Source organism: Vicia villosa, unplaced genomic scaffold (assembly GCF_029867415.1).
Source record: "Vicia villosa cultivar HV-30 ecotype Madison, WI unplaced genomic scaffold, Vvil1.0 ctg.000506F_1_1, whole genome shotgun sequence".
Taxonomy (NCBI): domain Eukaryota; kingdom Viridiplantae; phylum Streptophyta; class Magnoliopsida; order Fabales; family Fabaceae; genus Vicia; species Vicia villosa.
Window position 1 is genome coordinate 755,518 of NW_026705241.1, and position 72,089 is coordinate 827,606.

At 34.6% G+C, this 72,089-nt stretch overlaps 2 protein-coding genes and 1 long non-coding RNA gene across 3 annotated transcripts; all 3 read left to right on the plus strand.

Annotated features, from left to right (window-relative positions):
• Nucleotides 1–35,858: 35,858 nt before the first annotated feature.
• On the plus strand, nucleotides 35,859–36,756 carry LOC131629094 (uncharacterized). The gene is made up of 3 exons (XR_009291953.1): nucleotides 35,859–36,325; nucleotides 36,420–36,479; nucleotides 36,575–36,756. It is a non-coding gene; the product is annotated as an uncharacterized LOC131629094 (long non-coding RNA).
• A 6,684-nt stretch (nucleotides 36,757–43,440) lies between these two features.
• Nucleotides 43,441–45,302, plus strand: LOC131629069 (autophagy-related protein 8C-like). The gene is made up of 6 exons (XM_058899869.1): nucleotides 43,441–43,589; nucleotides 43,672–43,718; nucleotides 43,966–44,021; nucleotides 44,114–44,166; nucleotides 44,808–44,926; nucleotides 45,045–45,302. The coding sequence occupies exons 2-6, from the start codon at nucleotides 43,682–43,684 to the stop codon at nucleotides 45,140–45,142; spliced, it is 363 nt and encodes a 120-aa protein (XP_058755852.1). The 5' UTR covers nucleotides 43,441–43,589; nucleotides 43,672–43,681; the 3' UTR covers nucleotides 45,143–45,302.
• A 152-nt stretch (nucleotides 45,303–45,454) lies between these two features.
• On the plus strand, nucleotides 45,455–49,810 carry LOC131629068 (2-alkenal reductase (NADP(+)-dependent)-like). The gene is made up of 6 exons (XM_058899868.1): nucleotides 45,455–47,019; nucleotides 47,110–47,293; nucleotides 47,402–47,568; nucleotides 48,829–48,911; nucleotides 49,077–49,203; nucleotides 49,284–49,810. The coding sequence occupies exons 1-6, from the start codon at nucleotides 46,786–46,788 to the stop codon at nucleotides 49,536–49,538; spliced, it is 1,050 nt and encodes a 349-aa protein (XP_058755851.1). The 5' UTR covers nucleotides 45,455–46,785; the 3' UTR covers nucleotides 49,539–49,810.
• The last annotated feature ends 22,279 nt before the right edge of the window (nucleotides 49,811–72,089 follow it).

Below are 72,089 nucleotides of genomic sequence, written 5' to 3' on the forward strand. Positions count from 1 at the left end.
ATTTTTGCAAGTGGGGTTTTACATGAAAGATGAAAATGTGATTTCTCACTATTTAAAGAATAAGAAATATATAAGATTACTGGAAAAACAGTGAATAAAATCACTCATGTGTGGGTTTTACATGAATTTTCCTGTGTGTTTTGTTAGATATAATCTCACCTAAATCATTACACTCTTATGGATTTCATATTTGAGAGATTGTGTATAATTCGATAAAGTTGGACCGGATTCGAATATGGACTCAACACAGCTTGCCTCAGTTTTAAGCCATCTAGGAGGCAAGGCCGAATTAGTCCGATTTAATAGGTCACATCTAATAGGTCACCCCAGAGCAAACATATCTTACTCATAATTGTTACACTCTAATGTCAAACAAAATATATGCCAAGTTATATGATTTTAGGGACACAAAACACGTGAGATCGCTATATAAATGTCAGTAATCCTCAAAGGGAAAGGACATATATTTTTCATATGACTTGTACTTGCGACTCTGATTGGTTTTGCGCTAATAGTGTTTTCAATTAGTGTGCTTTACATGTACATTTGGTGTCCACTGTGGGGTCTGGTAAAATTAGTCTAGGCCACACGACCATATCTTATATCAGCCTCTTGTCTTCCCATGATGGTAAAGGCGACTATGAGCAACAACGGTTGCGACCGAGCCGCATAGCTAAGAGTGCTCGCCGCTATGGAGGAATTGTATCGCCAAAACGAGATCCTACAAGACAACATACTTGATATGCAACAACAACAACAACAACAACTACAACCAGTAGTTGACGAGCAGGAGGACCTCATGGATCCTCAACCTTTAACGACAAATATATGGATTCCCAAATCCTTGATAATTTCAAGCCACCCTCTGACGATGTTTGATGGAAAGAGTGATCATTGGGAATATGGATGTAAATGGATATCTATAGGAACATATAATATGATATATGTGTCCGCCTCGTTGGATAAATATGATATCCATATCGGCCTTATATCTATGCGGATATCCGCTAAATAGATAATCTACGGGTTTTAAGGTATCCGCGGATATTTACAGATATCCATGGATAACACTTTTTTTCTAAAATTATGTTTTGAAAAAAATAGCTTCTTTTAAAGACACAAGAAATTATTATCACATAACATCCATACATTCTCTTATTTTAACAACAAAATTTCATCACATTAATTTCCCTAATTTTCTCCAAAGCATAATATCCATACATTTCATTTTTAACAAAAAATAATGAAAGATATTGTGATTGTGAGTTATGGTGGAATAGCAGACAACGAAGGAGTATAAATAATGGCAATGGTTGGACAGGAAAAGGGCAATACTGATTGGTTAGACCGCTGAATTGTTGTAGTGAGGTATGGATTATAGAAGAAGTTTAAATATGAAATGGCTAATTGGATTTGTATGGAATATAAAGATTTTCTTCAAAGAAAACTTTAAAAAAAAAATTTACATGAGAAGACTAATTTTTTAGAAGATGAGAAGATAGAGTATAATAAGCTAATAATATTAAAGTAATTTTTTAATTTATTAACGGATACATATATCTGCGGGCACGAGTGACATTAAACCCATGTCCATATCCATTAATAAACAGATATTTAAATATCCATTAATTTTATCTGCGGATTATTAAGCTACCTGCCCCGTATCTGAGACTGATTTTATTCACAGATATCCGCGGGTACGAATTTTCTTGCCATCCCTAATCGGGAACATATCCTCACCATCAATACACAAATGACTATCATAGGATTGAGCGACGCCCTTACATGCAAGACGATGACGTGGACATTAAAAGAAGCACCCTAGATATATACGAGCATCCAAATATTTTCAAAGAATAAGTTACTAGAACCTAACCAAGAAGATGATTCACCCATTTATAGCTAGTAAACATATTAAAGTCTCTGTTATGAGCCTTCCTAATGTTTGCTAGGGTCATTCTGAGTCATTGCGAGAATATATGGCTTAGTTTAAAGAAGAAATTGTCAAGGTCATCCATCAAGATTAGAAGATGTTTGTAGGGGCCTTTAAGAATAGCCTTAAAGAAGCACACTTTAACGAGTCCTTGTCACAAAATATGGCATCCTCAATGGATGAGGTCTTGGCCTAAACAAAGTGATATGTTAATGTAAATAAAATCAATGTCGAGAAAAGGACAAAGTAATGTAAAATCTGAGATAATTGGGCACTGGAGGGATTAGAATAAGATATCGGTTCGAGAGAAGGTCGAATTCAAGCCCGACCGAAAACCTTTGGAGTGCTTCATCCTAGTAAATAAAAGGAGTGAGTGAATCCTTCAAGATGTCAATCATATCAAGATCATCTCGGAGCCTCACACCTCTAAAAAAGATTTCATGAGGTGCAATCTAGACAAATGGTGCAGATATCACAAGATACAAGGTTATTATACTAATCATCGCCACCATCTAAAGTGAGAGATTGAGAGGCCGATTCAAGGAGTTCGTTTGCAAATATATGTGCAGAGAAATTCACAAGGTACAAAAAGAAGAACCCCTCGCAAAAAGAATCTTGCTAAAGAACACCCCTGTCACAAAGGGGTTTGAGTATTGAGGAGAGCCACTATCCTAACCGAATGTATCATACACTGTATATGATAGTTATAGGCTTATCTGAAGGTGGGGGTTTTAATTCATCCACAAAAAAGTATTACCGACAAATGATGCGATTATTCATCAAGCTCTACAATTAATATATAAAGTAGCACAACCTCAAACATTCAAACAAAAATTTGATCAACTTTAAGAAGACACGTCCGCATAATTAGGAAAATAAGAAAAAGGAAGAAGATGTCACATGCTACTAATACGAAAAAGCCGGGTCATTATCAAATAATGCGTCAGCATCTCAACAAACGCAACAAGAAGAAGGATAAAGATTCTTATAAGATGAAAAATAACCATGCCAAATGTCGTACGACTTATTTCTCTTGGGAAGAAGAAGAGTATATATCTTTTTCATTAGTTCTAGTTTAAATGATGGATATGCAAGTCTTTGCTTGATGACACGCAAGTAAAATAAAGACTTAGAGGTATATGATATTGATTTTGATTTTAGACCTCTTACTAACAATTGTCAAAAGAGTTTTCATAAATGCATGCAGATGCGTTATGCACATTTAAAAAAAAGTTATCTCCAAAAAATTTATTGCAAAATTTGAAAAGAATATTAGTGATCTTAATAGTGCCTTAGATTCCTTAAGACTTTACTTGAGAGTTTGGAGGGGAAGGGAGATGAGGCTTTTAATAAAAGGGAATGATTGAATGAAAAGAATAGAAGGATTTACGTGGGAAGAGTTTTGGGTTTTTTTTATCCAAAAAACCAATATTCCCCTAATTTGGGTGAACTAAAAAATTATATCGAAAGAGGGATTTGAAGGGTTTTGAAGGGGTTAAACAAACTGTTCAAATATAATTTATGTTGTTATAGTATTTTAAAAATTAAAAATATGTTAATGATAGGCACTCTTTTATCAATCTATACAAAATATTTTTTCAACAAATGTTAAATATTTCTCTTTTTTTTTTTAAAAAAAAAATTGTTTTTCGAAGCCCTCCCTTCCATTCCTTTCCTTACTCCCAAACAAAGCCCAAAGGAAAAACATGCTCTGTCATTAATGAACCGTTTATTGTTTCTGATACTTTAGTTGAAAAGGTAGTACAAATAGAATGTGATACTTGTCCAATATTGAAACTTGAAAATGAAAACCTTAAAGGACAATTGGCACAACTTATTTCTCTATCTACAATTGTTTTTACATCTTCGAGTGACAGAGGTGCCAATTTTAAGAAAAACCTTCGCTTTGTTAGAAGAGATAGAAAGAGTATTTCATGTTAAGCAACATGTCATTATTATGGTGATAAAGGTCACATTATACCTTTTTTAACTATTATGATTGTCAAAGTTCTTAGTGGTACAGTGACTTGGATACCTAAGTTCTCTTCTACTAGCCCTCAAGGACCCAACAAAAATTAGGTACCTAGTTCTATCTATTGATATTTTGTTCATGAGTGTACGAGAATATTGATGGATTCTCTAGAAAAGTGAAGGAAAGATGCACTCAATCATATTTTTGATTGTATTGTGTTTTTTCTATATTAGTTTTATTTGCTAACTTTAATTGTGCAACAAGTTATATTATAGATCATTGTAATTGTTAAGAAATGTGGTTGGACTTAACTCAACCCTACAAAACCGGCTTGTAGGTGAGGATTGTCTCCACTTATAAGCACATGTTCTGGCCAAACGTTATCCAATGTGAGACTCTTAACACACCCCCTCACACTCAGGAGTAGACAACTAGATGATAGAAACAAATGGTGGATGGCCCGATAGTGGAAACCTGATAGCAGGTGGCCTGAATCTTAAACGAGGCTCTGATACCATGTTAAAAAAATGTGGTTGGGCTTAACTCAACCCTAAAAAACCGGCTTGTATGGTGAGAATTGTGCCCACTTATAAGCACTTGTTCATATCATATATTATCTGATATGGGACTCTTAGTAGTAATTGGTATGATTGTTTCATTATTCATTATCTTCGTGTAATTGCACTTAATTTATATTAATTGTTCTTAATTGTTTTGTTTTCATCATGGTCCTTCGGTTTTTTTGTGCATCAAAAATATTATTCATCTGTATCAAAATAATGTTTTTTGTTGTACTAAAATTTTTTTTTTCATTAAACTCGTATTGTATTAAATGATTTTCTCAATAAAATTTTCAAGCATAAGAAATAACATATTTCATAAGTTCTAATTTACACTGATGATATTATATTTGAAGCCACTTTGAATCAATTTGCAAGGAATTTTCTATTAACATGCAGGGAGTTTGAAATGTCTCTAATGCGAGAGCTTACCTACTTATTAGTATTGCAGATAAAGAAAACTGGATCTGACACTTTTATCAGCTAGACAAAGTATTTCTTAGAGCTCCTAAAGTAATTTGATATGAAGGATTCAAAAAGAATCTCAACGTCTACAAATGTGCTAATAGATAAAGATGAACAAGGCGTAATGACAACATTACAAAGTATTGATGTATAATTGCATCTTTACTTTATTTAACCGTGAGTTGACTAGATATTATGTTTAGTGTGTGGATGTGTACTTAATTTTATGCTCCACCTAGGATTCTCACTTTAAGATCGTAAAAAGAATTTTGAGGTATCTTAACAAAACCTCTCATCATATTCTTTTGTTTCTCAAAGGTAGTGAGTGTAGTTTAGTAGGTTTTTACGATTTTGATTTTGCTAGTTGTAAGTTAGATAGGATAAACACTAGTGACACCTATCATTTGTTTGGAAATTGTTATTGTTTAGTTTCTTGGCACAGTAAGAAGCAATATAGTGTTTATATTTCTACCACTGAGGCTTAATATGTAGTCATTGGTAATTATTGTGGACAAGTTTTATGGCTAAAACAAAAATTATTGGATTATGATTTAAAACTCGGTTACTCTCCAATAAAATGCGATAACATTATCGTGAAAAGTATTAATAAGAATCTTGTGATACATTGACACACCAAAAATATAGAAATTTGACATAGAAAGAGCATTTAGCATAGAAGGCGCCCTTAAGGAACATCGTTGTTCATTACAATCATAAAAGCCCCAAAAGGGGCAAACAGGTATAACAAAATCCCACAAAAAGGGGAGAGAAACATAAAGTCATTAGGGGCAAGGAAAAAAAAATCATTATTCTTCCGTAAGAGATAAATCATTCTCAACGGTTCTATCTGGCTAAGGGTCTCTAGACTCACCACCTTATTTCACCTCGGCCCCCACCCCGCCCTGAGAATTCTTGGAGAAAAGGGGGAAGTATTCTCCATCTCTAGGGAGGCCACTTCCTCCTTGTCAACCAACTCGCCACCATGAACAACTTTGAGAAAATCCAGGAGGCTCAAATCCAAATTAGGATAGAGGAAGCGCACTTGCTCTTCGGGTGCTCCAAATAGACACCAGAAGCAGACACCACCTCGTTAATGAGTTGCTACACTTCCTTTTCTAAATCTTTTTGATGAAGGAGAGAAACATCTAGTGATTCTTTCAAAGATTTCTTCTCAGCAGAGATCTCTTTGGCCTTGCCTTAAACATATCTTATCTTCTTCTCCCGTTTCTCCTTATCTTGCTAGAGGGACTACAACAACCTCTGCCTCTCATTATACACATACATCTTCTTCTGGAGCTTCGCCTCTAGATCTTTCATAGCTTTTTCAAGCCTTTCCTACTCGACATCTTGTAACATGAGTGCCCTCAACAAAAGATTATGTTTCATGTTCACAAAAAGAAAAAAAAAATGACAGTTAAGATCAGTAATTAATTTTTTCTACTGAGACAAGATTGAGATTAAAGGTAGGTATATATAATACATTGTGTATAGTAAGAGATGAGAAAAGTTCAATACTAATAGATATGCAAATTCTATTTTAGAAGCCATTGGGCAAAGTTACAAGAATAAGGTTAATGGTGTGATATGTGCTAAATGATGCAAGATTATAAGTGATGTGGTAAGTTGCATGTGTCTCAAGGATCCAAAGAGTGGACGGCTTACTAGTGGATAAAGAAGAATTCACAATCATGACAATAGGCGTAGTGGTGATTGAGTTGGTCATGGGAGTAGATTGGGATCTTGACTGTTGGAGCAGCTCCGTGATGTTTTTGTACTACTTTTGTGTGAAACCAAAACTTGTGTTTGTTGAATTTGTAGGTGCTTGATCAGAGACATTGTTGATAACCTTTCAAAAAGTGAATCACATCTTAGGCCTTTCAAAAAGTGAATCACATCTTGTTCATGATAACCTTTGACGGATGCAATCTCTCCACATGAACAAAGAACTGGGCAAGAACAAGATGGAATTGGTCGATTTGATTCCAATTCAACCCAAAAAACATTGAGTTAAGCGAAGAAATCAGAAACAATATAGTACCTTGCCGGAAGTTGTAAATATTTTCTTAGATGTTAGAAATTAGAAAAACGCCTCTTTGAGATAATCACATGCGTGTGCAGATTCACCCAAACCCCAACGGCGCATAAATTTAGTTAGTAAATTTTTTTTTAAAAAACTATAATTCGTATATTATAATTATTATCATTTAGATTTAAAAGATATTAAAAAATAATTAATTTTAATAACTGTTTATTAATTAAACCTTTTTCTATTTTAGTTATATTATAAGTGTACTATCTTCAATAAAATAAAATAAAATACATAGCAAGCATAACGAAAAGCTGTTCTTATTTATAATTATTTATTTAATTTTTAAAATATTCAATTTAATTAACTGATTAGTGAAAAATATTTATTTCAAAAGGGATAAACTAAAAGTAATAAAAGAGAAGAAAAAATGAGAATAAAGTAACTTTTCATATTTAAAAAATGAATAGTGCAAAAAATGTAACTGGGTAGTATGAGTCTTATGATAGTATGGTATCTTATTCTATTTTTAGTTTATTGATCCGAAAGGCATACATGTAGGTCTGCTGAAAAAAGTACAATTTATTAATATTAGTCCAATGTCTAATAATGTAGTGATTTTAGCCCAAACAAAATTAGAGTTGATTTGATGTAATTCCATCTAGTTTTAGAAAAATAAACACTTAGAATTATACTTGGATTATGAGAGCAATACTTGAGCAGCGAGATAACATTAGGAATAAGGAGGAATGGGGAAATAGTAGAATGGAGAAAATTCGACATGAACAAAGTTTACAGCATAATGCAGAACTATACACAGAAAATTGAATGGAGAAATTTGGTAATGAATAATAATGTTCGTCTCCGAGCTGTTTTTATTTTGTGGCCGTTATGCCATGAAAGATTGGCCACGAAGGATAGATTGCTTAGATTCGGAATTATAGGAAATACTGGCTGCTGCTTTTGTCAAGGCAAGGAAACGATCAATCATCTGTTCTTCGAATGTCCTACTACGCAAAAGATTTGGGTTGAGATATTGAGCTGACTCCAAGTTACGCATATGGCTCATGAGTGGAAAACAAAGATCAAGTGGCTTATTCAGATGGCAAAAGGGAAAGGTGGTAAGGTTGCTGCCCTCAAAATGTCAATAGCAGAAACGGTTTATGAAGTTTGGGATTTTATGAATAATAAAGTTTTCAACAATAAGGCGGATATCACACGTTTAGGGAAGACAATTATAGACAGTATTGTTTATAGAGGCTGGAATAATAAGAAGTTGAGAAAATATATAGCTATCCTTATGATAGAAGGATGATAGTCATATAGTCTTTTTGATTTTTTAGTAGCTGGATTCTCAATTAGATCGCTTGTAATTACTGTTTTTTTTAAATTAATCAAAAGTTCAATATTTCAAAACTAAAAAGAAAAATAAACACTACAATTTATGATTTCAAACACATATCAAAGAAAATACAGCATACTAAAGGAGACTCCACTAAAAATTATTAATTTAATCTTCTCTACAAATTAATAATCAATAAACAATAAACAGTAATGTTGATAAATATTTTGTATCAATACCACAGTTGTCTAAAAAATCATCATAAATACATTTCCATTTTTCTCAAATAGTTTAGTAGATACAATTTCACATTTTTAAAGATGAATAAGTGAGAAATTGCATATTACGTTTATTTATTTGATGCTTCTACTTAATTATCGACTGTTTTTACACAATTATCTACTGGTTTAACGGAAATATATTAATTATTTTGATTCTGCCAAGTCATCTAAAATTTCCAGCACTGCCTACTTAGGGCTGAAGAAGGCCCAATTTACTCTAGTAGTTCATTTTTACACCTCTCATTTTAGTTTTCAGAAACAACAAAAGAGAGTGATTGGTGGATACCTCTAATTTACTTTTGATCTTACTCAAACCTTGACCTTCAATGTTGGATTGAAGCCTCCTTCATCACTGTATTTCCCTTATCTTACTCCTGCAACTTGCATCTGCACTTCTTCACATTACCATATCATTCAAATTATAAAGTAAAAAAGAGATGACATACGTAAAATAATGTGTAAATAGAGAAGCTTAAACCTATTCATGTTGTATTCTACATTAAGATTTCTAACCTTTTGCTTTGAAAATTTCTTCATAGGATTCATGACCAGCGTAATGAAACACGTGATATTGGCACGGCTCAATAAAAAAACAAGACTTAGTATACTTCAAGCCTTGATTTGTCATTGAACCGCACCAATATCTCGTTCATCTCAAACTCACCTCTTAGCCAGCTTCCCTCTGCTTAACATAATCACAATCACATAACTATGAAAACAAAGCATGAAACTGTTAATTAACATGAAAAATACTACTAATAAAAAGGTCACCCCATTATTATGGAAACATATCCAATAACCTCTTGTGCTAAATGATGGCAAGAGAAGAAGAATATTGAGGAAGGGACACATGCAAAAGTGAGACAATATAATGTGTGGATTTTGAAAAGATATACTAGTAGTACACACGAGGGACTATAAAACATGCCAAGATTTGGATTTTCTATGGTCACATTTTCGCGTATTCATAATGTTAATATATTTGTAACCGTTAGATCAAGATCAGATGATACAGGAAATTAATATATTTTGATCCAACTAAGATCAATATAACAAATGCATGAATGTGTAAAATTTGTGACTTCATTAGATCTAAATTCAAAAAAATGGGTGGTACTAGTGGTGGTAACATTGAAGAAGTTGCATTAAAATTCCAACAACCAAAATGTGAGGGAGTTGGAATATTAATAAAAAGTTGGCACTGGAATCGTGATAAAGGAGACAAATTAATGAGAAGCATTTATGGATTATGGGGCAGAGGGATGTTGGTTCAATGGTTATGTTGAATCAGCATTTAAGAATCAAACAGTGAAATGGAACCTTTTCTAATTTGGTTTTTGGCTTCTAGTACTGCTCTTTGCTCCTTACAAACCCTTTCATTGGGCACTTCGTAGGTTCAGTGATTCCATCACTTATGCTATTCATGTCTCTCTATGCTTTTCTTACATGCTTTCATACTGCTTCTAGTTCTTACCTTGAAACAAGCATAAAAATATGGTTGCCAAGTTAAGGCTAAAGACTTAAATTGAGTTAATGAGTTTATATGTGAAGACCATTATCACCTTGCAAAATATTTTAATGAGATTAATGAGAAGCATAATCCATAAATGAGGCTAAAGACAAATAATTTTAAAAAACCACTTATAATTTGAGATCCAAAATTTTAAAATGACATCAGAGTCTATATTAAATAGATTATTTCTTTTGCTATTAATTCCCCGCTATTGAGTTATGTTAAAAAGTTTCACATTACATATATAAAATATGCAGCTTTATTTGAAAAATTGTATTACTCATATTTATCCCCTTTATGATTTACATTTTCTTAATTGTTTTTCTTCAAACTTTATTTTGAGTTGGCAAATTTTTCACAATGGATTGACTAATTTTATTGACCAGACGTCCTTATCACATTTTCTCAGTATACGAGAACTATCCTATAGACAAATATAGAGGATCTCGACTTCAGGTATATCTAACAGCTCTCTGCAATCCAAACCTATTAAATAACGAGCTTGTCATTTCATCTTATATATATATATATATATATATATATATATATATATATATATATATATATATATATATATATATATATATATATATATATATATATATAAAACACAAATTTAGGTACTTCATTTTAAATTCAATTTTAATTCACTATTCTACCTCACATACTGACTTGAGCGTTGAAGTAATAATCTTGCAAGTCGGCCCCCTCTCCGTTGCATCGTAAGCAAAGATCCACCGTCATCTCTAATACTTACTCCATTTCTGGTTTCAATATAAATATTGGTGTCATCTGTGGGAAACAACTTCTGATTCCTGCATTTTCACAATTTCACGTTGTCTCTTTTATTCATCAGTTCGAAACCTTCTCGGGTCATCAAATCAAGAGCATTCGAAATAAAACACGAAGATTTGTCGTGTTCGATCCAATTAAGTATCATTTCAAATTTGATTTCCTAAATTTTCACAACTCTGATTTATACGCTTCTAAGTAATGGCTAGATCCAAAGCTACTCGCTCCATCGCAACACGAGAAGCCGCTGTCGTAGCTCAAGTAGCGATCAGTAAACCTCCTCCACCTCCTCCGCAAGGTGTTGCGAATCCAAGACTAGAGGTTTTGTTGCATTCAGATCTAGTTCAGGCTTCTCATATAACCGGATTTGTCCAAATGCCTCTAATATGGCCTTTAATTCCACCTCTAGTTTCACAACCTGAAGCGTTACCAGGTTTCCAACTTCTACGAGCAAACCTTGGGTTGCAAAGCGCCAATGAATTACTGAACAACATGTATAACATCGTTCGAAAGCATATTCGGAGGCAATAGGAAAGGTTGCTTCGCCTCAAAGAAAGCCTTCATAATGTGCCTCCGCGAGGAAAACTATTAAAGGGGCTATATTTAGGAGAAATCAAACTAATATCACGGAGCCAACCGAAACAAAGAAAGATGAAGCTCCTAAGTGGAAGAATCAGTAGAGGGGCAAGAAGTGCCAAAGTCCTCCCCATGACCCCGAGGGAGATTGAGGCAGCCACACTCGCCCCTAGATCAGGCAGAAAAACAACCGTCAAAGAACCAGGAGAAGAATCCTCCGTACTTCCGAATTTTGGACAATAAAATACCAAAATCTATGTAGAAACCTCCAAAGTTGGAAGAATATAACACAAAGAGATATCTAAACGAGGACGTACAATTAATCAATGATTGGTTGAACTACTTTAGTGTTGATGAAGCCTCCAAATGCAAGTAGTTCGCAGTAACTCTGGTTGGTCTGTGTTAAAGTATAGGATAAGTATTTCTTTTATCGTCTCCTCAGGGATTGATGCGATACTACCGCCGTTCCACAGTTTAGTGTATTTTGAGTTAAGGTTGGGTAAAAGTTTGGTGACATAAAATGTAGAAAGCATGAAAAGTAAATAAAGACAATAAAATAGGGTTTGAAAATGATTTGAGAAAACTGTGCAAAGATCAATGTTCATTAGTTTGCTTCATATGTACTCTAATGATCATGTATATAAACCTATTAATGATTAATACAACCACGTATCCTCTCGATACCGTTTATCTCTAAAGCAATATCGTGATTATTATCATATTAACCGTCAGATGATCTCTCATGCCGACAATCAACATGATAATCTTAAAAGCTTGATACAAGTGATTATCAACTCACAAATCTATCTCTAGAGTTTGTTTATTGATAGATGAATATCCTTTAAGTCAAGATTTGAAACATATCTATCAATAGTGATCCAAAACAACAAATAAAACATGAATAACAAGATATTCACCATATATTAATCATCAGCCAAGTTCATACACAAAGGATCAAAGAAAATACATATTTACAAACTAACTACCTCTAATCTTGACACAAGATGAAACTTAGCTCTCCATAGCTTCAACAACAAACATCAATACAAGATCTTCTAGCATAAAAATCCAAAGATGAGGAAGAAATATGCTTGAGAAATCTTGAATGATTTTTGAGTTTTTCTCTTCTTATCTTGCCCTAAAGTGTGTGTGGTTGGTAGGAATGAGAAAAAGATAAGATTAACCATTAAAAATATCTCTAAGTGCCTAAAAGTATTACACTTAAAAAAGTAACCCCGCTTAGCGCACAGACGGCCGCTAAGCGGACTAGCAAAATATCTTCTGCCACGCAAGGGTCCGCTAAGCGGAATGAGGCCGCTTAGCGGAGCTGAAAACATGATTCGCCACTGGAAAGCCCGCTAGAAGGCCGCTCAGCGGACCTTGCTGAACAAAAATTATCTCTTGTCACTGGAAAGCGTGCTAGACCGCCGCTTAGCGGCCCTTGCTCAACATCACTTCTTCAAAAAGGCCTTCAAACTTGCTCCAAAGTGACATCTTGCCCATCTAACATCCAAAGCTTTCCCAAAATGCAAAATACCTTCAAAACACATGAGAAAAACTAGTAAATAACATATTTACTACTAAAACTCGATTTTATTTATTTACACGCTTATAAACGTAATTGACTCAAAAATAAGGAGAAGAGTTATCGAAATACCACAAAAGTAATTACCAAACTATCCACATTTTGGATTCTAACAGTCTGGCCAAACTATGGTTCAATGGTCTGACAAATGGGGTTATCGAATCCTAGACATATTATTGTGAAAGATTCACTGATCACTTTTCCCCATAATAAAGATAGTCGTTGACTATGGCTACTTTAAGCGGGATCATTCGAGGGAAGTAGAGGTAGTTAAAGAAGGCCTTAAGTTCTGGATCTTTGAGAACGGCCTCTTACGGGATCGCCATTTCAGATTGAAGCTTGGAAGGAAATAAGCATGAACCACTTAGGAAATGACGAGCATGGCTCTATTTTAAATGATCCTGAAAGAAAAGTTAGACCTGGTTCGATCTTCCCGTCTTGACTGACGCTAACTCTAACCGCTCGATAGGTAAGGAGTTTCACTGGCATTATAATGAGTGTGACTGACACTACTACAAATAACTCTTTTAACATCGGATGTAAAATGCGTTTTACCTTGGCAATAGAAGCGAGGTAAATAAGGTCGTCATAAAAAGTATAGTCGTATCACCTTGGTGTTTAAAACATCGAGGTAAAAGTTTATTAGCGCATGGGTTCGAACCCCATTTTCTGCACTTTTATTAATTAAAAAAACTAGCGCATTTTTTATCTCGGTTTATCAAGAAAATTGAGGGGTCGTTAGTTTTTTTTTAATAAAACTTGTTACAGTGTTTACCCATATTATTATTTTTTTTAATAAAACTCATTATAGTGTTTACATAGAATATTACAGAAACTGTCCATGAAGATCATATGTTGGATCTTCAATTCCTTGATATTCCAGGAAAGATCAAATACTGGGAAACTCTTTTCTCAAAACCAAAAAAAAAAGGTTAGGTAAATTAATTTCCAGAAGATCTAGATTTTAGATCTTCAAATCATATAATTTTAGGATAGATCAACTGATGGGTGTAAGGATGTTTTCAATCGCTTTTGCATGCATTCACTACGCCAAAATTGGCTTTTAAAAGCGCACCTACAACAGCGCTTATTCACAAAAGCGCTTTCGTAGGTTTGGTTAAAAACAAAATAAAAAAACACGCTAGAAAAGCGCTCTTAAAGGGGGGCAATGAAAGCGCTTTTCAAAAGCGCTCTTATAGGAGGTGGCTATGAAAGCGCTTTCCAAAAGCGCTCTTAAAGGGTGGGTTATGAAAGCGCTTTTGAAAGCGCTCTTAAAGGGGGGGGGGGGTTACGAAAGCGCTTTTAAAGAGAAAGCGCTGGTATAGAGTGGCCTATGAAAGCGCTTCTGAAAAGCGCTCTTGTAGCCCTCATTAAATATTTTTAAAACTAAAACACGCTCTTTTATTTTAATTTCCAGAAACATTCTGAAAGTTCTTCTTCTTCCTCTCACGCTCTGAAAGTTCTTCTTCTTCCTCTCACGCTCTAAAACACGTCTGAACCACTGACAGCGCTTCTCAACCACTCTCCGTCGTCTTCTCACCTTCAGGCCACCGCCGCCGCCGCCGCTGCCGCCGCCGTTCTTTGGGTGGGATTTTAGGGTTTTCTTGGTCAAAATCAACATCTTCTTGCTGCTTCTGTTCAGGTAAAATCTTCCCACTATTCTGGTCTGGTTTAGGCAATTTCTGTTTAGGGATTTTAGGAATTTAGGGATTTTAGGATTTTAGAACTTGTAATTGCAAATGAAATTTCTGGTCTGGTTTGAAGACAGTAATGAAGTCAGTGATACATTCTTCTGTTATGGATATCAATAGAAAAATTAAGAGAAATATAATGTCTTAAAATGCTAGAAAGCAACACACTTACTGATTGATACATAATTTTGAACTAAAGTGTTGCTACTCTTGGACATTTTCTTCCACTCTTACCACATTTCATTTAGAAATGTAACTGAGTTTTTGAATACAAAACTACTTGTTGTTGCTGCCTAAATTAAGGTATCTCAAAAAATGAAAACAGAGACAATAAACATCATCGACTTCTGTGAAAGTTCTATTTTAAAATATTTGTACGGTGATACTACATATATGGTTATAACATATGTTAAATAAATAAATATTAAGTGACATAAACTTCAAAAGATAGGTTTTTATTTTTTTTAATTTGTAATTATAACTAGATTGCTTCTGTTGATGATGATGTGAGTTCTAGTTTTGTTTTTGTTTTTGTTTTTGTTATTTAGTGATGATGTGAGTTATAGTTTTGTGATGCATTTGTGTAGTTTATGTCAATGGTGATGAAGGTTAAAGGTTATTATAGTAATGGTGAAATTATAGTAAGGCAATTTCATGGGTTTATGGATGGTTATTTGGTTGTGGGTTTATTATTATTCTATTAAGTGTACTTTTATAGTTACTTTGAAGTCTATGGTTTCTACTTCTAAAATCATAGTAGTTTGTGCTACAGATTGCATATAGTTCCTTCACTTTTATGATATTTGTATTTAACTGCATCGTGCGTGTGTGTTTAATTTTACAGTTACTTTGAAGTCTCTGGTTTCTACTTGTACAACGCCGATTCAAACCTACCCATCTCCCACATCAAGTCTAACTCAGGTTACTATCCCTTTCTTCTTGCTTATAGTTTGTTATTTTCTGCTTATAGTTTATTGTTTATGGTTCTATTTAATATCAATTTAGTGTCTCTCAACCATTTTTTTGGTTTGTGGACTTATATTACCTTGAAATAAGGTAAGGTCTTCTCTATGTCAATGATCCGACAAGTACGAAATGGTCTATAGTGCTTTTATCTAACAAAATAGTAGATGAAAACATTGAAGATCAAGGTGATATTGGTGTTGGCATTGAATCTTGTACAAGAAACGATCAAAATGAAAATGAATCTTGTACTAGAAATGATCATAATGAGGGTATTTGGATCAATCCAACCGTCCGCGTTGTTAAGAGACGCGTAGAACACAATCCTACCAAGAAAAGAAAGAGACGTTAGTGATAAAGGTAATAGTATACATATTCCGACTAATTTGTTTTATTCAATTTGTACCGATTGTTTTAATCAATAGTATAGTACTTATTCAATTTTGGTGCATATTCTCGTTTTGTACATAACTTTTGAACCATGTATCCGTTTGTCGACTTCTTTACATGTAACTATACTATTTTGACGATTCCGGAGCTGCTCATGCACTTATATGTTCATTTCGGGACTGTTTTTTTATCGGTTTTGCTTCTGCCCGTAATCAAAAGTCGGGCTTAGGGTCTGAATTTCGGAAAACCGACTTTATTTTTGAGTCCGTGGGGACGTTTTACCATAGCCATGTAAATTTCGTTCAATTCCGACAACTTTATTTGTTGACGCTTATTTTGATTTGTACCGATTTCGTTTCCGATTTACTTGTACATGCATGGTTTGACTTCCATTTTACTTGTATAGATTGTTAGCTTATTAATAGTGTACTAATGTGCTTTAGTTTGTTTGATACAGGTTAAATGGCTCCGGATAGAGATGCTCCACCTGAAAACTCACAAGAAAGAGATGCTCAAGAAAGAGATGCCACGGATACAAATGCTCCACCTGATACTGAAGCAAAAGAAGTTGCACGAGGCATCACTATCATGAAGGGAATCGTTCGACATAGAGACCAAGGATTAGTATACCGATTGGAATGGAATTCTGATAAACAAGCAATTGGTCCTAATTCTGCAAAGTTGACAAGTTATATTGGTACACTTGTTCGTATGCATATTCCGGTCTCCGTAGCTAGATGGAATATGAAAAGCAAAGACTTGGATGAGAAAAAAGACGCGATTTGGGACGAGCTTCAGGTATATATCATATATGGTTAATTGTTGTTATTATCTTGACGATAAATTGTTTAAATTACTTATACTAACACACTATGCGTATGTTTTTTTGCAGAGGACTTTTGAGATACCAGATGATCGTAGACGCTACATACTTGGTTTGGCCGACAAAAGATATAGAGGGTGGAAAGCTTTTTTGACAAACACTTATCTTAAGGATAAAGATGGAAACTTTCTTGAAGAGGCACCGGGACGGCCAAAAAAGTATGAGATCTTCATTGGTGAAGAAGATTGGGCTAAGTTTGTAGAGCAAAGAGATGAAGATTTTCGGAAAAGGAGTGCCAAGAATAGTGCGAGAGCATCCAAACCCGCATATCCATACAAAAAAGGGCGTTTGGGATATGCACGCTTGGAGGATAAAATTGTAAGTAAATAGAAATGCGTTTTAATTAATTGTCTAAATGTGTTTTATTTGATGATTTTATCATTTGTGTCAATGCATAGTTAGAGGAGACTAAAAGTGAGGAAACCTCACTTCCTGAACATGTGTTGTGGAGGGAAGCTCGTGTGGGCAAGGATCATGCTGTCGATCCCGAAGTTCAGAGAGTTTTTACTGAATGTGTAAGTATAATACTGTGTCTTTAATTAAATCAAATGTTTTTTAATATATAAATGATTTTTTAATGTAAATGAATTACAGGAGACCTTGTCGCAATCGGCATCCACCGGAGAGGGGAGCATACTTAGTAGAGCACTAGATGCTCCTGAGTATCCCGGTCGGGTGAGGGGTAAGGGTCATGGTGTGACTCCAACCTCTTTTTACAAGAGTCCTAGGAGAAGAAATCCTTCAAATGAAGAAGTGTTGCAAAAGTTGGCGGAATTGCAAGCACAAGTCTCTGAATTGCAAAGAGATAAAGAGGCGTATATGAGAGAAAAGTGCAACACTTCATCGGTGAAAGAAACTAGTGATAAGGCTAGTATCAACTATCAAAGGAAATTTCCCGAGGTAATTATAATTTTTTTTCCTTTTAAATTGTTCTATTTTATTAATGATAATGACTTTATATTTACTATTGGTTTAGGGCATTTCATCTTGCCAACTATACTTATCGGAACCGAGTTATCGACTAGTTGGCAAGGGAAAAGTGCACAACACTTTGGGAGATTTACTTCACCATAGACCGCTCCCGGATGGACACCTGAAAGTATCGGTGGATGTTGTAGTAGATCATGATGCGATGCTACCGGTACCTGACATGGTCTCAGAGACGACATTGCTGCGAGATGCAATAGGATCATTTGTTGCATGGCCCTCGGAGCTCATTACCATTAGTGATGAGGTATATTGAAAACGATTATGAATCATTTAGTTTTCGAATGTCAATTCTAAACTGTTTATTAATTATTTTTTACATTTTAATTTTAGACTGCTCCTATAAAACCCACAGTTAAGGGTAAAGGGATTTTACAGGAGGAGGAGTCCGTTGCATCACTAAAAGAGGTACATTTAAAGTGTTAATAATTAATCTGAATCTAAATCTGCATGATTTTATATTTTACATAACTTATATGATTTTTAGGCATCCGCTCGAGAGTCACAACAAGTGACGCAGCAAGTTCGTACCGTACCACCCACTGGTCCTCCGAAGCCAGCGGGAAAAAAAGGCGGTGCTTTTGTGCCTCGGTACCGGTCGACGCTCGCAACAATGGTTGATATGTCCGATTTGACGGATGGTGCTTTACGTGAAATCGTTATGGATGAGAGTGTCTTCGGTATTGAATTCAAGTCACTTATTACACTTGATGACTTGGAGGAGATTTTTAAGCATGATCAACTAGGCGTCAATAACATGCACTCATACATTCGGTAATATTCCCTCATCCGATATATTATTTAATTAGTCCCACAATATAATTTATTTACACATTTCAATGAAAATAATCTAATGTTTATTATGTTTTTATTTAAGGTTGTTGTATGACAGAGTGTTGCGCGGGACTCCGTTGTCTAACAGATTCCGTTTCGTGTCTTCCGCCCACTGCAGCGGAATGGCAATTGATTCGGAACCGGAATCAGTTAGACAGTGCTTAGTAGATAGATTCATGTCCACCGGCAATACAGAATGTCTGCATCTTTGGGCGTATAATACCCGACCAGTAGGGTTAGTTCTCATTCTTTGTTCATCTAATCTCTGTTTCTTTTGTGTATAGCAAAATTTTCATATAACCTATTGTTTTTATTTATAGAGCACACTGGTTGCTGCTTGCTATCAACCCTATAAGGGAAGTCGTGTATTATCTGAATTCGGTAAATGGTGAATGGACCAATTATCCGGCCATGAAGGACATCGTTGATTTGTAAGTGGGATCGTTCTAAATATATATTCGTGTATATTTATATATATATATTTACTTATTTGTGGGATTGATCTAAACATATGCTTTTATATATTTGTTAATTAGATCAATACAAGTGTTCCGAAGTCAACGGGACGCACAGGTATCCCGAACTAAATCTAGCAACATTACTTGGATCCAAGTGCAGGTACATTATTTTTCACAATGTTGCTTATAATATATTTATGCTACTTGATAAAACAATGCACAACTATAGAATCTTATTTGTTTTTCTATGTAGTGCCCGCAACAGAAAAACAGTTACGATTGCGGATACTTTGTATTGAGGTTTATGAAAGAAATCCTTCAGGCAAATCAATTAGAGATTCCGATCACGGTATGAATTTATAACTTAAGATAATTTCATATAATTTATTACATTTAACTAAATGTATCATTCATATTTTGTTTTTGTTTTGTAGTACCTTGACGAATTCCGTGCCACTGGATACCCGAGACTTAAGTTGGAAGAAATAAAAGAGGATTTGTGTCATTTTTATATTAAGCGCTTTTTCATGTAGGATTTGTGTCGAATTGAAGTACTATAATATTATTGATGTTGTAATGATGTATATATATATAATATTGGATATTATAATGGTATTATATTAGTATATATATATATTGTCTTACCGATGGCTGAAATAATATCGTCGAAAATAAATTACAGGTCGAAAATATTACAGGCTGAAAACATATTACAGGTCGAAAATATTACAGGTCGACTGGGAGGATTAAATTACAGGCTGCACATTAAAATACCTCAATTAGCTACTAAAGCGCTTTTTAAAAAAGCGCTCTTAAAGGCCCACATACTAAAGCGCTTCTTTTTAAAAGCGCTGCCAAAGATTACTAAAAAAGCAAAAAAAAAAAAAAAACAACATACTAAAGCGCTTTTGTAAAAGCGCTCTTATAGGGGGGCTATCAGAGCGCTTTTTCTGGAAAAAGCGCTCTTAAAGCCCACCCTATAAGAGCGCTTTTACAGAAGCGCTTTAGTATGTTGCGTTTTTTTTTTAATTTTTTCTCTCACAGGTGGGCCTATCACAACGCTTTTCTGGAAAAAGCGCACTTAAAGGGGGGCCTACCAGAGTGCTTTTTCCTGAAAAGCGCTCTTAAAGGGGGGCCTACAAGAGCGCTTTTTCCAGAAAAGCGCTCTTATAGGGGGGCCTACCAGAGCGCTTTTAAAAGCGCTTTCGTAGCCTATGCCAGCGCTGGCTTTGGCAGCGCTTTAAAGCGCTGTTAAAGGCCAAAAAAAGCGCTTTAGTAGCCCTTCCTCGTTGTAGTGATTTGTTTCTGACATGAACAAAAAAATGGTTAATCAGAAAAAGGGTTAGATAAATAAATAATTTTTTGTCTCAAATAAATATTTAAGAACACAAACCTTAAACCCAATTTTTTTTTGCTCTTTTAATCCATCATAGAGAACTCTTCATGATGATAATTGCTTGAGAGACACAATTCTTGATATTCAGAATGCAATCTATGATAAAGAACTTATTTATAATGGAAGTTATTTATGTTTCACGCGGATCACTAATGGTAATGTCTTGAACGATGATAGTCATGAAATGGAAGACAAGCATTTGATTGAGGATTTGATGAATGCCCTCGATTTTAATGCTAAATTATCCCTCGGTTTTAGAAAAATCGACGGATTAGAACATTTAATTAACAAATAAAAAATACAATTAACATAGAGGTTCCAATTGCTTGGAGTTCGAGAAAAAAACCAGTAGTGACACTATCGTCATGTGAAGCAAAGTACATTACTGCTTCACTTTGTGCATGTCAAGAAACATGGATGTTGAATCTGGTCGAAGAGATTACAGGGAAAGATCATGGAGCAATTACCATGAAGATCGACATCATGTCTGGTATTAATCTGGTGAAGAACCCGATAGCACATGGTTGAAGCAAGTCCATCGAAATGAGGTTCCATTATATTCGAGAGTGTAGCAACCTGCCTAAAAATTATAACTTAGAGAGTCGCCACCTATTCTGAAGGGCGAATAGGAAACCCTACGCAGTATAGAGATCAGGGTAAGATACTATATTCAGGTCGAGGGAAGGTGTTAGGCACCCTCAACCCTTTCCTAAGGTTTTATGTTCACAGTAAAGGTTTATGGCTAATTATTGAGGCTAATAGCTAAGGAAATGAGAAGGGGAAAATTGAGATTTTAGGGAGGGGGACTCGCCTTGTTGCCAAGTGCCTACGTACCTCCTTAAGGAGGATCAGAGTCTACGTAGTTCGGGCACAGGATTGTACGCCTTTAGAATTGAATTTGATTGTATTTGAAGTTGTTTTGAAATGCAAATGTTCGAAGGTATTTTGAATTACCTTATCGCAGTTGTGAACATCGCAGTGTTGAAAAACTGTAGTATCGTGGTTTAGTGTGTTTTGAAGGTTTGGGCGTACAACCCTGGTTTTAATTTGTTACCATTAGTTGCAATAATCAATAGGTTTGATTACCACGGCTAACGGATTAAAGGGAGGATTGCTAACCACTATAATCGATAGATTGATTATCGTGAATAGCAAATGTGCGTATTTTAATTATCGTTACTCCTCATAATCGATAGATTCGATTACAAATAATAACGAATTTGGATGAAGAGAAAATACTAATCTTCGTAACCAATAAGATGGTTACAACCTTTTAGCAAAATAAGTTTATTTTCATTTATAGGATTTGATTAATTAAATTAATCGATTATTAATCATCGCGACCAATAAATTTAGTCGGAACGAATAATAATTTGAATCCTAATGTTTTGATACTTTAGCCCAAATGGGAGGGAGCAAACCCTAATATATTAATATATTTCTCTAGGGTTGTTGTGATTTATATAATTAAAATTGATTAGAATAAATTAAATCGGAATAGTCGAACGATCGAGACAATAATTCTAAGCCTAATCCTAATTCTAATTTAATTTAAGAATCAAACTATATATAAAACATTGATTTATTTACACCATTATATCAATTATAAAACAACTAAAATAAATTTAAAAAAAAACAATTGAGAAGACCTGGGCATTGATCCTGTGTATTGAAACCTTGAAGGAGCACGGTGGGCAGCATCCTCTTTGGACGTTAGATCAGGCTTGCGTTGAGATCATGTGGTGCAGGATTGAAGATCACCGTGGGTGTGCGTGCAGTTGCAGGCACTGGATTTTGAGAAATTGCAAGTATTAAAAATAAATGTCTCTACTTGATTCCTAACAATATTATAATCATGTTTGGATCGAGGAAATGTAGGCCCATTTGGAGAATTTGCAAGATTGGACAATATTTCTTTCATGAACTTCTTGAGATTCAACCAACTTGCGCAATTCATAACTCCCTTGATTTTAATCGTATGAATGCATTTTAGGACTTTTTAGAAAGCTTAAAGAGTCCTTTACATGACCTCTTTTGTTTCATCTCAATTGAATTCTCCATGCTCAAGTTATGAGTTTTGACCTAAAAGATGCTTTTCGTTGACTTTTTGGAGGATCAGTTGACTGTGGATCTTGGGATTGTTTGAGCAAAGCTTTGGAATTGAATCTTGAACTTTGAATCATTGTAAATGGAATATGGAAGGCAAATTTTGGGGTATGACAGAGAGCATGTAGCTAAAAGGAAGATGAATTTAGAACACTACAGAACTGAGAATCAGATTGCAGACATATTGACGAAAGGAGTGCAGGTCGAAGTATTCACAAAACTAAGAGCTATGATGAATGTAGATAACTTAGACACAATGAATTAGGTGGTGTGTTGAGTTTATAATTCCATGTGTTGAAGCAGCATGTTGCTCGACAGAACAAGAGTGTGTCGAAATAGTTTAATTTGTATTGAGTTGTATTAGATGTCGAAGTGTCGAAGCAGGCTGCTTCATACAGGATTTCGTCTTAGACCAAAATAGGTATTTTGAACTTTTGTAGTTTTGAGTTTTGACTTAGGAAGAAAGCAACCTAAAACTATAAATAGAGGGAGTAACCCATATTTTATAATGAGACTAGTATTCACAGAATTTGCAGTTGCAAGTGAGTAAGATTTTTCACAGTTTGTGGACAGAGAAAAACTCTGCAGAAAATCATCATCTTCTTCCTTTTACTTTTGTCAAACCCTAATCCTCTTTTCTTAATTTATTTTATTCTTTCATTATTATTGTGTAGTAATCACAATCTTATTCATTCAAATTGATAGAAATTCTCCATAAATCTTGGTGGATTTCCACCATTAATAAAGAAAGGGTTTTAGAATTAAATCACTCGAAATATATTTAAAATTTCTTTAGCTTAAATTAAAAATAAGATAGATATGGTCAAACAAATCCTTTAAACTGGATGGAGAAACAACTTGTGGATAAGAGAGTGAAATAGGCTCTCCTATAGTGTGATTATCATCAAAAATAACAAATAGCAAGGAGAATTCATTGATATCTTGAAGTAAGTACATGTATTTGATATATATGTGATACTACATATAGTGATGATTATATTAAAGAAGGAATGGATGAAACCAAACAAATTAAGTGTGAGTCATCCATACTTGTGCCAGCAGAGTAACATGCCTATGCATCTTCCCATAATGTAAAATCTGCCTCTATACTCTTTTAAAGCACCACTGCATTTTCTTCCAAATCTCCAACCATCTTTCTTGCCTCTTTTTGAACCACACTCACCCATTTCTTTGCTAAATTTCTTACCTTTATGTTCCTTTCCAAGTTTGTTCGTGAGATATATCCATGTACAACGTCCTGCATGTTTATATAGGGAGAGAGAAAGAAATGAGTTAAAGAGAACTTCTCTTTATGTCAATTCCAAATCTAAAGCATGGCCCTACGTATTTCCCAACATAGCAAGGAAATATCTTTAATGTTACATAAACGTGACATAATAATTTTGAAAATATTTTTTTAAAAAGTTTTAATAGTATATTCTTTAATATACTAACTTGAAATTTAAATAAAGATCGTGCTAACTAGTGTTTTTGGAGTACTGATTTAAATTAAAAAAAATTGAGTATATTTTTTCAACATATTGAATAGATAGTAGATTTTTGAAAATTTTTAAAGGTATTTTCAAGGAACTGGTTAACATTTTTTAAAATAATCATTGTAAACTTTGTGGTTGAGACAAAAATTAAATAAGATTTATAATTATTAAAAAATATATTTTAAAGGTGTATATTTAATGGACTCTCTACATCTCATTAAAAAAATGTTTTATTTATAATTTTTATTTGTCTCAAAATAATCATTTTTTACCATATCAATATATATATATATATATATATATATATATATATATATATATATATATATATATATATATATATATATATATATATATATATATATATATATATATATATATATATATATATATATATATATATATATATATATATATATATATATATATATATATATATATATATATATATTTAATTTTTTTTTTGAGAATATTTTTATTTATTTATTATAAACCCTTATTTACTAACTTTTTCATTATTCAACTATACAAAAAAGTAATTTTAAAAAAAAATAAAAATCAAAACATCTAAATATTTTCTTAAAAACTACGCATATAATATAATACATGAAAAATAATTCTCATCTATTTTTAAACAAAGATAATTTATTAAATAAAAAAGAAAAAACAAAAAAATAAGCGACATAGAACCTAACCTATCAAATATTTAGCAAAAAAACATAGTCGGTGTGTCCAACATATCTTTCAAAAACTTTCAAAAATAAAAATAGAAAATAAATTTTATCAAGTGTCATAATCAACAAAAAAATTCGCATCGATTTGTCTACCTGCAATACATGTATCTCTCTAAAAATGTGAGATATCTTTAATATAAGTTATAGTTAATGTTAGAAGGTCGAAATGTGTGTTTGTGCGCGCGCGCGCGTACGTGCGTGTGAGAAAAAATATTGAAAAGTACAAACAGATGATTTGATAAAAGACATAATAGTTACTAAACTAACCCCTAAAAAAATCAAAAGAAAAATAAAGGAAAAAATCACATAAAACATCAAAAAGCCACATCACAATGATAAAATAATCGCCCGCCAATGAAATACCTAAAGGGAAGACCAAATTAAAAATATTTTCCTCACAGAGAATAACCAAGCTAGATCTAATCATTAAGAACCACCATCAACAGAAACAAAATCCTCCAAAAAGAAAGCAAGAATACTATGCTCCAATAACCGCATCAAAAACTCTCATATTACTAATAGCTCAAAGAAAGAATAAGGTTTCAAAGACAAACAGAAAAAGAGTATGAGTATGCTGCAAACCTACCAAGATATCATTTTCAAATAGATACAAAAATATTGTCTTTCACATTCTTCAAATTAATAGGAGCGCTTTAAAAAACAACATCTTTTAGATATTTTTATATAGACTACACTATCGAATGATAAATTATACTAAGATCACCTCTAATTCTAGACAACCTATCAAATAAAAATATAAATATAAAAACTGACGAAAATATATAGAAAGAACAAAAGAATATTTCAACCACCTAAAAATTTCATACCGAATATATTTAGTCGAACTTCATAACTAATCATTTTAGAATCCTGTGTTTGCAAGTTAATCATGAAGTGATCAATCAAGTCATGCCTAACTCTTTCATGGTTTTGATGATGACAACTCAAGAAGATATGTTCTTGATGATGACTCATGGAGATGCATTGATCACAACTTGACAACAAATCATGAACCCAAACAAGTTATACAACTATCTCAAGCGCTCAGAGATATACAAGTAGTTTGTTCAAGATCCTTTCTTCGAAGTCAAATGAATAAGGATTTGATGATCACTCTAAATATCCTTTAATGATGGAATCCATCTTGAAGATATCTCAAGTCTCATCTCAAAGAAGATTCAAGAAATTTCTTATATAATTGGTGTATTGGGCAAAGTCTTGAAGCTTTAGAGTGTGAAAGAGAGGAAGTGTGAAAGCTCTCTCAATCGTGTCTGAGTGATCGGTGTGTTGTAAAAATACAATGGCATTTTCGTAGATTAATATGGCTATATTACGCACTCATTAAAACCATTTTAAAACGATTTTAAAACCTCTATTTCTCAAAGAAAACAACCTCAAAATGTTTTGAACTCTAGCTAGATGAACTGAAAACTGTTAGGATGGTTAGGGAACATTTTTTGAACTGCCCAGTCGATTGGAGCATATTACCAATCGATTGGATAAGGGAAAATGGCACCAATAATTGATTTCGGCAGTGTCTTAAAGAATGGAAACAACTCTCTATCCAAACCTTTTAAAATGGGCATTTACAATCGATTATTTTAGTCATCCAATCGACTGGTTAAGGTCTCAATCGATTGAGACATTAAATTAGTCCATTGATTGTTTCCTTCTTTTGTATCATCCTTTGACCTATAAATAGAGGTTTCTCTCTTCATTTTCACATCCAGAATCGTGAGATATATCACTCTCCTCTCTCTCCCCCCTCTCTCTAAAAATACATTTCTACTTTTTATCACTTTAATTTAGCCATAGTGCTTTGATAAAGTCTTTATGTTTAAGTGAGGAAATTTTTTTCTATAAAGGGCAATATTGCAATATTTTCTCTTGGTTGAATAATTTTTATTAAGAGAGTATTTGTTTGGGTTCAAATTTAAACTCGTTAAAAATTTTGTTTGAGGATTTAGTATTAAGTCGTAGTTCAGTTTGTGAGCTCAGCTCGTGTAAAAGCTCAACTTGATATGAGATCAACCTGGTGTAAAATCTCATTTCGGTTCGAAATGAGCTTGATGTAAAATCTCAATTTGCTTCGTGGTCAAACTGTGTAAAACTCTAGTTTAGTTTGTGGTCAGCCCGAGTAAAACCATCACTTCGATTCGGAGGATATCCAGTTCAAAACTCCACATTGGTTTGAGATTAGCCTGTATGAAATCTCAGAGTTTAAGCTTAGAGACTAACCGCTGCAAGCTTCGTTCGTGTTTGGAATGAAGACTAACCGTTTTTGTCTGTTGTTCATTGTTTGATTGAAAGTTAACTTGAAACTTCATTTTTTTATTATATAAGGGGGTTCATGAGTTTAACCTACTAAAATCTCATAAGCATTATTGGATACTCTCAAAATCAAGTCTTAAAGAGAGAATTAAATCAATTCATTTAGACCGAACTTCTATAAATTCTAATGTCATCTCTTTTTTTTTTTCTACTGCTATTATTCAAATGTTTTTTTAAAAGTATTTTTAAATTCAAAAATGTAAAATATATATTTTAAATGTTGTTTATCAAATTTCTACTATTCACATCTCCCTCTTACGTGTGGAGTCACGTATCCTACACACATCACATTTTATTATTTTACTCTAATGTACTCCTATTATTATTATTATTATTATTATTATTATTATTATTATTATTATTATTATTATTATTATTATAATTATTATTATTATTATTATTATTATTATTATTATTATTATTATTATTATTATTATTATTATTATTATTATTATTATTATTATTACTTCATTTCCGAATTTAGAACTAAGGAGAAATTGACAATAAGCCATTTAAAAGGTGGCACGCATAACAACTTTTGATATGGACATCAAATAATCATAGGAAACAAAAACAAAGGAAGTGTGGAGAAGGAATAGGACGATCAACTATGATCATGAGGTAGAGGATATCTGAGGATGACTAAACATTGAAATTATTAGTAAAACATTAAACACATGTCATACATAAACTAGTGTTTGGAAAGAAATTATCAAATGCTCCGCAGGCAGCTTCTTTCATCGTTTGCTTCCGGTTTATTCGACTATGGTCTTTTTGTTCATGATCACACAAGTGCCACGTTCCTATAGGTTCACAATGAATGCAACAACACAACATAGCTTTTTTGTTTTTGAAGTTTTAACATCAAGAAAAGGTTGTCTAATAAGTCAGATTTATCAATAATGACAAGTAGTAGTGAAATAGTAATCTTACGTACAATAGCGTCATATATATATTATTCACTTTTATATTACTTCTATATTACTTCTATGAATATAGAGAGAATTTCTCACCACCCCTTAGATCTCTCACGTACTACTGATTTGACAAAATTGTTTTTTTATTTTCGTTGATATATCTTTATAAATTTTTTTTTTACATTTGTGTTAAAATATTTCGTAGATGCACATACGAAATACTCCGTAGATACACATGCGGAATAAATCGATTATCAGGAAACCAGAAAAGCAATGATAAAAGAAACATTCATTGATTAAAATTGGCATTACATCAAAATTTCAAACAGAAAATTAAATACTACATCTAAGAAATTACAACAGTCAAAACAATTTCAACTGATCCATGCATCATTTGAATGGCATCAATATCGTTTTCCACTTCATCCCACCAACGTTTCGTTTCTCCGTTCTCAAGTGAGGTCTTTGTTCTAAGCCTCTGAATCCTTTTGACGACTTCGTCAGATTTGTACTCCCCCTCTAACCAAGACATAAGAGCCCTTTTTAGTTGGTCCAAGGAATGGATGTGCCAAAATTTCATTTGGATCAGAGGTTTGAGAGGAGAAAAAACAACATGCCCGTCGCTTTTGAAAATAACTTGTTCAGGAGCGGCTCGCTTGGATGATGATCGTTGCCATGACGATGGCCTAGGAGATTCCATGAACTAATTCTCTTGAGAAATTTTTGTGTTTTTGTGTAACTAGAAACCATAACTTTATAGAAAACCTTGGTGCATAAGGACCACACATTTTCTGTCACAGAAAGTTCCGTAGGTATATCCACGAAAGTATCTTAGATGTTTTGCTTCTGCAGGTGTACCTACGGGAAAAAACCCATAATTTTTAAAATTAGCGCCTTCCATAGATACATCTACAGAAGTTTTCGTGTTATTTTTTTAACATAATAGAATAATACACCACTAGCAGTAGAAGGAAAACACTTAAATACTTAAACTAATACTTGACAAAAAATGATTATATTGCAATGTTAAGGAGTGCATATATTATACTTTGAAACTAGAAAATACATCAAAAGAACTATCGCCGATTAAATGTATTGGTGGTTCCAATTTTGACTTTTCCTTATTTGCTTCCTTCTCGATGTTGTTCAATCTTTTGAATTCGTGCATCCTATCAACAAAAAGATTCGATCACGTCTCGACATCTTCGGTATGATGAAGACTTCATTCCAGTAACGTAGGTGATATAGGGCATTCCAGTTTCAAGTAAACATGTACAAAGTGATTCGCTTTTGAAAGTCATCCAATGGACATGATGCGAGCATTTGAATTTGTAGGCGGTGCGGTGCGGAGTGGAAAAAAGGTTTGCGAAAAACCATAATGCGTCAAGTCAATGCACACCATATCATAGGTGCATGCAATAAGATATCTCATTTCTGGGAATTTCATCCATTTTAACACTCGTGCATAAGGGCCCATCCAAGGCACAAGAGCATCATTAACCGCTTCAAATTTAGCTTCCTCTCCATATAACCGCGTGTACGATTCATTGTGCGTCCTTAACTCTTGGATAAGTTGATGACGGACAACCATATGGGTACCCTCTTCATTACCAAGCAACGCGAGATGGATCGATAACCGCAATTACCGTCCCCCGCAACATCTACAATCCACTTGATGTAAGGATGCATAAAAACCTGCATCGCTTCGATGAATGGAATATTCAATGGAATTGGCATCTCTTCGATAATTGGAATTTTGAGTGAAATAGGTGTCGGAGGTGATTTGCTTATCGAGCTCCTTTGTTTGAACTTTTTTCAGATTTTTCAGATATAGGAGTTAGTGAGTCGGGAAAAATTTTATCGACATGCTCACAATAAGAAGGAGATCGTGTAGTCGAGTTGTCATTCGGTGTAGGCTTTAATTTCTTGGGAGCACCCTTTGTCTTAACCGGTTGAGACGGAGGTTTCATGTCGGTTGTTTTGAGATATCCAATCTTCCGCAATTGTTCTTTGATGTGGAGTTTCATGTTGACATCGGCCTTCGAAAACCTCTCTTGTATCACTTCCAATTCGGAAGTAATGGAGATATTCGATTTTTCTCCTTCGACACAACCATCATCATCAAAACTAAGTCTTTTCCAATGAGGGATAACCTCGTCCATTCTTAATTGCTCACCTAGTCTTTCTTTTTTAGAAATAACTCATGCACACGAGAGACCGTAAGTTTTAGTAATAGTGCAACCACACTTTATATTATCAGAACCGACAGTTTCACTTCGTTTAGCCTCGTGAAAAATATAGTTTAACCCGGCCTGAGACACATTGCCGATCAATTGAGAATAAAGAATGTTGTCTCAAAATCGATGTTCCAAAACCGTAATGCTCCGACCAAAATTGATTTGTATCTCATTATGTTGGTTTTTGATCATGAGATTTATGGTGTCCCAATCTCGACACAAGTCACCCTTGCTATTATCCAACCAATTTTTCAAACTAGCATGTGACGATTCAACTCTATTGGTGGTTGTATTCCCAAGGTTCACACAACATTGTTACGAAAGCTTTTCTTCTTGCTGTACCATTATTCGGTCTTCCTATTACCGCACCAAAACCAAGGTCAGTTGCATTCCTACGAATCCATGTGAGCATGCTTTCCCGATCATCAAAGTCTTGCTTGTTATTAAAGTCACCGCCTGTAACACCCTTCTAAACCCCGCGACAATTAATAAAATAATCAGAGTAAAACATTTAAATAAGGGTGCCACAATAAAATAAAACAATTAAACCAACTATAGTCTGAAGTCATGCTTCATTAGGAAACGAATTACCCAAAACATAATCATGTTTATCACAGCGGAATAAGAAAACATCGCAAATACAACCAATGGAAATATAATCCAACGCCAAATAAAATAGAGTAATCTCATAAAACTCTAAAACTATCGTTCCTAGTGTTACAAGATCAGAGCATGACAGACACGACCCAAAATAACGGATAAACTCTACGAGTCATCCTCACCGAGCACTAATGCCGCTACTCTTCAATTTGAAAAATGTCAACAAGCAAGGGTGAGTGTCATTCTCAATTAATCAATGTTATGCATTCATAAGCAACAAAACATCATAATATATCATTCACCCAATTTGTCATATATTCAGATTTCAATCATCATTCATCAACCACAACAAATACAAACCAAACATAACACTGAAATCATTTCAATCATGTTATGACAACAATGCATATAACCAACTGACACTATGCATGTGGTACCAATAAACCGTGGAAATAACCCACCTGACCGATCTAAACCTCATCGAGATACGGCCCAACCGACACAACTTCCACACAATGGGAATTATGTCCACCATTGATCCAAATCATCACCGGGATCCATCACCGAATGCATATGAATGAATGCACACATATAACATACTTAAAAACATCACCGATCCGATGCACCGCATCGTCTCACCATAACTCACCATTTTCATCACCGACAAAGTATGTACATGTTTGCACAATCATTCAATCATTTACACATTCATCACGATAACCATAACAATAACCATAATTCATCTATCATCACACCGAAACATTGCCATATTCACACAATCACACATATGCACAATATTTTATTTCACAAAGCAATTAAATCAATTTTAAAAATAAGTCGGGCCACTTCCCATCCCACCAATTCATCATATAAAATATTTAATTTGCTTTACCACGCCCAAAACGGCACTAAGAAAGGATACACGGATCAAAAGATACGCTATTTCAAAGTTCTAATAATTTTCTACGCTACAGGGTCCGCTTAGCGACCACTAGTGTGCTTATGGTATCAAAATTCAATAACCTCGCTTCAAGCGGTGCATTACAAAGGCGAACCACGTTGGGACCTCCGCTTAGCGGACTGGCTCCGCTTAGCGAGCCCTTTTATTTTATAAAATACAAACACCATCCGCTTAGCGAGCCTAGCTCCGCTTAGCGGACATGCGATTCTGTAGATTCTCAGGTCTGTGACAGACCTGCGATTTCACACATCCACAATCCAAAATCGATTCCAAACACCAATTACAGACATATAATCATCAATTACATCGTCATACATCAATACAACACATTATTAACCAACAAATCATGCAATTTCATCAATTATAATATTCCTAACCTAACAATTCCAATCTCAATATACCCAATTGAATCGAATCATATTCTTACTCTATTCTATTGCCCATAATCACATAATAAAGATTAACCAGAAGAGTCCCCCCTTACCTTAGTCAAGAATCTGGACTTTTCCCCTTCTTCTCCATCAAACCCGTAAGCCCTCTTTCTTCAAATTCAGTAAGAATCTCCAATCTTCAAACTCGCTTATCTCCCAACATGAATTCTTTGAATATTTGTCTAACTAATGGAATTATGCAAGTACTTTAAAAATGCACTTAGACTCATACGAGGACGACATAGTCAAAGCACTATAAATCCCTTTGTCATCTCTCTCTACCTTTTACTCTCGTATTTGCATTTCGTAGTATATTGCATGCATAGGCTTTTCATTCTTAGAGTAGCTTATCGCTTATTGTATTGATAGCGATTTATTGCTTAAGATTATATTTTATTGGAATTAGGACCTAATTGAGCTGTAGTGGTGATTAAAATATAAGAAACTTGTTGAGTTTAGAATTCGAGAATCAAATCATTGTACAATCATATTTTGGGAATTATATTGTGGTATCGATTGAGTACCTAGTGTATAATCATTAATTCAATGTGTGATTGTTGTATATTGAATACATGTTTTTGTGTATTAGTTTATATTTAAGCATAATTCTCTAAAACTTCTGTGTGCATACTCTGAAAAACTTCCGATATTTCGTTCTCAAAAAATTGATTGATTTGATTTTGAAAACTCTATTCATCGCCTCTAGACTGTTTTCTTATACCATATTCTCACCCAAAAGTATCATTCTAAGAATCACAACCAAAATATATCTTGAATCACCCACCATTAAATTCCACAAGTCAAAGTAGGGAACATACACAAAAGCCAGACCCAAGAATACACTATCAGAGGTGGTCACCTCAACGTATCTGGATGACACAACATAATTATCTATCCTTATAGTAATCTCTATAAACTAATAGGGTTATTAGTTCACATCTAGAAGCACACTAGTGCAGAAATTACTTTTTACATCGGGTGAAAAAGACTTTTTACATCGGTCCTGGGCCCGATGTAAAGCCAGGCGATGTAATAAGTCTGGGACATTTTACATCGGTTTAAGGCCCGATGTGAGAAATTAACATACCACATCTGTTGAATCAGAAAGCTGATGTGAAAAATAATGCAATTTTTTATTAAAAAAATATGCGCCATATTTTACATCGGTTTTCGTCTACACCCGATGTAATAGATTTTTTTTACATCAATTTTCAGCTTTGCCCGATGTAATAGACCTGCTTTTACATCGGTTTTAATAATACCCGATGTAATATGTTTACTGCTTTAAAGTATATAATGGCTGATTTTCCTATTTTAACCTGTAATTTATTTTGTACCTAATTTTTCCATATAAGATTTATTTAAATACCACACAGACCAAGTCACTATTTTGCATATTTTTCCCACTGCACAGATCATATTTAATTGCACCAAATAGCTAAGATATATATACATCAAAATATACAAAAAGTATTAATCTAAGATACACAAGTGTACAAAATCTATAAACCAAATGTCTTATTTTTAGTAAAGATTATTACAACAACAAAAGTGAAAACATACAAAAATATCTAACCATTTATAAGTCTTTTCCCACACTTGATATACCAATATGCAATCCACAAGGAGATGAGTTGTAGCTTCAGTAGACAACACCAAAATCACATTTGCTGACAATAAATAATAACACCAACTAACATTAACAGACAATACCAAAGTCAAGAAACTATATCTATATATATATATATATATATATATATATATATATATATATATATATATATATATATATAAAGACAAAAAAATATAAAGAAAGACAAAAAAAAGTTATAAGAACTCACTCTTTTTCTTTTTGGTTATGGTCCCAGCAACGTGCCTACTCTTCATTTTTAGAGTAACCTTCACCAAAAGAATTATCATAAGATGATACATTCACCTTTTTATATTAATAACATTAACACTCATGATTAACACTAACTGATGCTCAAATAATTAAGTGATTGATTATTGATTACTCTCTACAATCAAAAGCAAAGAAAAGAACACAATCAATCACTTTTCAAACATCATAAGATTGTAGCTTTTAAAATCAATTTAAGAATCAATTAAATCAAAAATTGGTCATGGTGAAACCAAACACGTTTACGAAAAATATACCTTTTCATGTGCACTTGAACCTCCATTACCACCACCTGAACCCCCAAATTTTTCTCCACCGAAATCACTGCTGCAATATTTGAAACTTCCTTTAAAGCCCTCGCTTTCAACATCGCAGCCCCTCACAATGCTACGAAACAAAACCAACAAAAAAACAAAAACATTAGCATAACAAAAAAACAAAAACATTAGCATAAATGTAGACAAAAATCTGCATTATCATAAACCACAATCAAATATACCTGTTGTAGCAGCAGAAGTTAATGTCATGATATCACGAGCCGATCTAACATTCACGGCAGAGGTAACCATGGCAGTAAGATGCTCCCTGTCCGCCCCAAGAGACTCAGCCGCTTCAACGCATTGAACATGTTACAAATTTAGGGAGCACTTATCAATTTAATGCGTAAACATGTTCTATAAATGCTAAACTCCAAATAATAAATGTCAATAAAGCATAACGAAACACAAACATTCAATGAAAAGAACAGTGATTATTGATTTGGACACGAAGATCAATCACCAAATAAGAAAGGACAACAATGCAAATTACCAGAGATAAAAAGTGATGCTTATGTAATGTTTTTCCTCTTTCAACAAGTTGTCTAAATAGACTTCAATTAAAGGACATAAAGACAGATGTGTAAGAAAAAACCAATGAAATCAAATATAATCTAGTTAACAAGTGCAAAATATAGTACCAAAATGGTAGGAGGGCCATGAGGAAATCTTGATAGTAGAGAGGGTCATGCCTTGAAAACAAAATCAAAACACTATGAAGGTGACTTACTGCCTGTACGACAATGAAAACACTACTAGAAATTTGGCCTACGGCCACGCTAAAATTTTCCACAGCTCAGAAACTGTGGCCACATATATGATTTGACCATGGTTATCAAAGCGTAGACGTATGTTATAGAATATTGAATCCGGAGTGTAAAACTGTGGCCTGTACTTCAATTGCCACGGTTATATAACGGTAGATATTTTAAGCCGCAACTAAGAAACCGAGGCCTATAATTTTCAGTTCAAACTGTGGTCAAAACCTAAAAAAATATATCCCTCCAAAATTTCCCCCCTTTTTTTTAATTTCCCTCTCATAATTATTTTCTTTTTAATTTTTTTATATTAAAAACATGTAAACGTTTTATGGTAAAATCCAAAATCCCTCTTCTTAATTTTTTAGGGTTCCTGAGCACCGCTCTCAATTTCACAAACCCAAACCCAAACCTTAGCAGCTTCACATTTCTTCACATTTCCTGACCACTTTCAACCCTCACAATATTGAAAATGAAAAATAAGAGGGATTTAGGGTAAGAGTACCTGTGACTATCGGGCTTCACGTTCCCTCTTCTTCTTCTTCAACATGAACGGCGGCCACCTACCACTCCGATCAAATCTCGCCGCTGTGATTCGTTCGCATATCGATTCCTCCGTCTCAATCGATCCCTCTCTGTTCTCTCAATCTCGAAGCCTCTGATCTCATCCCCGATTCTGTTCTTGACATCACTCGCTCCTCATCTCCGCTTGCTCTCTCATCATGAACGGCTCGCGACGGAGAAATTGTTGGTGAGTTAGTTAGATGGAGGTTTGAAATCGTTGAAATCGTTTAACCTAAATCCTCTTTTTCAATCATTCAGTTCTAGCGAGTAGGTTTCTTTCCGAATTCGCAGACGCTAATGGCGAAGCCAAGTACCTCAACATCCTGGTTAGTTAGTTAGTATATTCTTCATTTCGATTCATCTGTACTAAACCGACTGTTAACCCTAATTCATGTTTTTTTGTTCATTACGTTTTTTCAGCAAGATGTTGCGAACCACAAAGCTCGATCTGTTGAAATTGATCTCGACGACTTAATGAACGTTAGTTTTATTGACATTTTCACTGTATTGTAATTGTTAGTTTCTAAGGTTTAGTTATAGTTGGTGATTTTAAGTGATGTGTTTGTTGTTTTCAGTATAAGGATCTAGATGAGGATTTTTTGACGCGAGTTACTGAGAATACGAGAAGATATGTAGGGATTTTTGCTGATGCGATCGACGAGCTCATGCCGGAGCCTACTGAGACGTTTGTGGATGATGATCATGATATTTTGATGACTCAGAGATCTGATGAAGGAACTGAAGGTGCTGATGGTTCTGACCCGCACCCGCACCGGAAGATGCCTCCTGAAATCAAACGCTTCTTATAAGACTTCATGTTTTTCCGGGATATTCAAATTCTAGGGTTTTGTAATATTCTATGATTTTGTACTAATTTGTTACATTTTATTAGGGTTGATTTTTGGCTTTGGATTTTATATGTGTGACTTAATGATATATATGTGTGGGTTGTTTTTGCAGTGAGGTTTATATTAAGGCATCTTCAAAAGGACGGCCATTTACAATTAGAGAGGTGAAGGATTCAAACATTGGTCAGCTTGTAAGATTAGCTGGTATAGTCACACGATGCTCGGATGTCAAACCATTGATGCAGGTTGCTGTGTACACCTGTGAGGATTGTGGCTTTGAAATTTACCAGGTAGTTCATTAGAGTATTGCAAGAACTGCTTTGATTAGATAGGCTTTGAAATTTACCAGGTAGTTGATTAGAGTATTGCAAGAACTACTTTGATTAGATAGGCTTTGAAATTTACCAGGTAGTTGATTAGCGATAGAATTAGAGTTTGGGCTAACTTATTTTTATAAAACCGGCTTGTAAGGTTGGGGTGCCACTCTATATAAATCCTTTGTGGGTAGTGTTGGACTTGGGTTTTTTTTTCCAATACATGAAGGTGTATCCTTCTTTTACTTTGGTGTTTCAATCTGTATGTAGCATTTACATTCATTCAAGTTTCATCTCAGAATAATATCTATGATTCAAAGAAATGTGTGTACCCTGCAATTTACAATTTTGGTGACTCAAATTCTGATACTGGAGCTGGATATGCAGTATTCACAGGTGTAAAACTTCCTAATGGCATAAGCTTTTTCGGAAGCCTCTCAGGAAGAGCTTCCGATGGTCGTCTCATCATTGATTTTATCAGTAAGTTGAAGCATTATCATCATAGATTCAGATTAGCATATATTAGCTTATTTACTGATTTAAGCACTTGTGTAAGAATGTTAGAGAATGTTGGATCTTTGCAGGTGAAGAATTGAAGCTACCATATCTAAGTGCTTACTTGAACTCAGTTGGATCGAATTACAGACATGGTGCAAACTCAGAACCGCCTTTTAGAAGCGGTCTTCCGAGGAATGAGGATTTAAAACACTTATCTCCTTTATTATTTAGCTTCAACAAATTTTAGCACAATGAAGTATGTATGCAAGATTATTTTCCACCTTTATTATTTGCTTGGTTATAGTTATACTTAAGCTATAAGATCAACCCTTATCCTGTATTTATAGATTTATTAACATTCCCACTCACTGCTACAGATTTTACAATTTGAGCATGTCTGCATCGAGGAACAGCTCTGTTCTGGAGACAATTTATAAATCTAACTCTCTTTCAATAATAATCTTTGTCTAGTATACACTTTACTTGGTTAAGGTAGTTCAAATATATTTGAAGCATGTTAATTACTTTAAAGTGGATAGAGAGACTATAAATTATTTCTCACTAATAATACATTGTCTAAGTTTATTGTACTTTAGAGTTTATAGTGCCTCTAGGATATAATCATTAGAAGAGTGTTATTATTTACTACTTTCTTTGATCACTTATGCTACTTTTTGATAAAGCTTAGTGTTGAATTTTCTCATTTTCTAATTTCCATTATCAGTACCCGTAAGATCTGTTCTAGAATGTCGTACTTATTCTTTCAAGCTAACATAAATTCGTTCAAGTTCGTCCACATGCCAATGAGTTAGATATACTTTTATACTTTACTTTCAATTTGTTCTCTGATTTTCTGTATTAACTATCTTGTGTTAACCTTTAATTTATAGTTTTAAGTTGACCTTTATATTTAGTCTATCCTTTCATAATATTAAGTATGTTATTTTGTTTATTAGTCCAAATTACCACAGGGATAAATACAACAAGGTTAGTTGTTTGTATTTTCTTTCGGCGTGGCACTTTGACGACTTCCATTTTTCAATCATACTTGTCTCACACTGTTCATTATTTTTCATCTTCCAGGATGATAATCGATATAATGCTGGAAGAGGTGAAATCGTCAGATGGATATTTCCCCCGTCTGCCATCTAGTAAAACAATCGGAGTCTTGCCAGAGGTAAAAATGCACAGAAGTGCAAACATTTAAAATAATTTTTCCAGTATAGGACTTTTCTTGAACTTCTAGTTTGATGTGTCCAACTACTCTGGTGTTATTGTATTTGATTAGATGGATTTTTCACAACTCGGTTGTATTCGGTTTTGCATTAGGAAAAGTATTTTGAGACTCCACGATTTTGTTGCTCGGAGAATTGAGCCTGAGATTAGGACTCACAATCTAGTTGCCATGATTTATACAATGTAAGATGCTACATTAGTTGCCATGATTTACACTGTGATGTTAATATAGTTGCTGAAGCCATAATTCACATTGTATCTGATAATATAAGTATCTTCTTGATGAGTACATCAACAATGGTACTCTAGCATTAAAGTTCTTAAATGATCCTTTTTTAGACATTCTAATTCTATGGTTTCTTTGATTTGCAGCTAACCCTTTTCTCAGGATTTGTCAGCTATCAGATGGTTAGAGATGCATAGTTTTGGTTTAGGTTTATTAGATGTATAATGTACTTAGTCAATCACGATGCTATTGTCATTGATGTGTAGATACTAAAATAATTTGTATTCATACAATTATAGTAATCAAGTTTTAAATTCTTCAAAATTGGTGTAAGTGATTGATATGTTTGTTTGAAAAAGAAAATCAGCCCTTTGGACAAGTTTGGTTTCACTATTGGAGTACTTAGAACTAATTCTAAAAAATTAGTATTATTGTTGAAATATATATATATATATATATATATATATATATATATATATATATATATATAATGACATTTATGTAATTGTACAGAAATAAACCGTGGCAAGATAAATGGTTTAGAATGCATAACATATAACAACGGTTTTAAATATGTGGTCATAACCAAACCGTGGCTATATCTTGAACCAAAACTGTATCGTAAACGTTAAATTGAAACCGTGGCTTTACCATATAGCCACAGTTCTGCAGTCATGGCAAATACAAACCGCGGCCTTAATCAAGCTACCTAAACCGTGGCCTAAAAAAGCCACGATTGTAAAAAAGGCGTGGTCTATACCAAAAAACCGTGGACTTTACTTTAGGCCACGGCCGTATACTCCACAGTTGGATTTCCGTGGCCAAACCGTGGCCTCAGCGTTACACCACGGTTATTTTGCATATAGCCTCGGTTTTCTGGGCGTGGCAGGAGGCCTTTTTTCCTGTATTGAAACATGTACTAAAAAACCCAGAAAAAAAGCCTAAAAAGAAGACAATTTTTTGCAATTATGTACTCCACTCCAGCATGATGTCATTGTTCTCAGTGATAGTAACAGTTTACAGCCATATGCATTTTCATAATAATCAATAAATGTACAACTAAAAAAATGAAGCCAGTAGCTCAACCGCATCATTCAACTAAAAAACACTTACAGATAACAGTACTCATAAAAATCTACAAACCATTCAGCATATGCATAAATAAAATCATAAAAAAATACAACCAAAAAATTAAAAAAACGAACATCAAATCACCAAAGTATCAGACACATAATCCACTTAGAAGTCATTTAGGTCGATTTGCAAATGATTCAACAGAAATACTCTCTAAGGATAACATCATAAGATTTGTGGCAGTAACTGAACAAAGCACTATTTTCATGAACAAGAAGCATAAGGTTTGAATATAGATATTACCAGTGTCTCAAATAGTTAGCTTCAATCTCTTGTCACCTACTGTAAGAAGCTTGATCTTAAAATCAACACCTACATAACTAGATCAATTCAGAACACACAAATCTTACTAATATATGCATAAGTAAACTTATTAGTTGGAACTATTTCTTAAAAAGATTGCTTGTCTACGACCCCAAATTCACTGTGATGCACGTTTTCTCCGGCTTCCTCCCGAGCCTTGTAAAGCAGTGCACAACCATACTTGTAGTATGTGTGGACACACTCAGGAGCAAGTTCACCATAATGGGCCATTCTGTTGATTAAAACTCATGAGTGTATCAGGTTGGTTTGATGATAATAAAAATTCTTCTGGTAGGATTACAATAAGAAAGTATCGAATTAACTAAATTTTCTATTAGTTCAGTGCAAAACTACATCATACTTCATATCAACCCAAGGTTTTCCTGAAATCTCTATGGACTATGATATCTAAGCATAGTTGACAACGTGACATAAAATGACGTCCATAACACTAACATACATATTTCAAATACTAAGAAAAGAAAACATGATTTCATTCCATCAACTAATATTCTTAAATATTGATAGTGCAGAATTTGACAACCTCCACTGAATAATTGGAAGCTCTTTTGAAAATAAAGATGTCAATAACCAACCAAGCAGAGCTATTGAAGTCAACCAATCATAGCGTAGAGATAATGAAAACCAAACGAGTAGTGTGTGCATAATCCATAAAACACTAAGAACGTCTAGAATCTAACACTGAGAACGTGAACTTCTAAGCAAGATTGTTTCCAGCTCAATTCTCAATCATTTAACCTAAAGACTAAATCCAAAGCTTATGAACACCTAAATCAGCAAAACCGATATCGTAACAGTAATCTACAAAGATATAAGCAAATTAAAGCGAAACAGCTCAAAAAATAATCTCCTTAGCCTAGGTTAATGCGTAAAGAAATTGAACCTGATCTCGAGAGCATGGCTATAGTTATCAGCTGCCTCACCAAAATCGTTCTCTTTCATGGCCTTGTTTCCCTTATCCATCAACTAAACCGCCATGTCCAGAGACTTCTGACCATCGCTACCGGTCGCTAGAACAGAAGTTTCCGACCCCGCAGTGGACTCCACGACAACATTGACAGTGATTCCATTCTTGTCACCATGGATTAGGGTTTCATCGACGACAACATTGACAGTGATTCCGTTCTAATCAACATCCAATTAATATAAGTATTATTAATACTCTATAAGGGAAAGAAGTATTTGCTTAAAATAGGTTTATGGCCTGCTTCAAAAGATGTGTGTAACACTTATACCTGCAAGTTAGAGAAACATCATTAAACTCATGAAATCTGAAACCTTTAATCTCACGACATCAATCACTCACCCAACCTTTATATGCCTGCAAGTTAGACTCCTAATGTGTGTAACACTTATTATCACAATACTCTAAGAATAAATGCCTTCAATGTTGGTTACAAGAAAGACGAATTGTTGCTGAAATAGAAAAGCCAACATTACCTAGAAAAGCCAACTTGTTCTTTTTCTCTCACTTCTAATGTTCTGCATCAACATCCAATGGTAAAAATCAAAGTTTTTTCATTCATCTCAATCTCAAAACAACATAGAACACACAAGCTCAATATGAAGTAGATTCGAAATCTTACCGGCGACGGGATCAGGTATGAGGTTCGATGGAAAAGCACTGTCGAGATTGTCCGGCGAAGATCTGCGAAGTGCGGCGGACTGGGAGGCGAATCGACGCGAAGTTAGGGTCGGCGAACTGCGGAGGTTGTCGAATGTAGGAAGGCGAACGGAGGAGAATGGGTGGTGACGAAAAGTATGGTGGCGGCAGGTATGGTTTTGACGGAGGAGAATGGTTTCGGCAGAAAAAAAAGTTTCAGGAAATAAGAAGATGCGTGTGTAAAGATGGAATAGGGTTTTAGGAAAAAGTTGTCTTAACATTTCCCATCGGTGGAATATTAGCCTGAAGTAAAGACCCAATATGTTTAGTTTTTCCCATCGGTTATTACAAGAACCGATTGAAAGGCCCACTTGCGTAATATTTCTCACATCATTTAATATCTGGGCTGATGTAAAATTCCTAATAACAAGAATTTCATTCTAATTACAATTTTGCCACCGCCTATATTTTTTCATTTTATTTACAATAGTGCCACTAGTTATACATTTTTCAGTTTTTCCTATATTTTATATTTCATTGGAAATAATTACCTGATGTAAAATCTTTTGACAAACATTTTTCACATCTTATATTTTAATACCTGATGTAAAATTCTTTTCTGAAAAGTCATTTTTTTAGTAGTGGCACTTGTATGCTCACATCGTTCAAAGCTACGTGGAACACATTCAAACCAAATAAGAGTCACGCCCTATCTTATAGTTGTTATAACAACAAATTTATACAATGATCCTTGAAACGAAACCATCTTACTTGAAATAGAAAATATATATGAATCACATGTGAATTCACTCAATATATAAATAATGGACTCACCCCAAGTATAATCACACAATTAACGCACATACTTCTTATTTACATACACTTCACCTTACTTTTACATCATAATGTCTTTATAAGGATATTCCCATCCCTTAAAATATAAATAAATAAAGGAAGAGAACAAAATACCCCACCAAATGATCCATTTAACAAATTCATGTATACTCATGTGATCAAACTATTAGAATCCATAAATAAACACTAATGTAATTCAAGTGTGATATTATCCATGAAAGTGTGAGATCATAAAATATTATTGAAGGTAAAAATATAAATTCCCATTGTTTTTTAGTTAAGACCAAACATTTAATTTTAGAATCAAAGAATCAAAGAATAAAAGTTAATTTTAGATGAAATAAAAAAGATGGATAAAAAAGAAGCATTAAACTTTTTTGACAAAGAAGCATTAAACTTAAACCAATATAATGACTCCATTTGCCATGAGTTGTCCACAAATTGAGCCTTCTACGTTTCCCTATTCCCAAATCCCAAATATTTCTCAACAATAAGAGAGATTTCTTTCCCTTTGCTTCTAGGGATTCTCTTATCTCTCTTCTCACCCTTTCGGTAACCAATCCCTTTCCTCTTCAATTTTCAATTTCTCTTCCTTTCGTTGCATCGCCGATCGCTAACCCTAATTCCCTTGCAGAATCATCATCATGGCTAAGAGTTCATTCAAGATGGAACACCCCCTTGGTTAACTTCTCCCCTTTTTCTCTTCCTTACGATATAATTTATAGATTTCGAGTCTCGGTTTTTTCCGGGGTTGAATTTCATGTGATCAGAGAAATCTTAGATATGAAATTTGTTTAATTTTATGGCTTTGAATGTGAAAAATTGGGTTTTTTCATCATGATCGTTATCTGAAACCCTATTTCTTAGAGGTTGAAATTTGGCTTTAAAAATATGTAATTTGATTTTTACTATGAATTTGATGTGCTAGAGAGGAGGCAGGCTGAAGCAGCTCGCATTAGAGAAAAGTATCCTGATAGAATTCCGGTAAGATATTTTTTTTATACCTTCATTTGTAGTTTTGTCATGGTGATCGTGATTTTCTGAGTAATTATTTGATTGATTTTTTTTGGGTGTAGGTAATTGTTGAAAGGGCTGAGAAGAGTGATGTTCCAGATATTGATAAGAAAAAGTTAGTTTTTTTCTTCTTCCTATTTGTTGTGAACAGGAAGTATGAATATTTGGATTGTTTATGAAGTCTACTTTTTGTTTTCAAGTTGTTACTTGTTTCGGTAATTACTTTCTGCATTAAGTTTGTTCTGGTACACGTCATTGATGTTTTGATGTCACATAGATTGTTCGTTGGAGTTTGAAAATATTTTCCGTTTTACTTGGACTAGATGTTGTTGCGGTTGTGTTGGAATGTGTAGGAACAACCAAGTCAGATACCACAAAAGAGGGATTTTAGTTTAGGCCTCCGTCATAACAATTGAGATTTGAGATTAAATGTTGAATCTTGAAATCCTATATGTTGAAAACATGGGTTAAAATTACTCTGCACACTTTGTTATGTTTGAACTTACATTACACATGCTTATGATTTCTTGTCTTTCAACATAACCTTCATTATTTCATTCTAAATATATTTGATTGGACTTTCGGAGTTGGATGATTCTCCCGTGTCCTCATCACACACACCCTCCCAATGTTAAAGGGAAAATGGTTTTGTAAAATGCTCTTTGAAATATGTCTATTTAGGTTGCTAATTTAAGATACTAATCTGTGGTATATTTTCCTCTTTATTCACGGTGTATTGCTTTTTTATGATTGTAGGTATCTGGTTCCTGCTGATCTAACTGTTGGCCAGTTTGTGTATGTGGTGCGTAAAAGAATCAAACTGAGTCCTGAGAAGGCCATCTTCATTTTTGTGAAGAACATTCTACCACCAACAGGTAACATATACGAATTGTAGTTCTCGATACTTGATGGTATTTTTTATGTTGTTTTTAATAAGTTTATACTTAGTGGTAGTTAATTTTGTGAGTTGATTTTTTATGTATCTTCATGTAGCTGCTATGATGTCTGCAATATATGAGGAAAACAAGGATGAAGATGGATTCCTGTATATGACTTACAGCGGAGAGAACACTTTTGGGATGGAAATGTGAAATATTCACAAGGGGAAGTCATGTAAATAGAACATAAAAGTATCCTATTGTGAAATAGTCAAGCTATGACAGTCCTTATCTAATCTGCAACTAGTTGATCATGACTTTTATGTTTCTTTTTACATTTCAAATCAATGAAGTTAATTTTTTTTCATTATTAGATGCCTTGTGTTGTGTCTCATGCCAAAATCTGGGAACATAGTTTATATTTATACGATTATTTTAGCCCAATGATTGCGAGATGTCTGTCTCTTGTGATTGTTGGGGATTATTATAGTACTAAGTAGAAAGATAATGATATGCTATGAAACAATAAAATTAATCACTTAAAACAACTGTTACTTTTATATACCTTTCATTAAATATTTAATTTAATACCTTAATTTGAAGGGTGTTTCTTGTGAGGTTTGAAGCGGAGGCGTAAAATCTTCTATGTTCTTATTAAAAAATTAAACACAGTATAATAGGTAATTTATGGAACCCACACTTCTCTTTTACCATTTAAACACAGTTTGAGGTACCGGTAAAGCTTACAAGTAAGGTAACATTAGAAGTGCGAATTATTTCATTTATAAACCTTACATTTCCTCTATTGTTAGTCGATATAGGGCATAACCACTCACACTTGAATCCATTCGTTTTTGTTGTAAATGATAAGATTTAGTCGAGGGAAACTAATCTATCTATCTTGTATCTCAAGCTTCACAACAAGGAAACCATTGTCATTGTCTCTCATATCAAATCTTCCTACGAGCTTTCATATTTTAAGCAACCTATCCTTCATGACTTTGTATCGCAAGCTTTTTCCCAGCACCTTAACATTATAGCATCCTTTCACGTTGAGCACTCATCAAGATGCACTCTAGGTAGTAACCAATTTCTCTCTTCATGATCGATGTAAACTAATTTTTGAGCTATAAGATCAACCTTTTCTCTTGTAATAGCCACAATTTCATTTAGTCCCATGAACACATCTCAAAATGATATACATTGACCTTCTCCTCCACGACTATCATATGGCTTTTGGTCACATCCCCAAAAGAGGGGGAGAATAAATCTAAAGTCACTTCACCAAGACATTGAAGTTACAATGCAACCCTACTCAACAACTTCGCACTGGATCCAAGCCACGAGTTGCTGGCTACGATTAGATGTCATTAGAGAGCCTCACACATTCCACGTCAAAATAGCAGGGGGTATACATAACCGTCTCTCATATATAAGGCATCACATGTGAAATCTAAGGTATTCTCTAAACCATAACTCATATTATTCCTCATTTTCTTGTTGACTTGGATATTTGAATGATAACCTTACAGATCCTTCACATGCCGTTGCATCGGAGATCTGCTCCCCGCATCAAGACTCTAATTTATCATTCCACTAACTATTTGGTTAGAACGTGTGGATCTTCTTAACTATAAGATTTTCCTTCTAGTGATTTTTTATTTAATTTATCAAGTTTTATTTTTTGTTGGGTTGGGCACCGTTATCAACACATTTAATTATTTCCCACACTTTCCAACGCCTAATTTAACTTATATTAGAAACATTCTCTTCACAAGTGAGAATCAAACACTACACATAACATAGAAACAGCAACCATTTCCTCCTAGAACCAGAAACTAAAAGCTAAGAGAGCCATGGCAGATTTGGTAGAAAGCAAAGAATGGTACTTAGCTGCATATTGCCCTGAAGGTGTTCCAACCTCAAATCATCTCAAACTCCGCACGGTCTCTCTTTCTCTCAACTCTGATTCAATCCCTGATAATCACCTACTAGTTGAAACTCTTCTTCTCTCCGTCGACCCTTATCTTCGAGGAAGAATGACCGGCTCCTTAGAGGGCCTTTTCATTTCACAATATCAACTTAACCAGGTAAATTTTCATTAAATTTATTCTAAAGTTTGTTTATATTTATGCATATGCTTATGCATGTTAATTGTTGTTTAACATGTATATTTGTAGGCTATTACAGTATTTGCAGTTGTAAGGGTGATTAGATCAAAAGATAGTAGATACAATGAGGGAGATATTGCTTTGTGTCCATCTTCTCCTGTGGCTGAGTATGCTATTGTGCCATCTTCTCAAATAGCTAGAAAAATTGATACTAAAAATGGGATTTCTTTGTCTGATTATCTTGGTTCTTTAGGTTTGTTTTCTGCTTTATGATGTTTTTTTTTTTTTTTATAGGAAGTTTTAGTCAATGTTTAAGAAAGTAAGAAGAAAGTTATTATTAATGCTATTTGATTGGTTGCAGGAGTTCCGGGGTTTGCAGCATGGGTTGGAATAGAGGTGCTTGGAGATCCAAAGGCAGGATCAAATGTGTTCATATCTGCTGCTTCAGGAGCTGTTGGTATGAATGCTGGTCAGCTTGCTAAGATTAGAGGATGTAGAGTCATTGGAAGTACTGGCTCTGATGATAAGGTAACATATTATATATTTTCCACCACTTACTTTTTAAAAAATCATGTGATGTATTTCTCGTAGTAGGGCCTGTTTAATCACTATGTTTTGTTTCAAAGTTAGGTTTGGAAAGTGATGTTACATATACTACAAAAAATTTCATATTTTAACTGATGGTAGATCTAGAACTATAGTTCATGTGTGCAAATTTTTTAATTTTAGCTAATAATTGTTATATATATTAGAATAATAAAATCATAATAGAAGTGCTAATAATTGTTATATATATTAGAATAAAATCATAATAGAAGTAGGGTTGTTCGAGAAAATATGAACGGAACTGAACCGCCGAACTGTACCGAAGTGAATTTAAAATAACGAAATCATTACTAATGGTTAGTGAACCAAATTTATATTTTATTAATGGTTCTAGAACTGAACTGTTAAGCAATCTCAAATGGACTCTGAACCGAACCGTTTGTTACATTAATTTCTAAATTGATTTTTTTTCAAAAATAAAAAAGTCATTTTTTTCCGTAAATTTGAAAAAGTTGATTTATTTCAAAAATAAAAAAATTGGTTTTTATGAAAATAAAAAAAATTCAATTTTAAAAAAAAAATCAAAATAAGAAAGTTGGTTTTTTGGGAAAAAAATTAGATTTTTTTTCAAAAATAAAAAATCAAGTTTTATCTGAAAATAAAAAAAATCAAATAATTTTTTTAAATAACTTTTTCATTAAAAACAATTCAAAATCAAATATACCAAATCAAAACTTTTAGTTCAGTTTGGTTCTAAAAAAATTAAAATAGTTCGGTTTGTTTTCTTACCAGAATTGATGGCCAGAGTAACAGGGATCAAATCTCATTTTCATTAAGGGTTATTATATAGACCATCTCACCAATTTTAGTTTGACATGCCTTTCCATACTCAGAAAAACTAATTAGGTCTCATTCTCATTAAGTGGCAAGCCTTATATAGGCCCAAAGACATTACACGTGAGCTCAATTACTAACATCTATTACAAAAGTTTATCAAAAATCTGAAGACATCATCAGTTTCAAAGCACCAATATATAAAAGACTAAAAATATAATCATGTTTTGATTTTTCCCCCCTTGTCATAGTTTCACTCCCAAACACATCATTGTGTTCAATCAGCAATCTTTGAAAGAAAATAAGAATTGTATACATATATATGCTCAGTGATATCTACATTAAATATGAATATTATCATTTTAATATTTTCAAAACATTTACAACTTATCTGGTTGTTTTTTTTAGGTAAAACTCATCAAAGAAGAATTTGGATATGACGACGGATTCAATTACAATAAAGAGACAGATTATGATGCTGCTTTAAGCAAGTAGAAATTCGTCTTTTTTCTCTTTATCAATTCCTTTCCTTTTAGAAATTGCTAAACAATCCATGATCATCCAAACATAAGAAGAAGAAGAAAAAAGCAAAATAAACAATATGTATCTTAATCTTAAGCTCATAATTTATTAATATTTCCACTATAATTTTGCAGGTATTTCCCTAATGGTATTGATGTTTACCTTGACAACGTTGGTGGTAAAATGCTTGAAGCTGTACTTAACCATGTCAACAAGCATGCTAGAATTCCACTTTGTGGAATGATATCTCAATATAATAAAGTAAACTTATGACAATTATTTAACAAATGCACAAAAACAATGGTTTTTTTAAATACTAAAAAGTTATAATGTTGTTATAGGTTTGGACTGAAAGAGAAGGGGTTAGGAATCTTCTGAATATGGTGGGAAAGGAGGTGAGGATGGAAGGTTTTATGCTAGAATCATATTGGCATCGTTTTGGAGATTTTGCTAAAGATATGGAAAGATATATACAAGAAGGAAAAGTTAAGTCCAAGAGTAAAATCAATATTGGAATTGAGAGCTTTTTGGAGAGTTTCAATTCCTTATTCTCAAGCTCTAACATTGGAAAAGTTGTTGTTCAAGTCAAGGCATAGTGTCCAAACAGTAAAATGTGTAAGCATATGCTTGATCATAATGTTTGTATTATTAGCGCGAGTGTTGGACCATTTTTTTTCATTTCATATTTCCCCTTTGTTTCAAGCTTTTCTCTTAAGAATGAATATGTAAAATATACTATGCAATTCAAGTTTAAACCTCCAAGAGTTGACTTAGTGGTGCAGCCTTTGGTTTTAAGACTGTGTTTCTTCCAATGTCTCAAGTTTGAATCTTGTTAGGTGCAAACAATTTTTGCCTTGGGCCATGTCAATACACCCTTTGATATTATTATTTTCAGCATGTTTTCTTTAAATAATACGTTCGAGGTTTAGGGTGTTACATAATTAGTATCAGAGCAAGTTGGTTCATTCGGCTTAAGTTTGTCAATTTGTTTGTACCCTTGTGTACGACACGTGTGTGAACACTTTTGACACTCATTTCCCCTAACTACTATCCAAAAGAAGTGAGAATGAAACAAGTGGGGGAGACATGTCTGCTTCTCTGAGATGTTTCAAGTGTGGAGGGTTAAGTCATCGTGCCTCTGAATGCAAGAGCACCGATTTGATATGTTTCAAGTTTGGAAAGCAGGGACATCATTCCGGTGACTGCAAGAGTGCAGTTCTAACATGTTTCAACAATGGTGAGAAAAATTGTGATTGTTGATCTTCCTGTTCTATGCGAGTTCCCTGATGTTTTTCCTGAGGATATTAACGATTTACCGTTGGAGCGTGAAGTGGAGTTCGCTATAGATTTAGTGCCTGACACAAGATCTCTATCCATTGTATCATAGAGAATGTCTGCATCAGAGTTGGGTGAGCTGAAAAAGCAGTTAGAAGAATCATTGGAGAAGAAGTTTGTCAAACCAAGTGTACCGCCTTGGGGAGCGCCAGTGTTGTTGGTTAAGAAAAAAAGATGGGAGCATGAGATTATAAGTGGATTATCAGCAGTTGAATAATATTACTATTAAGCACAAGTATCCTTTTTCTAGGATTGACAACCTTATGGATTATAGTAGGAACTTGTGTGTTCAACAAGATTGATCTGAGATCAGGTTACCATCAGATTCGCGTGAAGTCAGGGGATATATTTAAAATTGCATTTAGATCTCGTTACAGTCTTTGTGAGTAGGTTATGTCGTTCGGTGTGTCTAATGCGCTAGGAGTATTTATGGAATATATGAATAGGATTTCTCATCCTTACTTGGATCAGTTTGACGTGGTGTTCATAGATGGTATTCTGGTGTATTTCAAGTCAGGCGAAGAGCATACAGAACACTTGCAAGTTGTATTGAAGACTTTGAAAGACACTCAGTTGTACGCCAAATTGTCCAAGTGTGAGTTTTGGTTAAGAGAAGTAAGTTTCATTGGTCATGTAATCTCTAGTGGTGGAATAATGGTTGATCCGTCTAAAGTAGACGCAGTATTGCAGTAAAAAACTCCTAAATCAATTATTGGGATCAAAAGTTTTCTGGTTTTAGCTGGTTGCTTTAGGAGGTTTGTAGAAGGTTTCTTGAAGTTGGATTTTTCTTTGTAGCACTTAACCCGTAATGGGAAAACTTATGTATGGGATGCTCAATGTGAAGAAAGTTTCCAAGAGTTGAAGAAGAGATTAATGCCGGCTCTAGTTTTGATTTTACCAGATGCAAGGAAATATTTTGTTTTGTACTGTGATGCATCTAAGATGGATTTAGATGGTGTGCTTATGCAGAAGGGTTAAGTTGTAGCATATGCTTCTAGACAGCTCAAGACTCGTGAAAACAATTACCCTATCCATGATTTGGAGTTGACAGCAATAGTCTTCATGCTTAAAGTTTGGAGACATTATTTGTATGATTTGAGGTTTGAAGCTTTCAGTAATCATAAGAGTCTGATGTATCTATTTGATCAGAAGGAATTGAATATGAGGCAAAGAAGGTGGCTATAATTTTTGAAGAACTATGATTTTGAGTTGAGTTACCATCTTGATAAAGCTAACATGGTAGTAGATGCGCTAAGTAGGAAGTCTTGCATATGTCGCGCTAATTATTAGAGAAATGGATTTGATTGAGCATTTAAGAGATCTTAGCTTGGTGTGTGAGATAACGTCATGAAGTGTGAAGTTGGGTATGTTGAAATTGACTAGCAGCGTACTATAATAATTCAAGGAAGATCAGAAGTTGGATTTGGGGTTGATTGATCGATTGGTACTGATTAATCAAGGTAAGGAAATGGACTTCAAAGTATATGAGAATACGATTATGAATTTTTTGACAGGGTGTGTGTACCAAACGTATCAGAACTTAGAAAGAAGAATATGGAAGAATGTCACAGGAGTGGTATGAGTATTCATCTATGAGCTACAAAGATGTATCAGGACCTTAAGAAGATTTTTTGGTGGCCAGGTATGAAGAATGATGTTGTAGAGTTTGTGTACGATTGTTTGACTTGTCAAAAATCAAAGATCAAGCATCAGAAGCCGCTTAAAATGATGCAACCTTTGAATATTATTGAGTGGACCACTCCCATAGTTAAAACTAGGCCAATCAATAAAATCTTATCTCTTATTTTTTCCATTGAGAACACCATATCTCAAGGTACCCACCTGAGGATTCTCTTAGCAATTTCCATGTGCACCTTAGTTGACTTTTCCATTTACCTAGCAACCAAGCATGCATACAACATAACACAAACCTACTTGTAAGAAGATATATATGGAATCCCACTAGTTGTTTGTACTCCTTGACATCCCCTCCTTTCCATTTGCATCCAAGTAAAATTGGATTGCAAACTTTGTTACCATTTTCCGTGCCAAATTTTTTCAAGACCTCTTTGGCATATCTATATTGGTGAATGAGAATTATGTACCTGTCTTGTCTGACTTCAACACCCAAAAAATATTTCATTCTTCCTAGATATACCGTAACAAGCATAGATTTGAGTATTGTTCTTGGTTAAAAAATTTAAGCAAGATCAAGTATTGTGTTGTATTGGAAGTGTAATCTTCCGTTTTGCTTCTTTGTTTTTGGTTACTAGTCACAGTAATTGTGATTGGTTTTTGTCACTAGGATTGTGACTAGTTTTGTCACTGGAAATGTGATTTGTTTTGAAACAGTAACTGGGATTGGAACTGTTTTATCAGTGCGGTGATTGGTTGTAGAAAGTAAAAGGGGATATCATATCTAGAGGGTTTAGTGAAGTTTTTGTATTTTAAGACGATTTAGTCCGTATTAGTTCGGGATAGAGGATCGATATTTAATCAAGAGTTTTAATATTTTCAATATTAGAAATATTATTGGAATAATATTTGAAGTTTTGGGAATTTTCTGAGTAATTAAGATTAGACCGAAAATATGATATTTTGGTCGAATTTGGATTGTCGGTGTTATTTTAAGAAGCGTATTTGAATTTATTAAGTTAAAAGTTCGATTTTAGTCGGACGGTCGAAGAATAATATTAAGAATAATATTATTTACAAGTCGGAATTTATTATATTGTTGGAATATTAATAAAAATGATATTTTGATTTAATTGGAGTTATTTATCTTATTGGGCCTAAATTGGTTGTGAAGAGGAAGTGCTAGCTAAGCCCAATTGAATAATAAAATTAGGGGTTTAGAGATATGAAGTGTAGTGTTGTCATTTGAGAGAAAAACAAATTGTGAAGAGAAGGAGACAAGTCTTGGAGAAGATGAACAAAGCTTAGAAACTTCCATCCATGGTACCAAATCGGAGACCCAACAAGTTGCTTCAAATTGATTAAGGTAAGGGTGAGGTTCTCTTCCTATAATGGGGCTTATGAAACTTTGTATGCGGGGATTGGGTGTGTAGATTTATTGCATTTGTTTGTGATAATTGTTGTTGGAAATTAGGGTGTAGATTATCATTGTGGTTTGTTAATTTTATTTTCTGTCATTGTTTGAAAAATGTTGCTGTTCATATAAAAATTGAATTTGGAAAATGTTGAATTACTGTGCGCGTAGTGGAAATGAAAAGAATAAAGAATAGATCGGTGACGGTCGGCAATGCTAGCTGTGTGCTAAACTTGTCATTTTCGTTTTAGGCATTTCAGTATATGGTCCCTTGTTTCATCATGTGTTGTTCCTGTACATGTTGTTAACTTGCTTCTGTTAATTTGCTTTTCTATGTTTTTATATGGTTAACTAACATATTATAATGGTAAAATATGATGATTTATGAAATGAGGTATATAATGGTATATTAATTAAATGGAAATGAAATAGAATGTGACAAAACAGTAACATATATAGAACCAAATAAAATTGTGAACAGTAGGTATTATAAAATCAATGTATTCCAAATTGTTCCGTTTGATCGAAATAGTCGAATTAAGCGATATAATTAGTTGTTCGGAATTTGATGAAAATTAACGTGGTAGCTAAGTTTAATTAGTACATTAACATGCTGGTGTTACTTTGTCGAAATCGCGATATTAATCGGTCGATTAAATTAATGGTTGAATTAATTTTCAATAAGCCTATTTAATTAGAAAATGCTTAGACTTAGATTAATTATTTGGTTTGTCGGTAAATAACGGTATCTTGAGAATTTACCCGAACGAATCGAATAGTCGGTAAAGAATAGGATTGTATCCGAATAAACCGGTCGAGCTGTGTTTTTAGTGACTTGGGAGTATAACCCGAAAATTCGTAAAGTTGTGAATATTAAGGATTTAACCTGAAATTAGATAACCGGTAGTGACGCAGGATAAACCCGATTAATTAGAGATTATTAGGTGAATAATTTTGGTTAATTGATAATGGATTAGCGAGTTAATTTAAAGACTAACCTATGGAGGATTATAAGACTAATTTGACTTGACTTAATGTGTTTATTTGTTGTAATGATTTCGTTAATATGTGAAGCTATATGTTTGTCGCGATGTGTCGAAACATGACGATGTTTGTGATGATTGGTAATATGTGATGTTGTATATATTCGTGATGATAATTTTGTGACTAAGTGAAGATGAAATATTATGGTGACGTGAATTACCTTGTATAATGGTAATTGATTGTGATATAGGCTTATGCCTCGTGACGATATGTGATTGTGATGAGTATGTTGTGTTGTCTTGTTTGTCGAGTCACATTCCATATGCATACTCTGTGACTGCCTGAAAACTATGGCAAACATGACGGCCTGAAAACTATGGCAAACATGACGGGCCAAATGGCAATTGGTGACGGGGGCTGAAGCTCCGATTGGTACCACATGCATATACATGAGTCGTGTCCCATGTGTCTTATGTGATTCATAGTTATGACGTTTTGTGACTATATCGTAATTGTATTTCGTGACTTGTTAAATGATGGAAGAATGCGAAAATGTGAATTGATGATTTTATGAATAGTATGATGATGTCAATATTTGTGAATGCGATTAACTGAATATGTCTGGTGTGACTTATATGTGATGTTTTGTGATTAGCCGTATATGTGATGTTTTGTAATTAAATGTATATGTGATGTTTTGTGACTAGATGAGTGACTTATATGCTGTGATGTTTTGTGACTAGATGAGTGACTTATATGCTGTGATGTTTTGAGACTAAAATTGTGATTTATACTCGTGATGTATCATGATTTGACTTGCAAGTGAATGACTGATATGTTTATATATAATTGATGCGATTGTGAAGTAGTGTGACTTATGATGCGATGAGAAGTATGTGAGATTTGTGAGTTAGTGAAAGTATGAAGTGTATGACAATATTAATACTGGTGATGTGATAACTATATATGTCTGAATCCTAATATACAATTTATCATACGCTCACTTATATGATTTGATATCTCACCATTTTCTCTTGTTCGCCGTTGCCTTTATATTGGTAACGTGCAGGTGTTCGAGTATGAAGATTTAGTTGTTGTTAATCGAGTCGGTTGTCGCTCTGATACGTAGCACTCGGGGGATGATTTATGATATTTATGATTGTTGTTGTTTATTGTTTTATCTTAGCTGAATAAGATGTTATTGATTCAAAGATTGAGAACTATGATTCCGCCATGTTTTAATAAATGAAGTTATTCCGTTTTGAAAAGTATTATATGCTGAGTATTTGTTTAGTTGGTTAAATAAAGTGCTATGTATCCGCTAAATGCGATTAAGTGATTTGTTTTATGTATCCGCTAAATGCGATGAAGTGATTTGTTTTGAAATGAAAATGTGACGCCTCATTTATTTGTTGAGAAATTTTGAAACTCTGATTCTTACATATAACTGCCGGGTAGAAATGGGGTGTTACAGTCTTGTCTAACTTCAACACCCAAAAAATATTTCATTCTTCCTAGATATACCGTAACAAGCATAGATTTGAGTATTATTCTTGGTTAAAAAATTTAAGCAAGATCAAGTATTGTGTTGTATTGGAAGTGTAATCTTCCGTTTTGGTTCTTTGTTTTTGGTTACTAGTCACAGTAATTGTGATTGGTTTTTGTCACTAGGATTGTGACTAGTTTTGTCACTGGGAATGTGATTTGTTTTGAAACAGTAACTGGGATTGAAACTGTTTTATCAGTGCGGTGATTGGTTGTAGAAAGTAAAAGGGGATCTCATATCTAGAGGGTTCTAGGTAGAAGTGGCACAAGGTAGTGATTAGGCGAGAAGTTGTAAGCTGAGACTGTTTAGACTTTGAACTAATGCTATCATAGTGAATTTCCTTCCTGACTTGGTGTTGCACCCTGATTTTTACCCTACAATTTTGTCTCATTCACATCATTTATATCCTTGCATTCATTTAGGAAAAAAATATCAAAAATATATACATGTACATTCATTACACGCATTTCGGTTCGATTATTAGTATTTTCGATTTATAGTTTTAATTCTAAAATTCAATTTGGATTTCAAGTTGAATTTTAAATTGAAATTATTAAATCCCCTTTTTATCACATTATTATTACTTGCTTTTATATTTCATTTTTTAGTAGGTGATGATTTAAAGAAGGAGGTCCAATTATGAGATTGAAGGCCCATTTGCTTTTTGTTTGATCCAAGTCTCATTTTGTGAAGTCAAACCATGAAGAAAAATCACAAGTGGGACCACCAACATTAAGTCACGATTTCCACTCAGCAAAGGAATTCACATTTTCTTCAGCAAGAAATTTCCACACTTCTGTTCACGTTTTCAGCAAGCATGCATACAACAATACCTTCATCAGCTCATGCGTTTATCACTTCATTTCAAGTCAATCTTAACCCTCCATTCATGAGTTATCAAGGGCCTAGAATTCATCTCATATGCTCACACGGATTCACCTCTCCGAAAAGATCAAAACTCAGAAAGCGTGAACGGAATTCCCTCTCAATTCTAACAATTTTCACTCAACTTTCCCTCTCATTTTGATCACACCATCCATACCTCACTCTCCTATAAATACGGGTGAGATCACAACAGAAAAGGGGAGGAGAAAAAGAGTAATGTTATGCTGCCAAAATGATTCCAGAAAATTTCTCCTCCAAAACTTGATCTAAACCGATTTACAAACCTGTAATTCTACAACAGTTTCCATCATCATCTTCCATAACCAAACCTTCGCAAGCCTCATCACTGATCCAAAACCTTCATACAATCTTCATCATCAATAGTCCATCACAGATCCAATGGCATAACTTCGCATTCATACATCTGTAAATTCACGATTCATCATCAATTCCGTACAACGACATCGACATCATCACCGTGACGACGCAGCTGAAGCCTATTTTCAACCATACTTCTTCAAATCAAAACGCAACAACAATCTTCATCAACCACTCATCATTGCACAGTCTCGGATCGCTCGGATTTTCATTCTACATAACCGGATTCGTGGTTATCATCACAGTTTGAAGAATAGAGCGGAGAAGAAGAAGGAGCATATTACTACACCTCTGGTATTCTTGTCTCAGACTCAAAGCTTTAATCCAGGTTCCATTATCGCTTCACTCTATCATATTGATTGTTGTCTGTGAATTGGAGATATGTTGTTGCTTCTCTACTTGATGTATGTTGTTGTTGCTGTGATCTTGCATTCTAAATAATATGATGATATTGTTCATGCTTCTTTTATTGTTGTTGTTTGAGAACTATTGATTGTTGTGTTCGAAACCGTATGAACCTTGAGAGTGTGAACCGTGAGAACCAGGGTGAGGTAGATTATGCTCGTGTTTGTTGTTTTACGGTAAAGGAAGGAACAGAGAGATTAACAGAGAGGTGAAGCAGAGTGAGAAAACATAGTAGAGAAGATAGATTATGAGAGATCGAGAGAGAGGTGACGTTTGTGTTGTTATTGTTTCGGAAGAGATGAGTAACAGAGTCGATGCCCAATGTTGAGAGAAACAGAGTCGTGAAGTGAAGAAGAAGAGTGAGGCGGACCAAGCTAGTTTTAGGGTTTCCATCAATTCTATGTTGTGTGTGGGCCATTGGGCCTTCAGCCCATTTCGTTTTCTATTGCATCATTCCCAATCCTTGTCACACCCCTCTGGCAGGCTTGTTATTCTCTTTTGGGCCAACATAATCTGGGCCCAGCGACTTTCTCATTACACCTCCCCTTTTATCTGTCTTTTAAGCCCATTTCTACTTTGTTTTATCATATTTGTTTTCATTTAGTTTTATTTTGGTATTTGTTTTAATTTCTAATATGATATTTCTAAAATACAAAAAAACATGTTTTTATTTTAAATTTAGGCTTTATTTTCATTTTCATATTAAAAACCACAAAAATATTTTAATTTGTTTATTTTCTTTTTTAGCTACTCTTGTTTGTATATATTCATCTTTTATATTTTCTTTTCCTTTCAAAATGTTTTGTTCGATTTTCTTTTATTTTCTTTTATGCACATGTTAACTCCGTTCCACGACAATTGTATAAGTCTCCAAAGGTCGAGCAGCAGTGGAATGCGACGTTTAACATCACACACACACACAAAATATTTTGAGCCGAACTACGGCTGCTCTGATTCCTTAATCGGGATACGTAGGCATTAGGTCGTGACGCCTGAACGAGCACAATCTTGTATATATTTTCTTTCTTTTCCCCGTGTTTCTTTTCTTTCTTTGTGCGTTTCCCTTTAGCTTTTAGGTTTAGATTTTTAGATAACACCCTTAGATTTAGACTGACAAGAGCGGATCTAGTCGAGTACGACGGACGTGAGGAGTGCTAACCCCTTCTCCTTGCGTAACCGACACCCTTACCTGTTTCTCTGGGTCGTAAGACCGTTGTTTGTTTTCTTTATAGGTTTTAGTCGATGTTTTCCTTTCCCATTTTTGGGATAAATAAACAATCGATGGCGACTTCATTGATTTCATTCTGATGATTTCGATCCAGTTGTTTCAGCTGGCGACTTCACTGGGGACAGATTGACCTTTGCTAGGCCCATCCTGAGTGTCAGTCCTAGCTCTTGTTTGGTTTTACCTTTGGGTGTTTGCTTTCTTCATGTTTTATTTGTATATTTGTATATATTGCTTTATTTGCTGTTATATTCTGGTTATCTGCTGTTCTGTATATATACTGTTCTGGATCTGCTGTTTTTTTTGGTGGGTGGGATATTACCGAGGTAAAAGGCCCAATACCCAGGCTATGTGTGAACCATAGGAACACTAGGATAGAGTGGGAGCATGGTTTGTCTCGAGGTGTACGTCTCGGGGTGGATTATGTGACTACGAGCAGAGTAGTGTTTTCAAATGGAGGTATTATCGTCACCCGCATCCGCGCTGTGATGGTACTTACTTTCAGGCGGACCGTATGCTGCGTTTCTCGACCTTACCTTGACCTAGATTACACCCGTGAGTGGGGCGGGAATCAATCATTTTTACAGGTACATTGCTGGTGACTATGGTTCTTGTTCGAGTGGTTCCATCTCTGTTTGATGGTGACTGGGTTCTGATCCTATTGGTTACTATGGTTCTGCTGGTTACTTATTTGCATCTAGCATTACATCTTGCATTGCATTTCATTGCATAGTTCTCAGATTTGTCCAGGTTGCCCGAGATCTTATTTTCAGTTGTTTCCTTATCCCAGTTAGTTCTTGATTGTCAAGCTGTTTCCTCAACACCGCTACGGAACTAGAGCTGCCGTCAGATTAAGAATGGAAAACCAAGAAAAGCAAATTTAGAAGTCAGAATGGAGTTTTATGGTTCAAAATCAGGGCATGACAAGTGAAGCTTCAATCAGAGTCAGATTATCTCCTAAAGCCAAGTGTTTCAGACAGGACGGCTCATCCTTGATGCTGATTAGTCACTAGGCCATGTTTCTTTACTGTTTGCATTTCTTTCAATTGTAATGTCTGTTTAATTTCAAACTTGTTTGTTTCTTATTGTTAATTTTAAATGAAATGAGCATTGCATGTTTTGATTCAATTCTTCTCATTTACTGCTTTATTTCTTTCATAAAAAAACAAAAATATGTTTCTTTTATTTGCTTTCTCTGCCATGCTGTTTATGCAAAGATTGGAGGGAGGATGATGAAAACAAGATACCCAAAATTTCTGTTAGTGTGCTTTTGAATAAAACTTTGCTAATGATGTACAAGCCTTGTTTCAATTCCCAAACACTGGAGAAATAAGGAAGTTAATCCCTTGTCAACCCCTCTGAGCCTTTGAAGTTGGAGTTTTCTTTTTAAATGAAAAACCCGCAAATTTTAACCTGGGGATGGGAAGTTTTCAGTTTATTCATCTGTGCATTCAATTGCAAGAGTTTCATTCAACATGCCTTTCAATAAAGATTGCAATTTCAAGCTTACCTTCACATACATCTAAGAAGTGTCGAAGATGTTCTCAAGACAAAAGCGATGATGATGGTTCTCCGTAATTATTAAGCAAGGCAGTCACTATCTTTCAAAAAAAAAATGAATAGAAAAAAAGTTTCAAGAAAAGCCCGCTAAGTCAAAACCTATGAAGGAGACTTAGGCAAAAAATAAAATTGGGGCATCCCGCTGACTGTAAATCTCCAATAAAACAGTTCAGGCAAAAGTTAGGGAAATCAAAAGAAAAAAAAAGTCAATAAATTCCGAAACAAAAAAATGTTGTAAAAAAGAAGTGACTGCAATCTCAAAGTATATTCGTTGGCTTCTGAATCATCATTGTCAAACAAGTGCTGCAATTCCAAGTTCTCTTGAAAACCTGAATGCATAGGTTGAATTAATTGAACATAGGATGGAAGTTCATCACGAAGATGGGGTGGGCACCAATAAATTTTGAGCCTTATATCCTTTGTTTCTAAAACTGTGAACTTGACCAAGTTACAACCTTCAAAAGTCCTAATTGAAGCCAGGTTTATTTTGAAAGCATACTACAACAAGGTTGCGTTAACCTGACTACCAAGTTTGTGCCAATCATTTGTTTTGATCTTTTTGCTTTACCTTTCACTTCAAATGCCATGTTTCTTTGCCTTTCTCTTGCTTTACAATGCCATTTCTATTGATTTCAAAAACTTGCATGTTCTTTGCATTTAGATTACCAGTTTTAAACAAACATTTTTGCTTGTAAACAGCATTCCTCATCAAGGAATTTCAAACAGGTGAGAAACTTGGTCCGTGATCTTATCAGGGGCATTTCATTTCAAGATTCAGTTCAAGGTTTATCTCAATGCGAGCTATTCTCAGATTTGGTTTATCAAAAGACTTCTTTCAAGATTTCTGCTGGGGCAAGTGTTTCAAAGTGCACAGTATAGCCATTTCAAGGTTTACTCAAGCTGAAGCCATGATCAGTTTGTTCTATGTCAATCAGTCAAGATGGGGCAATATTTTTCAAGGGAATTTATGAGTAGTTTGTCAGTCCTTCTCCGAGGATCATCAGTTTAGTACAGTTTGCAAGTGTAATCGAAGAGCTTTGGGCAGTGTTCCATGTGTTGAGGAATCAGATATCCTTCTCTGCCGCACAAAAGAGTCTATCTCAGTTGTTACCCACAAATGCGTTGCATACATCATTCATATCATGCATAGAAAAATTTCATATCATGCATAGAAACAAATTCATATTCATTTGCATTTTCCGAGGTCTTGTTGCAATCAACATTCTTACCTTGAGATCAAAGTCCAACTCACTTGGCATCTGTCCAATACAGATTTATCCATTTGAATTCGTTTATCCGATGTTTATTCCGGATGTATCTCTTTTGTTCTGATGTTTTTCCAGAATTCATTTATCCGATGTTTATTCCGGATGTGTCTCTTTTATTCTGATGTTAATTCCATAACTTGTTTATCCGATGTTTATTCCGGATTTGTCTCCTTTGTTCTGATGTTTTTTCCAGAAATCGTTTGTCCGATGTTTATTCCGGATGCGTCTCTTTTGTTCTGATGTTTTTTCCAGAATTCATTTATCCGATGTTTATTCCGGATGTGTCTCTTTTATTCTGATGTTAATTCCAGAATTCGCTTATCCGATGTTTGTTCTGGATGTGTCTCCTTTGTTCTGATGTTAATGCCATAATTCGTTTATCCGATGTTTATTCCGGATGTATCTCTTTTGTTCTGATGTTTTTCCAGAACTCGCTTATCCGATGTTTATTTCGGATGTGTCTCTTTTATTCTGATGTTTATTCCAGAACTCGTTTATCCGATGTTTATTCCGGATGTGTCTCTTTACAACCATGTTTCATCTTGGTTTCCCTTACAACCATGCTTCATCTTGGTTCCTTTACAACCATGCTTCATCTTGGTTCTCACTTTATTCAGATCTATTCTCGGATATTGTGATTTCTCACCTCATTCAGATCCATTCCTGGATGTTGTGATACCTTTCTTCAGATATCTCTTTCGTCGAGTTTTTTATACTCATTCCATTTTCAGTTCATCTCTTGTGGTGCTATATTCCCCACGAAGATTCGAGTCTGTCTCATTTTATATCATGCAAAAACAAAAAAATAAAAGTTCATGCATTCATATCATTCTTGGGGCATCTTAGGCTAAAAATCGGGCTTTGTTTGTATTTAAGTATCTCCTATCTCCTAATAGAAGAAACTTAAATAGGGGCAGCTGTTGCACCCTGATTTTTACCCTACAATTTTGTCTCATTCACATCATTTATATCCTTGCATTCATTTAGGAAAAAAATATCAAAAATATATACATGTACATTCATTACACGCATTTCGGTTCGATTATTAGTATTTTCGATTTATAGTTTTAATTCTAAAATTCAATTTGGATTTCAAGTTGAATTTTAAATTGAAATTATTAAATCCCCTTTTTATCACATTATTATTACTTGCTTTTATATTTCATTTTTTAGTAGGTGATGATTTAAAGAAGGAGGTCCAATTATGAGATTGAAGGCCCATTTGCTTTTTGTTTGATCCAAGTCTCATTTTGTGAAGTCAAACCATGAAGAAAAATCACAAGTGGGACCACCAACATTAAGTCACGATTTCCACTCAGCAAAGGAATTCACATTTTCTTCAGCAAGAAATTTCCACACTTCTGTTCACGTTTTCAGCAAGCATGCATACAACAATACCTTCATCAGCTCATGCGTTTATCACTTCATTTCAAGTCAATCTTAACCCTCCATTCATGAGTTATCAAGGGCCTAGAATTCATCTCATATGCTCACACGGATTCACCTCTCCGAAAAGATCAAAACTCAGAAAGCGTGAACGGAATTCCCTCTCAATTCTAACAATTTTCACTCAACTTTCCCTCTCATTTTGATCACACCATCCATACCTCACTCTCCTATAAATACGGGTGAGATCACAACAGAAAAGGGGAGGAGAAAAAGAGTAATGTTATGCTGCCAAAATGATTCCAGAAAATTTCTCCTCCAAAACTTGATCTAAACCGATTTACAAACCTGTAATTCTACAACAGTTTCCATCATCATCTTCCATAACCAAACCTTCGCAAGCCTCATCACTGATCCAAAACCTTCATACAATCTTCATCATCAATAGTCCATCACAGATCCAATGGCATAACTTCGCATTCATACATCTGTAAATTCACGATTCATCATCAATTCCGTACAACGACATCGACATCATCACCGTGACGACGCAGCTGAAGCCTATTTTCAACCATACTTCTTCAAATCAAAACGCAACAACAATCTTCATCAACCACTCATCATTGCACAGTCTCGGATCGCTCGGATTTTCATTCTACATAACCGGATTCGTGGTTATCATCACAGTTTGAAGAATAGAGCGGAGAAGAAGAAGGAGCATATTACTACACCTCTGGTATTCTTGTCTCAGACTCAAAGCTTTAATCCAGGTTCCATTATCGCTTCACTCTATCATATTGATTGTTGTCTGTGAATTGGAGATATGTTGTTGCTTCTCTACTTGATGTATGTTGTTGTTGCTGTGATCTTGCATTCTAAATAATATGATGATATTGTTCATGCTTCTTTTATTGTTGTTGTTTGAGAACTATTGATTGTTGTGTTCGAAACCGTATGAACCTTGAGAGTGTGAACCGTGAGAACCAGGGTGAGGTAGATTATGCTCGTGTTTGTTGTTTTACGGTAAAGGAAGGAACAGAGAGATTAACAGAGAGGTGAAGCAGAGTGAGAAAACATAGTAGAGAAGATAGATTATGAGAGATCGAGAGAGAGGTGACGTTTGTGTTGTTATTGTTTCGGAAGAGATGAGTAACAGAGTCGATGCCCAATGTTGAGAGAAACAGAGTCGTGAAGTGAAGAAGAAGAGTGAGGCGGACCAAGCTAGTTTTAGGGTTTCCATCAATTCTATGTTGTGTGTGGGCCATTGGGCCTTCAGCCCATTTCGTTTTCTATTGCATCATTCCCAATCCTTGTCACACCCCTCTGGCAGGCTTGTTATTCTCTTTTGGGCCAACATAATCTGGGCCCAGCGACTTTCTCATTACACCTCCCCTTTTATCTGTCTTTTAAGCCCATTTCTACTTTGTTTTATCATATTTGTTTTCATTTAGTTTTATTTTGGTATTTGTTTTAATTTCTAATATGATATTTCTAAAATACAAAAAAACATGTTTTTATTTTAAATTTAGGCTTTATTTTCATTTTCATATTAAAAACCACAAAAATATTTTAATTTGTTTATTTTCTTTTTTAGCTACTCTTGTTTGTATATATTCATCTTTTATATTTTCTTTTCCTTTCAAAATGTTTTGTTCGATTTTCTTTTATTTTCTTTTATGCACATGTTAACTCCGTTCCACGACAATTGTATAAGTCTCCAAAGGTCGAGCAGCAGTGGAATGCGACGTTTAACATCACACACACACAAAATATTTTGAGCCGAACTACGGCTGCTCTGATTCCTTAATCGGGATACGTAGGCATTAGGTCGTGACGCCTGAACGAGCACAATCTTGTATATATTTTCTTTCTTTTCCCCGTGTTTCTTTTCTTTCTTTGTGCGTTTCCCTTTAGCTTTTAGGTTTAGATTTTTAGATAACACCCTTAGATTTAGACCGACAAGAGCGGATCTAGTCGAGTACGACGGACGTGAGGAGTGCTAACCCCTTCTCCTTGCGTAACCGACACCCTTACCTGTTTCTCTGGGTCGTAAGACCGTTGTTTGTTTTCTTTATAGGTTTTAGTCGATGTTTTCCTTTCCCATTTTTGGGATAAATAAACAATCGATGGCGACTTCATTGATTTCATTCTGATGATTTCGATCCAGTTGTTTCAGCTGGCGACTTCACTGGGGACAGATTGACCTTTGCTAGGCCCATCCTGAGTGTCAGTCCTAGCTCTTGTTTGGTTTTACCTTTGGGTGTTTGCTTTCTTCATGTTTTATTTGTATATTTGTATATATTGCTTTATTTGCTGTTATATTCTGGTTATCTGCTGTTCTGTATATATACTGTTCTGGATCTGCTGTTTTTTTTTTGTGGGTGGGATATTACCGAGGTAAAAGGCCCAATACCCAGGCTATGTGTGAACCATAGGAACACTAGGATAGAGTGGGAGCATGGTTTGTCTCGAGGTGTACGTCTCGGGGTGGATTATGTGACTACGAGCAGAGTAGTGGTTTCAAATGGAGGTATTATCGTCACCCGCATCCGCGCTGTGATGGTACTTACTTTCAGGCGGACCGTATGCTGCGTTTCTCGACCTTACCTTGACCTAGATTACACCCGTGAGTGGGGCGGGAATCAATCATTTTTACAGGTACATTGCTGGTGACTATGGTTCTTGTTCGAGTGGTTCCATCTCTGTTTGATGGTGACTGGGTTCTGATCCTATTGGTTACTATGGTTCTGCTGGTTACTTATTTGCATCTAGCATTACATCTTGCATTGCATTTCATTGCATAGTTCTCACATTTGTCCAGGTTGCCCGAGATCTTATTTTCAGTTGTTTCCTTATCCCAGTTAGTTCTTGATTGTCAAGCTGTTTCCTCAACACTGCTACGGAACTAGAGCTGCCGTCAGATTAAGAATGGAAAACCAAGAAAAGCAAATTTAGAAGTCAGAATGGAGTTTTATGGTTCAAAATCAGGGCATGACAAGTGAAGCTTCAATCAGAGTCAGATTATCTCCTAAAGCCAAGTGTTTCAGACAGGACGGCTCATCCTTGATGCTGATTAGTCACTAGGCCATGTTTCTTTACTGTTTGCATTTCTTTCAATTGTAATGTCTGTTTAATTTCAAACTTGTTTGTTTCTTATTGTTAATTTTAAATGAAATGAGCATTGCATGTTTTGATTCAATTCTTCTCATTTACTGCTTTATTTCTTTCATAAAAAAACAAAAATATGTTTCTTTTATTTGCTTTCTCTACCATGCTGTTTATGCAAAGATTGGAGGGAGGATGATGAAAACAAGATACCCAAAATTTCTGTTAGTGTGCTTTTGAATAAAACTTTGCTAATGATGTACAGGCCTTGTTTCAATTCCAAACACTGGAGAAATAAGGAAGTTAATCCCTTGTCAACCCCTCTGAGCCTTTGAAGTTGGAGTTTTCTTTTTAAATGAAAAACCCGCAAATTTTAACCTGGGGATGGGAAGTTTTCAGTTTATTCATCTGTGCATTCAATTGCAAGAGTTTCATTCAACATGCCTTTCAATAAAGATTGCAATTTCAAGCTTACCTTCACATACATCTAAGAAGTGTCGAAGATGTTCTCAAGACAAAAGCGATGATGATGGTTCTCCGTAATTATTAAGCAAGGCAGTCACTATCTTTCAATAAAAAAATGAATAGAAAAAAAGTTTCAAGAAAAGCCCGCTAAGTCAAAACCTATGAAGGAGACTTAGGCAAAAAATAAAATTGGGGCATCCCGCTGACTGTAAATCTCCAATAAAACAGTTCAGGCAAAAGTTAGGGAAATCAAAAGAAAAAAAAAAGTCAATAAATTCCGAAAAAAAAAATGTTGTAAAAAAGAAGTGACTGCAATCTCAAAGTATATTCGTTGGCTTCTGAATCATCATTGTCAAACAAGTGCTGCAATTCCAAGTTCTCTTGAAAACCTGAATGCATAGGTTGAATTAATTGAACATAGGATGGAAGTTCATCACGAAGATGGGGTGGGCACCAATAAATTTTGAGCCTTATATCCTTTGTTTCTGAAACTGTGAACTTGACCAAGTTACAACCTTCAAAAGTCCTAATTGAAGCCAGGTTTATTTTGAAAGCATACTACAACAAGGTTGCGTTAACCTGACTACCAAGTTTGTGCCAATCATTTGTTTTGATCTTTTTGCTTTACCTTTCACTTCAAATGCCATGTTTCTTTGCCTTTCTCTTTGCTTTACAATGCCATTTCTATTGATTTCAAAAACTTGCATGTTCTTTGCATTTAGATTACCAGTTTTAAACAAACATTTTTGCTTGTAAACAGCATTCCTCATCAAGGAATTTCAAACAGGTGAGAAACTTGGTCCGTGATCTTATCAGGGGCATTTCATTTCAAGATTCAGTTCAAGGTTTATCTCAATGCGAGCTATTCTCAGATTTGGTTTATCAAAAGACTTCTTTCAAGATTTCTGCTGGGGAAAGTGTTTCAAAGTGCACAGTATAGCCATTTCAAGGTTTACTCAAGCTGAAGCCATGATCAGTTTGTTCTATGTCAATCAGTCAAGATGGGGCAATATTTTTCAAGGGAATTTATGAGTAGTTTGTCAGTCCTTCTCCGAGGATCATCAGTTTAGTACAGTTTGCAAGTGTAATCGAAGAGCTTTGGGCAGTGTTCCATGTGTTGAGGAATCAGATATCCTTCTCTGCCGCACAAAAGAGTCTATCTCAGTTGTTACCCACAAATGCGTTGCATACATCATTCATATCATGCATAGAAAAATTTCATATCATGCATAGAAACAAATTCATATTCATTTGCATTTTCCGAGGTCTTGTTGCAATCAACATTCTTACCTTGAGATCAAAGTCCAACTCACTTGGCATCTGTCCAATACAGATTTATCCATTTGAATTCGTTTATCCGATGTTTATTCCGGATGTATCTCTTTTGTTCTGATGTTTTTCCAGAATTCATTTATCCGATGTTTATTCCGGATGTGTCTCTTTTATTCTGATGTTAATTCCATAACTTGTTTATCCGATGTTTATTCCGGATTTGTCTCCTTTGTTCTGATGTTTTTTCCAGAAATCGTTTGTCCGATGTTTATTCCGGATGCGTCTCTTTTGTTCTGATGTTTTTTCCAGAATTCATTTATCCGATGTTTATTCCGGATGTGTCTCTTTTATTCTGATGTTAATTCCAGAATTCGCTTATCCGATGTTTGTTCTGGATGTGTCTCCTTTGTTCTGATGTTAATGCCATAATTCGTTTATCCGATGTTTATTCCGGATGTATCTCTTTTGTTCTGATGTTTTTCCAGAACTCGCTTATCCGATGTTTATTTCGGATGTGTCTCTTTTATTCTGATGTTTATTCCAGAACTCGTTTATCCGATGTTTATTCCGGATGTGTCTCTTTACAACCATGTTTCATCTTGGTTTCCCTTACAACCATGCTTCATCTTGGTTCCTTTACAACCATGCTTCATCTTGGTTCTCACTTTATTCAGATCTATTCTCGGATATTGTGATTTCTCACCTCATTCAGATCCATTCCTGGATGTTGTGATACCTTTCTTCAGATATCTCTTTCGTCGAGTTTTTTATACTCATTCCATTTTCAGTTCATCTCTTGTGGTGCTATATTCCCCACGAAGATTCGAGTCTGTCTCATTTTATATCATGCAAAAACAAAAAAATAAAAGTTCATGCATTCATATCATTCTTGGGGCATCTTAGGCTAAAAATCGGGCTTTGTTTGTATTTAAGTATCTCCTATCTCCTAATAGAAGAAACTTAAATAGGGGCAGCTGTTGCACCCTGATTTTTACCCTACAATTTTGTCTCATTCACATCATTTATATCCTTGCATTCATTTAGGAAAAAAATATCAAAAATATATACATGTACATTCATTACACGCATTTCGGTTCGATTATTAGTATTTTCGATTTATAGTTTTAATTCTAAAATTCAATTTGGATTTCAAGTTGAATTTTAAATTGAAATTATTAAATCCCCTTTTTATCACATTATTATTACTTGCTTTTATATTTCATTTTTTAGTAGGTGATGATTTAAAGAAGGAGGTCCAATTATGAGATTGAAGGCCCATTTGCTTTTTGTTTGATCCAAGTCTCATTTTGTGAAGTCAAACCATGAAGAAAAATCACAAGTGGGACCACCAACATTAAGTCACGATTTCCACTCAGCAAAGGAATTCACATTTTCTTCAGCAAGAAATTTCCACACTTCTGTTCACGTTTTCAGCAAGCATGCATACAACAATACCTTCATCAGCTCATGCGTTTATCACTTCATTTCAAGTCAATCTTAACCCTCCATTCATGAGTTATCAAGGGCCTAGAATTCATCTCATATGCTCACACGGATTCACCTCTCCGAAAAGATCAAAACTCAGAAAGCGTGAACGGAATTCCCTCTCAATTCTAACAATTTTCACTCAACTTTCCCTCTCATTTTGATCACACCATCCATACCTCACTCTCCTATAAATACGGGTGAGATCACAACAGAAAAGGGGAGGAGAAAAAGAGTAATGTTATGCTGCCAAAATGATTCCAGAAAATTTCTCCTCCAAAACTTGATCTAAACCGATTTACAAACCTGTAATTCTACAACAGTTTCCATCATCATCTTCCATAACCAAACCTTCGCAAGCCTCATCACTGATCCAAAACCTTCATACAATCTTCATCATCAATAGTCCATCACAGATCCAATGGCATAACTTCGCATTCATACATCTGTAAATTCACGATTCATCATCAATTCCGTACAACGACATCGACATCATCACCGTGACGACGCAGCTGAAGCCTATTTTCAACCATACTTCTTCAAATCAAAACGCAACAACAATCTTCATCAACCACTCATCATTGCACAGTCTCGGATCGCTCGGATTTTCATTCTACATAACCGGATTCGTGGTTATCATCACAGTTTGAAGAATAGAGCGGAGAAGAAGAAGGAGCATATTACTACACCTCTGGTATTCTTGTCTCAGACTCAAAGCTTTAATCCAGGTTCCATTATCGCTTCACTCTATCATATTGATTGTTGTCTGTGAATTGGAGATATGTTGTTGCTTCTCTACTTGATGTATGTTGTTGTTGCTGTGATCTTGCATTCTAAATAATATGATGATATTGTTCATGCTTCTTTTATTGTTGTTGTTTGAGAACTATTGATTGTTGTGTTCGAAACCGTATGAACCTTGAGAGTGTGAACCGTGAGAACCAGGGTGAGGTAGATTATGCTCGTGTTTGTTGTTTTACGGTAAAGGAAGGAACAGAGAGATTAACAGAGAGGTGAAGCAGAGTGAGAAAACATAGTAGAGAAGATAGATTATGAGAGATCGAGAGAGAGGTGACGTTTGTGTTGTTATTGTTTCGGAAGAGATGAGTAACAGAGTCGATGCCCAATGTTGAGAGAAACAGAGTCGTGAAGTGAAGAAGAAGAGTGAGGCGGACCAAGCTAGTTTTAGGGTTTCCATCAATTCTATGTTGTGTGTGGGCCATTGGGCCTTCAGCCCATTTCGTTTTCTATTGCATCATTCCCAATCCTTGTCACACCCCTCTGGCAGGCTTGTTATTCTCTTTTGGGCCAACATAATCTGGGCCCAGCGACTTTCTCATTACACCTCCCCTTTTATCTGTCTTTTAAGCCCATTTCTACTTTGTTTTATCATATTTGTTTTCATTTAGTTTTATTTTGGTATTTGTTTTAATTTCTAATATGATATTTCTAAAATACAAAAAAACATGTTTTTATTTTAAATTTAGGCTTTATTTTCATTTTCATATTAAAAACCACAAAAATATTTTAATTTGTTTATTTTCTTTTTTAGCTACTCTTGTTTGTATATATTCATCTTTTATATTTTCTTTTCCTTTCAAAATGTTTTGTTCGATTTTCTTTTATTTTCTTTTATGCACATGTTAACTCCGTTCCACGACAATTGTATAAGTCTCCAAAGGTCGAGCAGCAGTGGAATGCGACGTTTAACATCACACACACACAAAATATTTTGAGCCGAACTACGGCTGCTCTGATTCCTTAATCGGGATACGTAGGCATTAGGTCGTGACGCCTGAACGAGCACAATCTTGTATATATTTTCTTTCTTTTCCCCGTGTTTCTTTTCTTTCTTTGTGCGTTTCCCTTTATCTTTTAGGTTTAGATTTTTAGATAACACCCTTAGATTTAGACTGACAAGAGCGGATCCCGTCGAGTACGACGGACGTGAGGAGTGCTAACCCCTTCTCCTTGCGTAACCGACACCCTTACCTGTTTCTCTGGGTCGTAAGACCGTTGTTTGTTTTCTTTATAGGTTTTAGTCGATGTTTTCCTTTCCCATTTTTGGGATAAATAAACAATCGATGGCGACTTCATTGATTTCATTCTGATGATTTCGATCCAGTTGTTTCAGCTGGCGACTTCACTGGGGACAGATTGACCTTTGCTAGGCCCATCCTGAGTGTCAGTCCTAGCTCTTGTTTGGTTTTACCTTTGGGTGTTTGCTTTCTTCATGTTTTATTTGTATATTTGTATATATTGCTTTATTTGCTGTTATATTCTGGTTATCTGCTGTTCTGTATATATACTGTTCTGGATCTGCTGTTTTTTTTTGGTGGGTGGGATATTACCGAGGTAAAAGGCCCAATACCCAGGCTATGTGTGAACCATAGGAACACTAGGATAGAGTGGGAGCATGGTTTGTCTCGAGGTGTACGTCTCGGGGTGGATTATGTGACTACGAGCAGAGTAGTGGTTTCAAATGGAGGTATTATCGTCACCCGCATCCGCGCTGTGATTGTACTTACTTTCAGGCGGACCGTATGCTGCGTTTCTCGACCTTACCTTGACCTAGATTACACCCGTGAGTGGGGCGGGAATCAATCATTTTTACAGGTACATTGCTGGTGACTATGGTTCTTGTTCGAGTGGTTCCATCTCTGTTTGATGGTGACTGGGTTCTGATCCTATTGGTTACTATGGTTCTGCTGGTTACTTATTTGCATCTAGCATTACATCTTGCATTGCATTTCATTGCATAGTTCTCACATTTGTCCAGGTTGCCCGAGATCTTATTTT

Coding starts and splice junctions, on each gene's coding strand:
- LOC131629069 (XM_058899869.1), top strand. CDS start 43,682: ATGGCTAAGAGTTCATTCAAGATGGAACACCCCCTTG. Junction 43,719..43,965: donor CAAGATGGAACACCCCCTTG/GTTAACTTCTCC, acceptor TTGATGTGCTAG/AGAGGAGGCAGGCTGAAGCA. Junction 44,167..44,807: donor CCAGATATTGATAAGAAAAA/GTTAGTTTTTTT, acceptor TTATGATTGTAG/GTATCTGGTTCCTGCTGATC.
- LOC131629068 (XM_058899868.1), top strand. CDS start 46,786: ATGGCAGATTTGGTAGAAAGCAAAGAATGGTACTTAGCTGCATATTGC. Junction 47,569..48,828: donor GTACTGGCTCTGATGATAAG/GTAACATATTAT, acceptor TGTTTTTTTTAG/GTAAAACTCATCAAAGAAGA. Junction 48,912..49,076: donor TATGATGCTGCTTTAAGCAA/GTAGAAATTCGT, acceptor ATAATTTTGCAG/GTATTTCCCTAATGGTATTG.